The 72,089-nt window shown below is 42.0% G+C and overlaps 1 long non-coding RNA gene across 1 annotated transcript; it reads right to left on the bottom strand.

Moving 5' to 3' along the window:
* Nucleotides 1-33,765: 33,765 nt before the first annotated feature.
* On the bottom strand, nucleotides 33,766-69,138 carry LOC123348746. Its single transcript, XR_006573250.1, has 4 exons — nucleotides 68,981-69,138; nucleotides 67,802-67,941; nucleotides 35,922-36,032; nucleotides 33,766-33,965 (listed from the first exon to the last, which is right to left on the bottom strand). It is a non-coding gene; the product is annotated as an uncharacterized LOC123348746 (long non-coding RNA).
* Between the last annotated feature and the right edge of the window lie 2,951 nt (nucleotides 69,139-72,089).

The raw sequence follows: 72,089 nt of genomic DNA, 5'->3' as shown, positions 1-72,089 counted from the left end.
GTATTTATCAAAGAGGGCTTTATTCCTGACTGAGAACTATTATCACAGAATCATAGAAGATTAGGGTTGGAAGAGACCTTAGGAGGTCATCTAGTCCAACCCCCTGCTCAAAGCAGGATCAAGCCCAACTAAATCATCCCAGCCAAGGCTTTGTGAAGCCGGGCCATAAAAACCTCTAAAGATGGAGATTCCTCCACCTCCCTAGGTAACCCATTCCAGTGTTTCACCACTCTCCTAGTGAAATATTTTTTCCTAATATCCTACTTAGATGTCCCCTACTGCAACTTGAGACCATTGCTTCTTGTTCTGTCATCTGCCACCCCTGAGAACAGCCTAGCGCCATCCTCTTTGAAACCCCCCTTCAGGTAGTTGAAGGCTGCTACCAAATACCCCCTCACTCTTCTCTTCTGCAGACTAAATACACCCAGTTCCCTCAGCCTCTCCTCATAAGTCATGTGATCCAGCCCCCTAATAATTTTTGTTCCCCTCCACTGGACTATCTCCAATTTGTCCACATCCATTCTGTAGTGGGGGGCCCAAAAAATTTATTTAGTACACATGAAATAAATAATAAAGACCCTAGCCACAAGCAGTGGCGTGAAACCCAGAAACAATTCATAGGTGTAGTTTGACTTCTATATTTGGGGGGGAAGCTCCAATCAGGCCAATGGGGGCCACACATGGTGGTGGGGGAGGAGCAAATTCCATGCCTGCCCACACCCTTCCCAAACTATGCTCATGAGAAACATATTAGGAAACTCTGATTCTGAAACTAGTCTGTTTGCCACAGAGCAAGCTGAGAAGACTTTGCTATCGGATAGTAACCTCCTATTCTGCCTAGTGAATTTCAGGCTGTTTTGTATGTACATAAATCTTATTTCTTTGCTTTTTTTGAGATCACATCATCCAACTAACAGCATCACCAGCTTGTGGCTGCTGGAATTAAAAACACTAACATTCCTAAAGAGAGCTTGTCACAGGGTCCACTCACCAGTAGTGGCACCTCCTCCTGGTCGCTCTGGGGACTAGTGCCCTCCTTTGGGTGTCTGCCCACCCATTGTCCCTCTCACTCCAGCCTCCTGTTTGTGACTTTGCCCTCCGGCCAGGTCACTAAGGTCCTCCCCTACTGGTGTATCAAAGTCTTCCAAGGAGAACTGTCCCAGGCAGTCTGCTCTCCACTGTCTGGTCCACACCACTTCCCCCACGGCTGATGGGGGAGCCTGGGGCTGCACTCTACTCTGGGTTCCAGCTCAGGGTCCCTCCCTCTCATCCGTAGCCAAGGTCTGCCATATCCCATACCTTGCTGCTTTTCCCCTGAGCCTTTCCAGCTCTCCCCCCTCTCTGGGTTTGCCAGCCCAAACTCCCTTCTCCCAGGGATTAACTGTAGGCAACCTATCTCTAGCCTCAAACACACCTCCCTTCCCCCAGGGAGTGACTGCAGACTTCCTTCCTGCAGCCTCCTTTCTGCTCTTCACTTCTGGGCTTTATACAGGCCCCTCCAGTTCCTGTCCATCTGAGCCTTCTGTCTAATTAATCCCTGTCCTCCCTCCCCCACAGCTCCTCCTTCAGGTGCAGGCTGGGGAGTTAATGGCCTACTTGGCCACCTTAACCCCTTCAAGTCTTGCGTGGGGTGGACACCTCATCACATGACTATTGCATCATCTCAGGGAAGCCATCAGCTCTGCAAAATAAACAGATTTTACAGAGGGGACAGTGCTTTGACATGTAAATATCCATTTCTAATGTATTAATTATGGTATGTAGTTTTTTCATTTTATAAAACTTTTTGGGGCGGGGACGGTGTATTTTATATCTCTTTAAAGTGCCACCCTCGTACATGTTGAGTGCTGTATAAATAATAAAAAATAATAGTAAACAACGTCTACACAGACTCAATCATTAGAGCTGGTCAAATCATTAATTGCACGATTTATCTGATTAATTTTGTCATGTTGCTTCAAATAATTTATTTGTGACTATATTTTAAATTAATCTGTAAATGCTTGAATAATATTTAGTGGATAATTCATTCAATGATTTTCCCCTTTAACTGTTGAATAATTTATTGAATACATATTACTATGGTTTGACCAACTGTATTTACTGTTACTGCAATTTCATGTACAAAAAATATCTGTCAAACCATTCTATATCTTCCTTTTTTCCCAACGGCTACCACTTAGAGCAGAACCTGGTGTGTTTTCTCTTCTATTATTAGCATCTAGAATTATTCTGGTACCAGAATTTCCCACTAATAGCACCGAAATTCACATGTGTTGCATAAAATGTCCTGCCATTATTCAAAATATATAAATAATCAATCTACTGGAGAAGAAATGAGTAGACACTTGTCAGATTTAGGGATGCAAACTCGGCATGGGAGCTGTGCGTTCCAAATCCATTAACAGCCGGCAAGCCTCAGGCTTGTGTGTGTGCATCATCCAAATGTGGTTTTGAAAGTTTACCCCTCAGAGCATACCTGGCAGCAGCTAAAAATGGTAAGTGCTCCAAATCCTTTTCACATAATCACAACCGTGACACCTCTGCCTCTGTCCTCCAAGAAAGATTTTGGGGCACAAACATGTAAGAAAAACTAAAACCAAATTGATTAGTCATTAGTGTTATTGTCATCTCCTCCAGAATTAAATGAGAGACTTCTTTTAAATGGCAAATTTCTGTTCCACTAAATCCTGTTTTTTTACTTCTCTTTTTCAAAAAATTGTATCCTCTTTTTTGTGCATGTCTTTATTGTCTTCCTTTCCAACTGCAATTATCATTTCCCAATACTAATCCTCTCCCAAGCAGCCTAGGTTTTCACCCCTTTGTAATGAAACTGATTCCTCACCATTTTATCCACTAACTGGCTTTTACTCTCTAATCCCTGTTTGCCACCACTGCATACAACCTGAACCTTTCACCACCTAAACCAACCCATTCTCCACACTCTAATTACCTTTTCCTTTGTACTCACCTCCTCATCTTCTCTAGTGTATCGGATTACCAGTTTCTTTTCTATTCAATAATAATTGTTCTTTTCTTTTTGCATTATCTGGATAAAATGTCACCTCTAATCTTCTTTTCTCTTTTTAAAATATACCTCAGGCTCCTTTCTGTATTTGATTAAGTCTTGTGTAGTTCCCCAATTTTATAGAATTGTTTTTATAGAATTGTCAGTGCTATATAGTTGCTTTGGGTAATGTCAACAAAGGAAATCAACAGTAATCATGAAATAAAAAAAGAGATGTAAAGTAATAATGCAAAGGATCATTCTGATCTTTTGGCTTTATGCACATGTATATTGGATGTTACAGGGCATATTGTTTCTTCTCTTATATTCTGGCTAGTGCTGTGACATTCCACTGTCCATGGCAGGTATATGGTAATGGGGGAAAAATACTGTCCTCCAATAATGCAAAAATAGAGAGCGAGGGGGAGTACTTAATCTCTCACATGGTCAGATAAATCTGTCAATTATTTTCATTTCAGTTTGAGGAACACATAATTTTGTATCACCGTCAACCACTTTCTGAAACACCAGGCAACTAATCATGCTATAGCTACCTGACTGGAATCAGATTATAATGTATGAAAGAAAAGCTGCAGGTCATCCTCAGATTCTAGTTTTAAATCTCCAGTGCTCTTTTATTTTTAAATATAACCTCTGTTTGAAGAGAAGGAAGTATAAAATGGTCCCTAGAACAGTTAATCGGCTGCTGAAGTATTTCTTTATTTAACTATAACAAAGATTGCAGGTGGAAAGAGATTTCTTTCAGAGATAAAGAGCTCAATCCACTTGAGGGGGACAAAGGGGATTGAAAGCTGATTGAATCAGGTAGCTGAGGATTCCCCACCTTTGGTCATAGCGGTGTGTGTCAAGGGTGGGGAGACGTCATGTGAGGGTGGAAACATACTGTGATGCACTCCTGCAACCAGAGTCTGGGAAAATGGCTCAGAGAGTCATTTCTGATTGCATAAAATAGAGAGGCCCCAATGCTGCTCTAATGTATGTGCCAGGGACTGTAACAGTCTCTAGTAAACCTCAGTATTGTGGAGGGCAGAAAGGTGGCATAAAGCCACTCCTATCAATTCACTCCTCAGTACACTGAGCTCAGCTCAGGCACACCTAAACTTCTGCTTAACAGAAGTTCATTCAAGACTGCATTCACTGTAGGGGATTAGAATGAAATTTCCTGGATTTCTTTCCAGGGCCGGCTCTAGTTTTTTTGCCACCTCAAGCAAAAAAAATTTTGTCTGCCACCCAGCCCTGGGCTCCCCCCTGCACCAGTGCCCATCCGCACCCCCTGCCACCCCAGCCCTGGGCTCCCCCCCAAAAAACATGACCTCTTTGTTCACCACAGCAATCTCTGTTTACACTTGCAGTGGGGATCAAACCATTTCTCCTATTTTTATTTCACTTTAGTATAAATCTCGCCCCCCCCCATCCTCCGCAACCCCATATTTAGTGCTCCAAATGCACATGGAAGGCATAGGGACTAACCCTCAAACCTTGTACCCCGAAAGGGATGGGGATCTAGTAAAGAGGGTTCAGGCAGAGGAGCGGGTGTGGGGGTACTTGGGGGCTCTACACTGGCAGAGAAGCGGGGTGTGATGTACTCGCGGAGGAGGGTGGAGGAGGAGAGGGGGTATCAGGAGAGTTGCGGGAGAAGAGGTGCAGGGGAAGGGGGAGGTGTGGGAGGAGAGGGCTGGGGGAGAGTACAAGGGGAGAGGTGCGGGTGAAGGGAGAGTACAAGGGGAAGGGGTTTGGCGAAGGAGCGATGTGGGAAGGTACAAGTGAAGAGGCTGGGAGAGGGATGTGGGGTGCAAGGGCTGAGAGGGGCAGGCGCTGACAGCTACTTCCCCAGCCCCATGCAGGCAGAGCCAAGAGGACGGACACTGACCCCCAGGTGCCCAAGCTGCAGGGGTCCCCCGGCAGGGCAGTATCCCCCGCTGCCCCACTCGGAGCCGGGCTCTGCCTCTCCCGCCCAGGGCAGACAGTGCAGGGCTGAGGCGGGGGAGGTGCGCAGCGGGCTGGGTCCAGGGGCAGGAGGCGGCAGCTCCCTGGCAGCTCAGGCTGCCCAGCCACTCACCTTGTCAGCACGTGAGCCGGGATCCGCGCCCCCTACCCAGCCCGGCGGCCAGGGGCGGCTCTAGGTCTTTTGCTGCCCCAAGCACGGCAGGCAGGCTGCCTTTGGCGGCTTGCCTGCGGGAGGTCCCTGGTCCCGCGGATTCGGCGGCATGCCTGCAGGAGGTCCGCCAAAGCCGCGGGACTAGCGGACCCTCCGCAAACCTGCCTGCCGCCCTCGCGGCGCCGGCAGAGCGCCCCCCGTGGCTTGCTGCCCCAGGCACATGATTGGCGTGCTGGGGCCTGGAGCCGCCCCTGCCGGCGGCGCCCTGCACAGCCCACTTGGGCGGGGAAACACCGCGCTGCCCTGGGGAGACTCAGCAGAGCAGCAGCGGCAGCAGGACCCTTCCTGCATCCCGGGCCCCACTCCCCTCCCTCCCCGGCTCCTCACACACAGGCTGGACTGCAGTTCAGGCTGCCCTGCCACTGGAGAGCCAGAGCATCATCCCCCGGAGCTGAGCCCATCTCGCCGCCGCAGCCCGGGCTCGGGCTCTCCAGCGGCAGGGCAGCCTGAACTGCAGTCCAGCCTGTGCAACTCAAGCTGCCATGATCGCCATCTAGCTACTGAATCCTGAACTGCAGAGTCAGTTCCAGCTCAGCTGACAGGGAACAACTTGGTTCAGGGCCCGCTCCCGGCTTTTTGCGCCTCAGGTTAAAAAAAAAAAAAGGGGGAGGCGGAGACTGGAGTGCCGCCCCAAGCACGTGCTTGGAGCGCTGGTGCCTAGAGCCGGCCCTGGATACAAAGACCATATTGGAAGCATAAGCACACATTGGATGTGCTTAATTTCTCAACCTCAACGTTGTGTTAACATTAGCTTTTTAAATGGACTTACAAAAAGCATAAAACTAAGAATAACCAAGACAATCAGGATAACACAGATTAATGGGATTGATTCGCCAGACTACATGCATTTCCGTAATCTTGAAATGATGATTTTCTCAGAAATTTAAGGATTACAATCAGATGTCTGGAGGGCAGGCAGCAAGGACTGCATGGAATGGGATCATGAGAGTTCTTATCAGAATGTCTTTAATATGCAGAATTACTGGGACTATGTAATTAAGGACAGTAATATGGATCTCTCAAATAAATTATGTTAATTACCTCATCATTTGTAAATTACATAAATATCTAACGAAAAAGCCCTGTGAGAGATTTAACAATTACATGCCACACCTTTGTCATGATTAATACAATATTCTAAATTCACGATGTACTTAATTCAAATAGCTTATTTTGTGGAACCATAAAATGCACCCTTATTATGTATTTATATTGACAAGTAAAGTTATAATTGCCATTCCAAGCAGCACGTAGGCTGAGACTCCACCTATGTTATTTAGGTCTTAATATTTGCTTAAATTGAAATGTTTGTTCAAACATATGAAAATAGAAACACTTTCAAAATTGAGGAAAATATTATTTATTTTCCCATAAGTAGGAGATTTATAATTTGGGTGCCCCCTGCCCCACTCTGTTAGAAATCTTATGAAGTTAAGATAATAGATCCAGAGGCTTTGACTTATAGGGTCAAATTTTCAGAACCTGAGGTAAATTTTTCAGAAGTACCTGAGTGACAGAAGCCTAAATCCAATTTTCAGCAGTGAATTACAGTAAAAATTATAAAATTAGGAAAGTGAATCTGAAATTCTTAGAAGAAGTTTAACTTTAACTTATAAACCATTTAACAGAAGTTCGGGAAGTTTCACTGAAAAGTTTCTCACAGAGTGAGTCACTGCAAACAAAGCCTCAGTCCAAAGTGAATTTTCAAAGCAGTTTACAAGCCATGAAAATAAAAGCGTTCTACTCAAATTGCTAATGCAGCCTTAAATGTGTTGCAGTTTGAGAAATGTCCACTATGAACTATAAATCCTCCCTGTAGTTTCAGTTCACTATGGTATCGTTCTTTACTTCCTGTAGTAAACTTTGTGTAGATTTGTAACATGCTGCTAAATAGTTGTCATGTTCTATGTCAGGGTGTGACGGGGCAGAGTGGCCCCGCACTGGTACCGCAGGGGTTAACCCTTCTTTCCTAGCAGAGGAAGCCACGCCCTGGAAACTCTGCAGGGCATGCTCCAACTGGAGAACAGGTATAAAAGCCTGCAGAGCTGCTCGGTCTGGGCTAATCGCCAGAGGAAAAGGAGGCACGCTGCTAGCTCCTGAAGAGGGAGAGCCTGCCAAGCCGAGACACCCCCTGATACCCCGACGGAGGACGTCACAGGAGGAGAACAGACCAGAGGACCCCCCACAGCAGAGAACCTGGCATTTATGGTAGGAAGTGACTCAGGGGAACTTTAGAGGTAAACGGCATTAGAGCCGCATAGGCGCTCGGCGTGTTGTGGGTGGATCCCTGCCAAGCAGGTGGCAAGGGGAGCTTGCCAGTACCAGAGCCCTGGGTCGGGATCCAGTGGAGAGAGCGGGCCCGGGTCCCCCTAGCACCTTATCCCCAAACCGTTACGAATCCTAGGGACTCCGGCCACTAGGCCACACTACCCCGCTTGTGAAGGGGATTGCATGGACTCTGGCCACTAGGCAACACTGCTCCCATGTGGAGGAGCGAGTTGTATGGACTCTGGCCACTAGGCCGCACTATTCTGCTTGCAAGGGGGATTGTATGGACTCCGGCCGCTAGACGTGCTTCCTTGCTTACGAGGGGGATTGCATGGACTTTGGCCACTAGGCTGCACTGCTCCCACGTTGGTGAGTGAGTTGTATAGACTCCGGCCGCTAGGCCACGTTAACCCGCTTGTAAGGGGGATTGCATGGATTCTGGCCATTAGGCCGTACTGCTCCCACGTAGGGGAGGGAGTTGTATGGACTCCGGCCGCTAGACCGCACTATCCCACCAGATGGGGTGATTGTGTGGAAGGAGGTCATTAGGCCGCAACCGGCCACCCACAGACAGGTGGGCGCAGGAAATTGCGAGTGGTAAGGTGCCGACACCCCATCCTGCCACAAAGGGGCGCTGTGGTTCCAGGCCCGCCACACAGGAGTAGCTCTAACAGCAGTGGTGGGTGAAGTGACTTTCATTTTATTCTTTAATTTATAAAACCTAGGTTTATAAGCCTTTCGGTATATTCAGAACAAACACAATCAATTTAGAAACTATTGCTGGCCACAACAACACACATTTTACACACCTGCCTAAATCATCAGTATTCAGTCTTAAATGGAAGTCATATGCTCCCTCCTAACTATTATTATTAAGGATAATTCTACAACTGGCAGCTTTATAGTCACATGAATGTTTTACAGTCAGAGGAGAAAACAATACATAATCATGTTGGAGAAAAAAGACAAGAGAACCCACAAATCTGATGCTTTCTTAATGAGTGCAAATAAGTTTTTCAAGAAATTTAAATTGGAGCACCCGCAGTTACATCTGGTTATACTTTTTAAGCATCACTAGCCTCTCTCTGCTTCTTCTTACAATAGTGAAGCTCTCCATCTGAGAGATTACAAGCTAACAGCATCCATAAAAACTCACACACAATGCAAATCATCAGAGTAAACTGCTTTTCCTCACACCATGTTCTCTCGGTTTTAAAAAAAAAGATGTTACTTCACCTCATCTCAACACCACCGAAGCAGGATGCAGTGTAACTAGTAGCCACTAGCCTTGCTTCCTCTGTGGACGTAGAATTTGAATACTGTGCAGAATCTTGAAAATGACATTGAGCAAAAATGCCCCAAATTTAAGATTGGAAGGCCCTGTTTTCCAAACAAAAAAGAAAAGTGCAAAATTCCACTATTTCTCCTGACCCAACTCAGCACTCCTTCTCCTAGTGCTTTTGCATAGTTTCCTCTTATCCCCTTTGTCTCTCTACATAAGTGATGTAATTGGGGAGAGGACCAGAAGAACAATATCTTGCCCACTTCCCCAAACCTCACTGTGTTATATTTAGATGCTCCCTTTACAACGATTTGGCTAAGGGCACTCTTTAAAACAGGAACAAAAAATCTGCTGTCCATAGCCCATACCCTCCTCTGCTTCCTCTCCAGCCTTTTCTTCTAGCCACATAACCTGTTTTTTTCATCTCACTATCTCCAACTAACAGGAGCTCTTGGCATTCAACACACACCTGGGTATATTCCAAAAAGCCCATCCCATTATGTAAAGCTGGCCAGCATCTTTGGAGTTTTACCTGCTCCTTTTACATTGAGGCATCCCAGGATAAAGGTCAGGTTGGTCCAACTAGTGCTGGCTCAGCAAATCAGTACATTTGGTGGTAGCTGCAATCATCTGTTCCAGATTCCAAACTTTTATTTTTTTTAAAAGTCTCTAGCCCTTAGAATTGTGAAGATAATCTTAAAAATGTCAACTAGATTTAAACCATCATAGTGTCTCTGTCTGGTCTATGGACAATCTGGAACATTAGTTCAAAGAAAGGTGAACTGCTCCCATTCAGATGAATGGGGTGTTAACCCTGAAGCCTAATGTTGATAATATAAATGTCACCATGGTTAACTATTCCAAGGCTGATCAAGCCAAGCAAGAAAGAATTGGGATAATTACAGTCTAAAGATCTACTTACTCTTCTCTGAGTGGCATCTTTACTTTGGCATCACAAATGAGGAGGGTGGCAAAGCATTGGAATGGGATACCTAGGGAGGTGGTGGTTTTTAAGGGCTGGCTTGACAGAGCCCTGGCTGGGATGATTTAGTTGGCGTTGGTCCCGCTTTGAGCAGGGAATTGGACTAGATGACCTCCTGAGGTCTCTTCAAACCCTAATCTTCTATGATTCTATGAGAGAAGCTTGGGTTGTGAATGGAGCTTAGGAAAACATAAACACGTTTTTCCCCCACCAAAATGACCTTTAGAAGGATAATAAATATCCCTAGAATATTTTCCCCCTCCCAAACAAGTCAACATAATTACAATTACATGATGTCTATGAAATAATTCATTCTCTCCGCAGCCTATATGGGAAAGCAGCAACTTTGAAAACCATACAGTCACTGAAGATACTTGAGAATGGGGAAAACATTACATTCTTGGAGGATACCGTGAGCATTACAAATGTCCTAGCTCCCATCCAGTGGCGGATCCAGGCACCAGTGCTCCAAGCACGTGCCTAGGGCGGCAAGCCGCGGGGGGCGGCCTGCCGGTCGTTGTGAGCGTGGAAGTCAGGCTGCCTGCGGCGACATGCCTGCGGGAGGTCTGCCGGTCCCACAGATTCGGCGGCAATTCGGTGGCAGGTACCCCGAATCCGCGGAACTGGGGACCTCCTGCAGGCACGCTGCCGAAGGCAGCCTGCCTGCCATGCTTGGGGCGGCAAAAAAGCTAGAGCCGCCCCTGCTCCCATCAGCATGAGAAACAAAGATGCTCCAAACACAAGTTCCCTCATAGAAGTGTTCGGCTCTACCCACTAAATCAACAGGTCACCCCACAAGATTGCTGTTTTGCTCATACCTAATTTACTGCATAATGAAAAGAGCCATGAAAAATTGCATTGTTCAGCATCCATTAAACAGAGATTTGGTGCAGTGAAGGTCACTCCAGATACTGAAGCATTCAAAGTAACAGGTTTTAATGTGAGGAGGAACCATGATGATCCCCCGCCTCCACCCCCAACGTAAGATAAGCAACTGATTTTCACCCAATGATTTCTGCATCTAGTCCACTCACCTGCAGCTGAATTAAAGCACATCTTTTAGAAAGACATCCAGCCTCAGTTTAAAGAACCCAAGTGATGGGGAACTGATCAGCGTCAAAGAAGCTGGGTCCCACAGTGACCAGCCTGCAAGCATCCTACTGATAGCAGCAAGAAGCAGCCACACGTTACAAATGAGCCTTCCTTGCAACTTAATAGGTACATCTACCTTTACCCCACCTGAAATATAGATTTCTATGTTAAACTGAACACAAACTGCAGCTGAACTAGATGAGAAGCCAGTATGCAATAACGTGTTCCATGCTGCTGCTCAACTAAGTAGACAATATTGGTATCTTCTCTTATCTATGAAGTGCCATATTCTACAGGACGATACACTGATTTGTTTCTAACCTTATTACATAAACATTCAATGATCACATTTTAAAAAAAAAGTTTTCAATCCTTATTGCCTTTAGCTGCAGCTATGGACACGCAGTACAGTGAATCACAACACAACAATTCTAACAAGCTCAGTAAAAGAAGGCTGGTTTGGGCTCATTTCCTATATAACTAGCATGAGTTATTAAAACTCACTGCAGGTATCATTTATATCAACATAATCTTTTCATGACAACAGTGGATAAAGCCTTTTCAACCAAACAGAGCATATACACACAGTTCAGACTAGCCTATTATCTGCAATATCATCATCATTGTAGGAGAAAAAAACCCAGACCATCAGTATGTAGGCAGAGGGGGAAAGTAAAAGTTATTATCAGAAGTAAATGAGAAATGTTTAATGAGTCTGAACTACTTTTGCAAGGGAGAGCACAAAAGTTGTGCCCATAACAGTGAGCGTGAGACCTGATCCAACTCTCACTAAAGTTAATTGATGTCTTTCCTTTGACTTCAGTGGGAGCTGGATCAGGGCCTTGCTGAAATTCATATTTGCCCCCATGAAATGGCTAATTGTGCATGTACTTGTGCATGCACGCACCCATTCTGTGTTCAGACATTTCTGTTTTCCCATACAATTGCAACTTCTGAGGGCACAGATCGTTGTGTCTGCATTTTTATGGGTACAATCTGCTTCACCTTCCCTTGAAAATGTGTAGGGTTTAGTCTAAAACAAACGTAGCCTTGCATTAGCCTGATTCAATTATTTCTTACATTGCATTATGCTGTTTGTATGGAAAGACGCAATGCTAAGCTCCATATGCTGTGACCCAGCAGGCAAAGATTGACACAGCTTTTCTCATTCTATCACCACAGATATCCCTATGCTTCTTGCAACAACAACAGAAAATTAGGGGTACAACCTCCTTATCCTTCCCTCTCACGCACACACATATCCTGTTCTCCAGTTGAAAAATACTATTTTCCCAGGCTAGGAAAGGTCAGCTGTCCACAAAAGACTAGAGTAAAATTTCTAAATCAATTTTCACTGGCAGGGCTGGCTCCAGGGGTTTTGCCGCCCCAAGCAGCCAAAAAAAAAAAGCCGCAATAGCGATCGCGATCTGCAGCAATTCAGCGGGAGGTCCTTCGCTCCGAGCAGTAGTGAGGGACCCTCCGCTGAATTCCTGAAACTGCCGCCCCACTCCCGAGTTGCCACCCCAAGCACCTGCTTCATAAGCTGGTGCCTGGAGCCGGCCCTGTTCACTGGACCCAGAAGTAGAGGACTAAGTCCCCAAACACACAAATATAACCTAACAGAATACCCTGAAAACACAGGACCTGATCCTTGCCTCTACTCTGTCCCTTCTACACAACTTCTGCAACACAAAGGGGACAAAGAGCTGTCTTAAACAGTCAGCTGGGGAGTTCCCTTGCACAGGGCTGTTATTGCCAGCACAAGTTCAGTGCTGCTTAGGCAGCTTTAAAATGCACCAGGGTCTACATTAGTCACCAGCTGCCCCAAGATTTGGGGTGTTCATGTGGTTGAAAATTATCTGCATCTCCCATACCCAGGTGCACTGAGCATATCTCAGGTGCACCTGAAGATTTAGCCCAAAGTATTCAAAGTGTGCTTACATTAAGTTGATTAAGAAAACTAAAAAGGGGGAAAGGATGTTTTGAGCCTATTTTGGCCTTTTTAAAAAAAATTCCTTCAAGTCAGCCTCTATAAACACCTATTCAAACCAATGCCGTGTGACTATGATCACATTATAAAATAAGTCTTCTGACATCATAATGGTTTTTTAAAAAAAATATAAACACATACAAATGGCATGTTCTATATTATAGCTTTATTTGATCTTCTTTATAATATTACAGTAACAAGAAAACCAGCTTCTTGCATACAATAGTAGGCTGTGCGTGTCTTCTATTTTAAAGACTTCTCTTCAAAACTAATAGTGCATATTCTCCTTCCTATTACTCCATTTTAGTAATAGATTTATTTAGATATCAGCTGTCAAATTTATGGAAACATTTTGAAGAGTGGATAAGTTGAAAAACTTTCTATTGCAGTGATCACAGGACCCGGGAAAATGGATGGTACATGACTTTTCAAGTGACAAGTGAGTGAAGCACAAGGTGAGAACTGGCATTTAATAGCTGATAAATACAGGTAATGTCTTTAAAAAAATCAGAAAAGACTATCATTAATTTAAATTCGGCTTACACTAGTTGCAAGAAGTAAACTAATAGCTGATGTGGGTCTTAAGTATATTTCTCACTTTTCTTAGGGTAACTGTATGGATATCAAAAGTGGTCTGTGGTGACAAGAGTTAAGAGTTCGAGCTAGGATCCTTTTCACCCATCTGTTTACGGTGGGTCTGAGATGACAAGTCGAGACTTAAATAGATTGTACTATGTGCACAATACTAGCCATGCATTTATACTTTATTGCATCACAAAGAGAAAGTCAAGTATGATTTCAGAGAGACAGAGTGGGTGAGGTAATCCCTTTTATTGAACCAACTTCTGTTGGTGAGAGAGACATATAAGAAAAAGCAGGAAATGGTTTAATAATTACACTATTACCAAAGCAAATAATTTCATTGAAATCTAATAGCAGTTTGCAATGGCAATAGAGAATTCAATTTGACTTTTACAGGTACTTGCAACTGTTCAGATTTATCTCTTAAACATGTTGGATTTGGATGCTACCAAATTATTATTTTTTAGGTCACTGTGGGGTTCATCTAGATAATTAGATCTGAATCTTTGTGTTTGTTTCTTTTGCTTGTAGGCTTTTCGAGACCCTGATAGAAAACTCTGTATGAAGGCTTGAGCTCCTGGGTTCAATAGATCCCTGATCCCTGCCTCACTCCTAGTCTCTACAGATCTTCCTCTTCTTCCCACCGCTTCCTAGCCCACATGGGCCTTCTCCACTCATACTTTTGAGTTTGTAAACAGATTCAAAGATTCCATTCAAGAATTCCCCACTAATCTTATATGGTATTTTATGCTTTGCCTTATTTATTTTTGCATACAGTGACACATTACTCTATTCATTCCATTAGCGAATTCCCCACTAATCTCATTAAGGGCTTTTGTATGCATAATGCTGTGACTGCTTCTGCACAGTATACTCTGTATTACTGAATTAACAGCCATAAGGGATTACATAAAGAAGGGTGGAAATAGTTAAGATACACAATACATTGAAGACTGTCTGGCCACTAAGAGCTTGTGTCATGCCTTATATTTATATACTGAAATTCCTACCATTGTAGGACAGCCCTATTTATGCTCTGCCACATACATTTCACTTACACAGTGAATCACCCACAGTTATGAGTGATCAGATAATGTAGAAGAGAGTGATGCTACCTGGTCAAACTCATCTAGTAGCATTAAGAACTAAAGGGAAATATTTACAAACACTGCATGATACCATTATGCTGTACAGCACTGTACAATCTCCATTTTACTGTATGACATCAGTTAGGTCTTCTGAGGTCATCACCATGGACACTGGTGAGTCATCCTCTAAGCTGAAAAAAACAAACATGTCTCAAAGGAAAGAACAATCTCAGAAAAATTGTAAATGGCTATTTTCATATGCTCAAGCTGCAAAGACAGAAGGAGAAGGAAAAATGTGGTCCCCCGATTCAGATCAGTAGCAATCACCTTTTGCATGTTCGATAAGCATCTTTCCTAATGTGAAGTAGTGATGAACTGTGCAATACTCAATGCAGTGGGAAATGGAGATCTACATCTCCACCTGCAGAAGTGGAAAGTGACGGTGCAGTTGTTGCAAATCCACAAAACCCTTTGAGGAACAGGGGCGGCTCTAGACATTTCGCCGCCCCAAGCACAGCGGCATGCCGCGGGGGGCGCTCTGCCGGTCGCCGGTCCCGCGGCTCCAGTGGACCTCCTGCAGGCGTGCCTGCAGAGGGTCCGCTGGTCCCGCGGCTTTGGTGGATCTCCTGCAGGCGTGCCTGTGGAGGGTCCGCTGGTCCCAGCTTCGGTGGATCCGCAGGACCCAGCGGACCCTCCGCAGACATGCCGCCGAAGGCACCCTGCCTGTCGCCCCCCCAGCGACCGGCAGAGTGCCCCCCGCGGCATGCCGCCCCAAACACGCGCTTGGTGTGCTGGGGTCTAGAGCCGCCCCTGTTGAGGAACTCAGATCCAAACAGAGTGCAGATGCAGCCACATTCAATCAGATCATCCCACTAATCGAGCTGTTGTGTAAAGGAATGGCAAAGGTCAGAGGAAAACATATAGCTGGCGCAAGGCTATGAGGTCTGTAGACTGCCTGTCCACCTCCATACTTAAACAGTGGCTTGGAGAGCCAGAATATCATAGTGTGAACATTATTGCTGTGCCGCCGACCACAATTTGTTAGCAACCACAATTCATGCTGTTCACAGACATATGCAAAGAATCTGATGTATCCAGGACAGACCATTTCTCATCCAAAAAATGTTAAGACACCAGGACCTTTAGACATGCACAAAGATCTTTTCCAGCAACAATCAGATGAGCCTATTGGTGGATCAGATAATACAATTTGGTCCAGTTTAGGGGAAGCTGGGCAACAGCAATCCCTTCCTTATACCCAGTGAATAGGTTTGTTGTGTTGCTCACATGTCTAATGTCTATTTCACAGAGGAGGACACTTTAAGTACTGAGACAGCACATTAAAATATTGGCAAGAGAGAACACTGGCAATTGTTTGCCAACAATATCAATTGCTCAGTGCCGCAAGATGAATGGTCAGGGCAGGAAACAGTTTTCCCATCCTGCAAGAGTTTGAGTTTTTGAAAAATTTCCCATCCCAACACAGAACAAAATGTCAACATTTCAAAACTTTTTCATGAACTGATGAGCCAAAAAAAATTTCAGATTAGATCAGTCAAAATGTTTCATTTTGATTTAGACTTTTTAAAAAACTACTATAGAGTCTGAAGATCACATTTTTTTCATGTTGACTTACACACCTCCATCTCAGCCCATGGTTTGGCAGTAGAGCATCCCCTCTCACTTCCATCATGCAGTTCTATAAGAAGGTTTCATTTGCAATTTTTAAAATTAACTTAAAAATACCCTTTGCTCTGTAGAAGAGTTTTGCAAAGACAGTTCTCAGCATTTAAAAATATTCTTAATTTCAAGTGCCAATAGAAAGAAAGAAAGAAAGAAAGAAAGAAAGAAAGAAAGAAAGAAAGAAAGAAAGAAGGAAGAATTAGGGCTGTTGATTAATCACAGTTAACTCACGCAATTAACTTAAAAAAATTAATTGTGATTAATCGGAGCTTTTATCGCACTGTTACACAATAGAATACCAATTGAAATTCTTTACATATTTTTGGATGTTCTTCTACATTTTTAAATATATTGATTTGAATTACAACACAGAATACAAAGTTTAAGGTGCTCACTTTCTATTATTTTTATTACATATATTTGCACTGTAAAAAAATGATAAACAAAAGAAATAGCATTTTTCAATTCACCTCATACAAGTGCTGTAGTGCAATCTCTTTATCATGGAAGTGCAATTTACAAATGCAGATTTTTTGGTTACATAACTGCACTCAAAAGCAAAACAATGTAAAACTTTAGAGCCTACAAGTCCACTCAGTCCTACTTGTTCAGCAAATCACTCAGAGAAACAAGTTTGTTTACATTTACAGGAGATAATGCTGCTTACTTCTTATTTACAATGTCACCTGAAAGTGAGAACAGGCATTCGCATGCCACTTTTGTCGCTGGCATTGCAAGGTATTTACATGCCAGATATGCTAAACATTCATATGCCCCTTCATGCTTTAGCCACAGAACACTCATTTTCAACCTGTGGTCCACGGCCCCCTGGGGGTCCGCAGACTAGGTCTAAGATTTCCAAAGGGGTCCGGACCTCCAGTTGAAATGTTTTAGGGGTCCACAAATGAAAAAAGGTTGAAAACCACCGGTGTAGAAACATACAACCCCGAAATGCATCCCTCAAAGCAACTTTAAATTATAAATCTCTTCACTATTTCTGAGAGTTCAAAATTCTATTTAAAAGCAGGGAAACGTGCTTCCCTCCCACCCAAAAGGTCTCTTCTTCACCAATGTCCATTAAAGCTTTCCTTTTGAAAAACCGAATGTCTTTCATTTTGTTTTTTTCCCCAGCTTCAATTTCAGTCACTGCATATATTTTAACTCTTCCTTCTTCAATTAACCATCAATTAACCATCAAAAAAATGTCCCCACAGAAATGTTCACAAGTTACCTTAAACACTTAGCATTCACAGAATCATTTGTTTCATAAAGGCACTCTTACAGTCACTCCTAGAATGTCAGCTTTAAAAGACAGCTAGTTAGTCATTCCATATTCTTCTCTTAATGTTAATACATAATTCTGAGCAAGAAGAATGGAGTTACTTATGCAAAATGATGAGGGGGGAAAAAAACTGATCAAAATGTTAGGCCAAATCATGGCATCTGGTAGCTTTAAATTCACTGGCAGTTGTGTGTGAGCATCTAAAGGTAGAATCTGGATCTCTGTCATCAACTTAATTTAAAGGTTATATTTAGGTGTTAATGATCATAGCAGCAAATTATATGGAGCAAACAACAAGCTTCTGAGGTTGATTATGCTTAAGTGAAGCAGAGGCATCTGATGACCACAAATACTAAGACCAAGTATACTCCAGTGTTATTATAATAATAAAATTAATAATACTTTGTACTTCTACTACGTAATGCCTTTTCTTCAGAGGCTCTCAAAACCTCACCAATCTGGTGTGGTAGAAAAGTATTAAAAAAAGTATTCCCACTGTAAAGATGAGTAAACTGAGGCAAAGATCGGTTAAGTGACTTACACATAGTTACATGCCGCATCAGTAGTAGAGCCAGTAGGAGAAGACAGGAGCACTGATTCCAAGTCATCTGTAATACCCAGTGGACTATACTCCCCCTCCTATATTGGAAGGAGGAGTGAGATTTTCAAAAGCTCTCAGCCTTTGACCTAATTCTGGCTCCCACTGAAATCAATGAGACTTTAACCACTGACTTAATGGTACCAATCAAGCCAGTGCTGAGCACTTTTAGAAACTCCCCTCAAAAATGGTGACTATTAACATCACCAAATTGACCCTAAAATACCACCAAAGCAGTGCAGATGTTTGGTCCCACAGTGACCCCTAAGTACTTTTTGCCCATTTGCTCCTTGAATGGTAAAATGGGTTGTCATGTCACATGGTAATAGGCTGGTCTTAAATAATTTCCCTAGTGCTTATTCATACAAGGAAAATTTATTCTTGTGACCTTTGCATCTCAGAATTAAACAGAATAATTAGAAGAATTCTTCTATAATTGAAACTCCTAGCATGATTATGGGCAGCTCAACTCCAGAGATTTTTACTTTTAATCTACCCCTCACAAACTCTGTAATGAACATTACAATTAAATGCATCAGGCAATAATAATAATAATAATGATATGGTGCTGCTTAAGAAGTCCAGTAAGTTTATTTAGTAACGTGAGTGCCATAAACAGACTGCACAAGAGAATAATTTGATTATAATGAATTCCTGACTTGAATTCATGTTTTTGAACTTACTTTCAATGAACATTGTATGAAAAAAATATGGCTATCTGACTGAGCTACTAATTTTTATTTGAACATCAGCAGGCAAAAAGGACAAGTGAAAGACGTGGAGAATATTTAATGTGGCTGCAGCCTCTATGACAAAAATGAATCAGATGCACTCAAGAGTCAATGTATTATTCTCATGGAACTCTTTTCCTGATTTCTTTCCCATTGAAGATAGGAGAATATGAAGCGCTCAACAAACGTGTCATTCCTCTCTTTTTTCCCCATTTCACATATAATTAACTTTTGTAGTTTTTCCTGCCTCAGTTCAACTCATCTCCTTCTGCATACAATATTTTCTAATATGGAGGCACAATAAGGACTCTGTTTAGCAGAACCTCAGTGAGTTATCCATAAGTCAATACATATTCAGAAAGCAACATTTTCTCCTTAGCCTTGTCATGGAATGGATAGCTTTGACTTTCTTCTCTCCTAACCACCAAGCTACATCACACACAAACATACCATATGGCCAATGAGAAATTTAATGTTCCCTAATAGCAATAGGTATATGTAAATAGTATTGGGGTCAGTACCCAGCATTAGGTTAAGGGGTTGGTTGGTAATTATCCAATGCTAAGCCAAATGCTTCTGTAAAATTGCTATAGAATTTAAAAGAAATGGGATGAAATCCATAGGGTTCTATGCACATTAGTTATAAAAATGTAGAATTTAATAGCAATTTACCTCCTATCTATCAAATGTTTTAATGAGTTTGTGCAATTCTTTAGAGAGGATGAATTTGCTACATTCACCATCAAGTCAAAAGGGTGCAGGTGTATCAATCATCTACCATCCCACCAACCCCACACAGCCCAGCAGATTGCCAGCTAGAATACAGTCTGGCTTAATCAGGCTGCCAGACCAGGTCATTTTCATTAACTCTTTTGTTAAATTCTGTAGAATGGTTAAAATGTCTATAGGAAACGTATCATTCTCTGTTAAATCTATACAACTTTTCCAAAAGCAGGGTGTCAAAAAGTACTGAGTCTAAAAAATAATAATAATAATAAAAAGGGTGGATTTGAAGTGCTGAGAAAGTGTTAGTGGAAGCAAACTGCTCACCACTATAGAGAGACCAACGTTAGCAGTTTTTTCTGGGTTTGTAGGCAGGGGCGGCTCTAGGCCCCAGCACACCAAGTGCATGCTTGGGGTGTTATGCCGCGGGGAGTGCTCTGCCGGTCGCCGGGAGGGTGGCAGGCAGGCAGCCTTCGGCAGCATGCCCGCGGAGGGTCCGCCGGTCCCGCGGCTCCAGTGGACCTCCCGCAGGCGTGCCTGCGGAGGGTCCGCCGGTCCCGCGGCTCCGGTGGAGCCGTGGGACCAGCGGACCCTCCGCAGGCACGCCTGCGGGAGGTCCACCGGAGCCGCGGGACCGGTGACCGGCAGAGCGCCCTCCGTGGCATGCCGCTGTGCTTGGGGCGGCAAAATGTCTAGAGCTGCCTCTGTTTGTAGGCCTACATTCAGGTTGGCAATTTGCAAGTATGTGTGTTGGGGGTGACTGCGAATGATAGGTTGAAAGGAGGCAGTTTCTTCCCACCTCGATGGCAAATGGGCCAAATTCATGTTTACTGTTACACCATTGAAACTGACACTGTGACAGCTTGGATGGATTTGGCTCTGTAAACTTCCATCCCTCATAAGACAAGGCAGGTAGGCCTTAACAACTCAACCCCATGTTCAGTGGTTGCCTTTCCTCAGCTTTCTCTGTGTTCTAACTCAAAATTAAACAACTGATGTAGAGCTATATTTCAAAACAGGTCAATATAAATTTGGTTCTAGCTCCCTGCTTACTCTTATACCTTCCTTTTTCAAGATTCTCTGTCCCATCCCTCTAACTCTTCTGTTAGGGGAGTTCTCAGCCTCTTATCTCTGCTTAGTGAAACCCCCTGGTCTGGCTTCATGGGTGAATCAACAGAGTACCTCTGCACACAGATTTGATACATCTCCCTGTTAGGGCTTGTCTACACTACACTCTGGATTGGCAGGCAGTGACACTATACTAGACGTGATAAATCGACAGCTGAGCACTCCCCCGTCAACTCCAGTACTCCACCAGAACGAGAAGCACAAGCAGGGTTGATGGGAGAGCGTCAGCTGTCGACTTACCACAGTGAAGACACCGTGGTAAGTAGATCTAAGTAAATCGACTTCAACTACGCTATTCACATAGCTAAAGTTGCGTAACTTAGATCGACCCCGCGCGGTAGTGCAGACAAGCCATTAGAGATGAAGGGATATGGCGGTATAGGCTTTAGTTGCTCTCCTCAAAGCCTGAACCCCGTGCTACTGGTGCAATATATCTAAAATTCCACTGACTGAAATTTAAAGTTCTATAGGAATTAAAGACATAGGTATAGCCAGCTAACATACACAGTTACAGTTCGGAGGCTATGGCACTGGACTTGGACTCAAGAGATCTGTGTTCCACTTCCAGCTCTGACACAAATTTCCTCTGTGATTTTGGGCAACTCTCTATTTCTCCCTATGTCCCACTTCTAAGTTGGTACAATGGGGACGTTAATGCTTCCCTGCACCAGAGTGTGCCATGATTCATTATGTCTGTGAAATGCTCAGATATTACAGCAATAGGGGGTCATATAAATACCCAGATACAGAGAGAGACTCCAGAAAAATAAGCCATGAGGAAGGCCTGCAAGACTAAAATGGAGTATCTGAGATGATTAAAAGAGAGCAAGGGCTTGATTTTGTGGCCACAACTTCCTACTGTATATGCACAAAATTGAGAGAGAGAATACACATGCTTCACACTAGGCAGGAGCAAATTTTTAGCGCATGCACACATGGGAACAATTCTAATACATGCATGACAATGTTGTGTTTTGCAGGTCAAAATCTATTTGTCCAAACCAGTTTTGCATACACCTGAGTTAGAATTTGTAAAGACTGTGTGCTGATTATTTTCAGAGGTAATCTTGCATGTATGAAAATAGAGATCTAGTAGAAGCCCAGCTGCAAACATGGCCCCACATCTCTACAAATGGTAATACAATTCTCTTCATTGAAAAAGAAAAATCCAGCTAACCGAAGGACAGCCAATCTTGTTCTGTTTGACTCCTCTATATTCTCCCTTGGATTTCCTATGAGAGAGAATATATTTTTTCTGATTTTGCAGAAGAATAATTACCTTGTCCAAAACTAGTGATGGTGTGGCTCACAAATAATGTCAAACTGTAGAGTGCTGTACATACCTAGAGCTAAATAGTCACCGAGTATTTTTTCTGATCACTATGAATCCTACCAAATTCTGCAGAAAATCTGAATATACTTTTCATCCTGTGTATAATTTTAATCTACTCCCTCCCCACTACTGTATTTTTAAAATTGAGAATATAGAACCTGAATCAAAAGATAAATGGAATGGGAAACTGTGAAATCACGGAAATGAGTTTTAAAATTCATACCAGGAAAAAAAATCTCTCAGAAGCTTTAATCTCAGTAACTTCATTATGTTTAACATTTTTCCCTATTCAACTCCAGAGCTATGAATCTTACACTGATTCTGGCACTTTGTTATCACTGCAGGTTCATTTAAACTCAGGTTTGCACCTGCTTTCTGATTGCTTGCACCCATTTACAAGTGTAAATCAATGAAACCTATTAGCATGTTCTCTGTGCTGCACTTTAATTTTTGATAGCAATGTATTATTAATGTAATCATCTCAACAAACCTTATACTGCATCAAAAGAAAAATTTGGAAGGGTTCAGAATACAGAAATTTAATAAGCAGAGTAGTTATTGTATAATACTGTATAATACTTTAAATCTGCAATGTAAATAATTGGGTGAATATTCAATATATATTCTATAACTAACTGGATCCAGGCATAGCATGTGACTAAGCCTAATACAGAAAATCCTTTTCATATAAGACAAAGAAAGCAATGAAAAGACTGTCCCAATGCAATCTGTGTAAATAATTCTAATTATGTTTTACAATATTTCCAGAGACCGTTATTATTGGTTTACACCACTATGGGGTTTTTATTCTAAAACAAAAGCATTCCCATCCACCAAAGCCTTGGAAATACAGTGCATATGTTCTACAATTGGGTTGTCCTTTTTAATATATACTTGGTAAAGGGTAATTACTTTTCCAGAAGAAGATAAGCTAAGGTGCTGATGAGATAACCTTAACATGCTTATTACAAAAGCAAGAGTAACAAACAGTAATTTTTAATTTTAGAAGTAAATTCTCCTACTAGATAAAAATATTACTTCAAGTACTGAGCTTGTCATTCAAGATGTACTCATGCTATTCCAAAAGTCTTGCAATATTTGAAGGTTTGCATTCATTTCTCTAAGTTCTCCAATAAGAAATGGAAATAAGAAGATTTTACTTTATTATTTATGCACTGCAGCAACTGTCTAAATGACCTTAATGCTGAGCATTTGGTCCATGCTTTTGTGACTTAAAAGAGTAAACTAATTGCGGTGCTTTATCTGTCAGGCTTCAAGGGAATCTACTTGTTGTCTTCCATCTATTAAAAATGGTGCTGCTCAGATTGACAAACTAAACAATGGGTTGTATTATGCTTTCCTGTCATTGCTTGGGTTATTGTAAAATTTTAAAATCCTTACATTGTAAAATCCTTACATGGTCTCAGTTCTTTCCTTCTTACTGAAAGATAGCTCATCCCTTAGATCCCATCATATAGCTTGTGCTCATCAACCAATGATCTGTGTTAATTCCTTAGAGTAAGGGGTGGCATGGTATTTACCAGAAGTAGTTTTCACCAAGTAAATTCATGGTTTGTACCACCCTGGGAAAAACTAGTTTGTCCCAGCTTAAGGCATTTTCTATTTTGAAAACTGTTTCATTGTACTCTTAGGTTTAGTTACATAGTCAAACTGTGATTATATAAGGCGTTAGATTTGTAGATTAATTTAGGGTTGTACAAATAAAAAATAAAAATGCAGTGGGCATAATACTAATATACATAATTATAATATTGACTATTGGAATGTCTGTATACATTCTGATTTGATATTTTCTCACGGAAATTACACATCTTGACTCATATTTCTGTTTTCAATATTTTACAGACAAAAGCTAAAAACCATTTGCTTATATGAAAATGACAATATGCTAAATTGTTAGCTAGAAGCAGTAAGATATAAGAAGCCTGCAGAGTTGTAGACTACCACTCCTGGTCCATTTGGCCATGTAGCATTCTGTAGCAGAAGATCAACTTCGATATAATAGATAGACCAAGCCTATTCCTCAGTTCTGAATGGCTGTATCCAAAGTTTGAAAAGATTCCTTCTATGCTTGATGGGCATTCATGCAATTAGTTTTCCCAGTTTCCTGGTTCAATCTGTGTTTAAGACACTATTTACCAGCACTCTGCCCTAAGCTAGTTTTTCCCAGGAAATTGCCTAGGGTCAAACTAAAATTTTCTCTGGGATAGATAATGAAACTAGAATATATTTTATGTATTATATTAGAGTATACTTTATATATTATGGCTTTAACCTCTGAACACTTTTTAAATTAGCTTTTCATAATTAGGTTTAGAAATATATATATTGTTGCTGGTTGAACTTTGTGTTAATTTGCTTCAATTCAGCAAGCTGGGCCTCTTCTGAATGGCAGTTTATGAAATACAGTTGTTTATTACTGTATTACTGAACTGATTATAAGAAAGGCACACCATCTGATACTTGTGGCACAGAAACTGATTGCTATTTCATGCTTCAGGGCATCAACTCATTGCAGAGGTTATGATAGAATTCATCCCTCCTCTCATGTACAGCATCATACTATTCGCTAGGTATATTTTGAGAGATTTTACCTTCCTTTGAAACAATTAGGTATTGGCAACAAAGGCCTCAGAGCAGCAAAAAACGTAAGCATATGCTTAACTTTAAGAACATACTAAAGAGCCACTGAAGTCAATGGAACTTAGCTTGACAGTGCTTTTCTGAATTGCTGCCTAAAGCCCCTATCAGGTACTGGCCACTGCTAGAGACCAATGGCCTGATCCAGTATGGCAAACTCTATGGTTTCTATGCTATTGTTGGGCTCATATTTCCTACACCCCCCATGAGGCTGACTAGCTGGAGTCTTAAGCCTGGAGAGGCCAAAGGTCTGAGCCCTTTGTATGAGATGCTGAATTCCTTTTGAACCTAGTGTGAGATGAATGTGCTCAGCATATCTCAGAATCAGATGCATAATGGCCATGAGCAAACTGATTCTTGAAAGATGTATACCAGCCAGTCAATACCATTTGTCTCCATTCCTTAGGCAAGAGAGAGACAGCCCTGCAGAATTTCTGAGGAGGTATAAAGTTCACCCTGGGAAAGGACAGGGGCACCTTAACAGTAAAAGCAGACAGAACACAATTTATTTTCAGATGAGATGGAGGTGTATGAGGTAGCAGCCTCTTCATGGCTGGCAGACCAGTTATCCAACACTTCACTGGGAACATCCTGACCTGTGCCTCTTGGAAACCAGATCAAGAACAGAGCTGTGTGCGCTGCCAAGATGAACAAAATCGTTTTTTAGATGCTTGCACACACAAACACGCATACTAAAATGCATGCACATTTACTGGAATTGCATGGGCAATCAGTCATCTAAAGGTCATTCGTTGGGTAAACGTACCTATGAAATATGTATTTTAGACATACAAACATGCACACATTTTTGTGTGTATTTGCCTGTGTAGGAGCATGAAAACCTGGCCTATTCACTTGTGCACCTTAATAAATTTTGGCTACAAATAACTGAAAGCTGATCACAGCTCCAATGTGCTTGAACAGTGGCAAGTAAACTCTGTGCTATTATATTCATTCTCTAGTTTCCACAACTCTGCCTCATTCATTTTCTTGATGTTTTTTTCTTTTCTTTGTTTTATCCAAGACTTTAAGGCTTCAGAGTAGTGTTGCTAGCCAGAGGGTTTAGAAATTAATTAAAAATAAGAGAAAATATTAAAGCCTAACATTGTGGGAACTTTTTTCCCCTCCAAACATATACGTTTTACTGTTTGAACCAGAATGTGTATTGGAATATTATTAGCCATGTTCGTTGCTCAGTGAAACATTACATGCGTACACACAGGGCAGCCACCAGATTAAGTGGGCTTTGGTGCCTAAGGGGTCATAATCAGCACAGAGCATAATCAGCATTTTCTTTTCTTTTTTTATGGATGCAAGAGACAGTGTATTTGGAGATGTTTGTGTGGGAGGGAGTGCAAATATAAGAGAGCTGATGAGAGGGTAGCACTGGCTGTAGGGGTAGAGGATGTGTGTATTCGGAAGAAGGAAAGAGTGCATGAGGGGATGGAAAGACTGTATTTTAAGGGGTATGGGAGGACAAAGAAAGAAACTGAGATCAAGTGAGTGAAGGAGACACTGAAGGGAAGGGAATGACTGAATCACTGGGGAAGAGAGAAAACAATGCAGGGGGAAAGAAAGAAGAATAGAAATAAGGAAGGTGGAAGGAGACAGAAAGAAATAGAACTGACACTAAAATATGGAGGAAAAGATGAGCCAAGATAAACAACAGAAGGAAAGAAAAATATGGCGTGAAGGGGAAAGGGGCAAAAAAAAATAAAATATAAAATAACTTGTTTCTCTGACTCATAAAGAATTCACTAAATGGCAAGTATTTTAGAATAGATGGCAAAGGTACTCCGTAACATCATCGCCACTCTCCACCCCCACCCCAGCTGCCTCCTGCACTCCTGGAATCTTAATATCAAAAATCTTGATATCAAAATATCAACAGATATTTTCCAGGCCACTTGCACCTGCCAGCACAGTCTCATATTCATTTCCTGTTTATTGTTTTTCTTTAGATTTATAAGAGATGTCTGCCATTCAACAGATGCCCATCTGGGTACCTTTGTAACAAAGTCACAATCTCATCAATATCATAAGTGTCATAACAAACAATGTACTGATCACCACACTATGAACGCCTCACTCCTATAATGTTCTGTAGGGCAACTAAAGCTACAAAGGAACATAAATGTTCCACACTCTTTTAGAAAAGGTAAAAGGTAATAATTGGAGATATACCAATCTCCTAGAACTGGAAGGGACCTCAAAAGGTCATGAAGTCCAGCCCCCTGCCTTCACTAGCAGGACCAATTTTTGCCCCAGATCCCTAAATGGCCTCCTCAAGGATTGAACTCACAACCCTGGGTTTAGCAGGCCAATACTCAAACCACCTGAGCTATCCCTCCCCTTTATAGAGGTCATCACAGAAAGCACCTTCACAGCTGCCCACTCCCACTTATCATGAGATGGCAACAGTTCAAGCACCTCTGTCATGGCAGCATGGCACAAGCAGAGATGTTGTCTCTCGCTTAACTAAGTTCAACCCATTCAGGGCTTTCCAGGTCAGAAAACAAACAAACCACCAACTAGAATCCTACTCAAATTCAAATGCAGGTCCCAGAGCATGGGTGGTGCGGGCTGCTACATAAATGGCAGGCACATTCTGCAGCAGCAGCAATTTCCCAGTGGTCTCAAGATGTAAATCATGCAGAATTACTTACATTCGTTTGATCTTGAGGTGACAAAGGCTTGGATAAGCATAGCAAGGTTGTTGGCAAGGTACAAACTTCAACAGGACTTTATTTTTAAAGTGGAAACCTCTTTACCAAGATGCTGCTGCACCCTCTGTAACTCTCACTCTGCCTCCTCAACTCCTTCCCCTCGTTCCTGTTTCCTGTCCTTTCAGACTCCCAACAGCCAGTGCTCCCAGTTCTAATAATCACAAGCAACTTCTGAACACCATAAAGGTCCATCTCCAAAATCAACAGTGCTACTCTGTTCATCAAATGCAGAAATATATAAGTGTGTTCCTTGCTATGGTTGCTACCAGAATACTCAGTCACAAATTTTGATGTAACCGAACCCCTACATGGCAAACAAATGGCGATCTCAGTCCGGGTGCTAATGTAATGCCAACAGACCCCGAGCGTCAGCAGGTGGGATCAAACCTGGGACCTCTGGAGCCAACTGGCTGTTAGCTACAGCTGTAGAGCAGACCCATTTTATCTCTCTCTTTAAGTGGTATTGGTGCCACTAGATGGGACAGAACACCACACCTAGGAAGTGTTTGGGTTACACTAACAGTATACTCATCAATTCCAATTCTTCTGGAAGATTCCCTATGTTACCAGTGTTATCTACACCTATCTGGATTGGGAAGATTTACCTCCGTCCAGGTTCCAAAAATACCACATTATATCTTCACATTTAAACAGCTCCATCAGTTTTACATCCCTCATTCATGCAGTGCACATGGACTCCTGATTTGTGGATGTCTCAGGTCTTTCTCACTCTCTTTGGCATTTGGAGATTTTAGTTCATATCCTATTGCTTTAAGCCATCAAAACTCACTCCTTTTTCATCCATGCATGTTGGGCAAGGGCTGCCTGAGGTTCTCCAGTTTTACATCTCTTGCACTTCCACTAAAATCAGCTTTTGATGTTCAGCCATTTGGTCTTTTGCATGTTTTTCCTCATTAACCCAGAATTTCAGAATCCCCTGGTGAATAATTAGCTAGGGTCATATCCTTAACTCTCACACATATATTTTTAATTTGACATTTAAATGAACACTGCATTATCGTGGCTTCCCTCAAAAGTGACATACAATACCATGGGTGAGCTACACAGGAATACAAGCACAGAACGTCTGTTTTTTTAGGTACACTGCACAAAACTGCTAATTTACTTAGGGAATTAATCCTATTACACTGCTCAAGAAAAAGCAGATTGAAAACGGGCTAAAAAATAAACCAAAAACAGGGGAGCTGTCATAAAGAAGCAAACAACAGTTACTCAAAATAATATTTTCTAAACTGGGGATGCCTATGGGTTGATGCACTTTGCATGACTAGCTGTTATGTAGCTAACACCACAAACTGACACTGACACTGACTCTGGAAGCATTTAAGATTATAGCGTCACTTGAATGAAGAATTTGTCAGCAATTTCTCAAGCATACTGTGTGACATCACCTCCCTCAACATCAGGTTTGTTTCCTTGTTCGACCAATTCCATAAACCTACTTATTATGGTGAAAGCAAACAAAACCCCACTTGGTACTACTTTTATTTCCATCTTACAATAGTATCTCAGAGGAGTGATGAAGTAACAAATTTTAGCTCAAGCCCACAGCTTCAGATCATGTTTTAACTATTTTGGTGGGGGGAGCACAAGATTCAGACAAAAAAGGTCAGGCACTAAGGTTTATGCACAACTGTGCATCTCATTTGTGTGTGCAGTTCACATAGGTGTGGATGTGCTCATTCAAACATTCATTTAAATACATATATTCTATACTTTAGCCTGTAACACTATTACTTTGTAACAGTATTTTTACAATGCATAATGTGCAATCTTTACAAAGTGCCAACTACACTGGACACTAGGTGCCTATTATTAGCCTCATTACACAAAAGGGTGAATTAAGGCAGAGGGGTTAAATAATTTGCCCAGGATCACAAAGCAAGTCACCATCAGAACACACGAGTTCCTGACTCCACGTCCTGTGCTCAGACCATCCATCCACACAGCCTCTCTCATATGAAGTGTAGGGAAATACCGCAACACCACAGTTTGGCAAATGTTAAATATTTAAAGGCGGTTCCTGTATGTCATCAAAAGAAGGTGCCCCACCAGGCCAAATCTGAAGTCCAGGCTTAATGATGGTTACATAGTCACATACTCAATGACGTCCCCACTAGGGATTTACAATACAACAAAGCCATGTGAGCATCTGCTCCTACTCTCTTTCCACAGCTATGACACGTCTACTTTATATGACATCTTCTGTGAAGGGTACAGCACTGACCAGTAACCCCCCTGCACCCCCAGTGTAATGTTTTCTGCTCTGCTCCCTTTGCCAAGTATCTTCAGAGGAAGCTGTGTGGCCACTCCATCATCATTCTTTTGGGGGACCCCCTTGGTAGGCCTGCTGATCCCCCAATCTGGGAAAGGTTTTCTGGGGAAGCAGATGGCACTTCCTTCAGACTGAGCCCCCCATCCCCTGCATGTAGTTTGGGAAACCCCAGGGGATGTTGGAGCAAGAAACCTCTCAAGAGCTAGACTCAGGTTAGCCAGAGGCTGTACCATATTCCTTCAGCCAATACCTGAGAACCTTTTCTAAAAGTAATGGGACAGGCCTCCCTCTGAAGACAGCAGATACAGGGAGCAATGGTCCAATATCCAGTGAAGGTCTCAGGAGTGCCCACAATCCAGGTGCATAGAGAAGTTTTCAGAAGAAAAACTATTCTGGATGGGAGTGTGAGGGCGCAAACACTGGGTTCCCAATGACACCCAGCTCTCTTGATTTTTGGTTCCTTTGCAAACCACTTGCACAACCAGAGCACTGTCCTGAACCATTCTCGAGGCTCTGAAGGGGGACAATTGCAAAACAACTTCAGCACATGTGCGCACACACAGGGGCGAGAATAACGTGAGAAAGGCTTTGAGTAGTAAGACCTCAGGATTAGTGCAACAAACTAGACCTGTGTAAAATTAACACTTTGGATATACTTTTAGGGATAACAATTAACTCTGATCATAATGATTGACAAAATCATTAATGAATATATTAAAAAGAGAGAGGGGCTCACTCCCTCTTTCCAGTTGCTTCCAGAGAATATATGTTGCCATGGTGATTGGTATAAGTCTAGAATGAACTTCCCTTTGGTTGTGGTGGCTGCATCTTTGTGTACACATCCAGTAAACTGCTTCTTTGCATTTCTGGCCCAGCCCTGGAATTACCTGACTCAAGCACTCTAATTACAACTCTGATATGGTGACTGAAGTGTCAGAAAGTACAGAGCACCACAGGGTGACAGTGTCATTCTGTTCCCCAAATAAAGGACCTTCTTCAGCCAGGAAATATTTGTATAATGAATGTTACCTTCTCCATCAGGAAACTGTGTATTTGAAATATTAATGAACATTCTTCATATTATGCAGGCAGAATCTAAAATTGATTCTAACAGGAGAGGGAGCTCTCACTACCCCAACCAAGTAGGAGGGGAAGCTGTGGGAGAGCACCCTTTCTCTAAGCCAGGGAGTGGAGGCAGAGTTGCGTTCCTCCAGCTCCCCCTTTGCCATAGACTGGCAGGGCCAGCTCTACCATTTTTGCTGCCTCAAGCAACAAAAAAAAAAAAAAAACAAAGGCAGCTGCTTGGACTGCTGAAGCAAGGGGAAAAAAAGAAGCGCTCAGACTGTGCCGCCCCAAAAATGGATGAAATGCTACCCCAGGCACATGCTTCATAGAATAACAGGGTTGGAAGGGACTGCAGGAGGTCATCTAGTCCAACCTGCCGCTCAAAGCAGGACCAATCCCCAGACAGATTTTTGCCCCAGATCCCTAAATGGCCCCCTCAAGGATTAAAATCACAACCATGGGTTTAGCAGGCCAATGCTCAAACCACTGAGCTATTCCCCTCACTTTCTCTGCTAGTGCCTGGAGCCGGCCCTGTAGACGGGGACTTAGGCAGTGAGGTCTAGTGGTCACAACAGGAGTCAGGAACCAGAGTTCAGCGATGGAGACAGAGTCAGGAGTAAAGCCAAGGGTCAGAACTAGAGTCAGGAATCGAGTCAGGGTCAGAGCCAACGGTGGGGCATAGAAGCAGGGATCTGGAACAAGGCAGGAGGGCAGGAATCAGGGACAAGACAGGGCCCAGGAGAAGGCAGGGTCCAATGTAGCAGTCACCCAGGGATTCAGCTAATTGGTCAGACAACTTCCTGTGCCTCCTCCTGGCTTAAATTGTGAATCTGAGCCAATCAGAGAGGCCACATGTTTCCTCCAATTCGAAGCTTCATGGTGGTGCGTATGATGAACTAGGATTCACCAGCCCACCCTCCCTGCTAGTCCTGGCAAGCTGCTGGGTGATAGCTGTGGTCTGAGGACTACCTGGGGATCTGTGAAGGAGGGTTTGAGACCATGATCCCTCATACTCTTATTTTAACCCTTATATGCAGGGTTTTAAGTGAGTGTGGGGGTGGTATTATCCCAACAACCGCACTCCCTCTGCAAAAAACCCCAGGATTCCCATTTGCTATAGACATACTTTCTCTCTCTCTTTTTCTCCAATCCTCCTTGCTTCAGTGAGAAAGAGAGAGAGTGAGCGCATCATTCTGCTAGATGAAAGATTTCCCTCTGCTCCCCTCTCCCCCCGTCTTCTTATTGCTGGAATGGGGTAAGAAGGGCTCTCCACTCTCACTGTTGAGTGCAGGGATATAGGAGACCTCCATACTTCGTGCCTCCTCACAAGAGTCTCTCTTCTCTCTCTTGATTTACTCATTTTTTATTTCTTGAATTTTCTCTTTTTTTGTTTTTATTCGCGAAAAGGGAATTCAATCAAACCCCCCGCATCCTGCCTTAACTTTACAATTGAGCATTTAAATGCCCAGATTAGGACATTAAAAACAATGGTTTCTACAGTAAATCAGCCAAACATGTAGTAAGGCATTAAAACTTAATGGCATATACCAATATACAAAGCAAGGTGTGAGAATCATGGTTGTTATGGTAAGCATCACTTTGAATGTCCTGACTTTTTCTGCATTTAAATTTCCAGCCATAGCTTTACATTGGTTCAGCTTTCTTCATCGACCTTTATAAAATGTAAATAAAATATCATTTCCAAACTGCTATGGTCTGACATTTGAAATGTTCTCATTTTAAGCATATGCACACACACCTGAAAATGCAAGCATTTCTCTTGCTGAACTAGTAGCGAACTGAGGCAGAACTGATGCTGAGCTGGACTAATCAGGTGCAACCATAAATATAGAATGGCTATGATTTCAGAGCTGCTGTAACATCATCTTGCTATGCACTTCATACATGAAATATAAACAATATGCACAGGCAGCACTCAGTGTTGGATTCTAATACCCCTTGATGTCAGTCTGAATGCCAATGTTTATCGCAAGCATAACCAGCTTTGCTCCTGATCTTACAAATCACGATTAGTGGTCCTGTCAAAAATATATGCATTGTTAATAAAAGCCACATCTACCTCCCATAAAAGGACTGCAGGCTTGTTTTTGCTTCATATGTAATTCATATGTTCAATATTAATTGTACAGTGCTGCCAGAATATGAATGCAATCAACTGGCTTTTGAAAAAATCTCCATGTAATTTGAAAGCAAACGATAGGATGTTTTTATCCAATATTTCCTTAATTTGTGAAACCTTGGTGTTCTGCTGCTGAAGAAATTAAATAACTGCTCTGATACCAATAAAGGAAGATACAATAAAGAATTAAGATGACAAATCCAGGGCAAAGGCTTTCACAAAAATTGCCTGCAAAATGCTATTTATAACAGATCTTGACTCAGTGTAATGCTGGCAAATTAGCAATATACAGTAATTCAGTCTCCATTATATAGAGCTACTTCATAGGAAAGAGTACAAAAACTGACAGTGAATTCTACAATATGGTACAACTTTGGTTTCATGTAGGGGATGTGATCTTTTCTAAAAACAAACCAAAGCTGAACAGCTGGGAATTAACCTTGTCAGAAAAAAACAGTGTAAATTGCACCATTTTCTCAGACACTGAGCCCCGGTGCCCCGAAAGTGTGCCCTTAGAGCCCTTCATTGCCTGCTGGCAAAGGGCTCACTGTCATGTAACAGCAACTCTTATCAAGCCTGACCAACTCTCTAAACCTAACACATTGCTATCATGGTATTTATCTATAAAGAATGTTGTGTAGGGTATCTAATGAAAATGAATGGCAAGCCGTCATCATGGGTGTTGCATGATGTATGCCCATGTGTTAATTGAAAAGTTGTCTGTGTCTACTAAAAACATGTTTAAAAGCATGTAACAAAGTAGGTTGGATTACAAGCCTTCCCCAGGCAAAGGAATGTTGACTTACCTGTTCACCTAGGTCCCTGCTGAGAATCTAATATCATGAAACCAACACAAAGGATACTTCATTTCCATTTTAATGCAACAGAAAAAGCAAGTTATCAGGAGGATTAAAAAAGCAGAATGGTGTCAGCTCCCTAGAACATAACAGCAGGGGAAGAGAACTTTATTTGGGGATATACTTCAGAAGAGTGCATTTCAATGGTTTACTGGACTATAAGAAGAAGATAACTCCTTTGTTATCCATCAGGGGACAAAAAGAGGACAGCGCTCTTTGTCTCTTTGAATGGTGGATCTCTTACCATGGGGGTAAATGATACTCCAAGGTTTCTGTAGGTAAGAAACTTATCTTAGTCAAGGATTGTAGCCTGTTGAGTTACATTTAGTCACTAGGAAGCACCATTATACTTGTGTTTTATTTCTAACCATTTTCTTTTTCCATTGTCTCTTCTTAGTATCACTTAAATCTCTGTTCTTTATTAATAAACCTATTCTTGTTTTAAATCTCAGTGCTGTTCAAGTAAAGTGAGGTGTGTATCCTCTGCTGAGCCGACAGGCTGGTGTGCATTCTGTCTCTTTAGAGACAGCAGACTTGCTAATTTGTGAGAGAGCATTGTCGGGGGCTGGATGTTGCAGGGAGACACTTCTGGAGAGTCTGGGTTAATCTGCAAGGCAAAGTTAAGACTGGCAGAATCCTGAGGAATCCGCGGGGCTGCCTAACAAGGAGCTGTCACTCAGGGTAAGTCTATACTGCAATAAACACCTCATAGCACTGGGTCTCAGAGCCCAGATCAGGGCTCAGGCTGCGGGACTAAAAACAACAGTACAGACATTTGGGCTCAGGCTGGAGCCCAGGCTCTGAGACTCATGCTTCAGTCTGAGCCCAAATGTCTACAGTGCAATTTTATAGCCCCACAACCCAAGCCCAAAGAGCCTGAGTCAACCAATCTGAGCTGCCACAGCCATGCTGCAGGTCTTCTGCTGCAGTGTAGACATACCCTCAATCTAGCAGAAACCCCTCTGTTTAAGTCAAACCTGCCAAATTCCACACAAAAAAACAGCTAGGGGCAGGGGAAGAATTATATGTAGCCCAGTGATTAGGGCACTCACCCATCATGTAGCAGCCCCTGGTCCAATTCCCCCCTCTGCTTGATGAGGAGAAGGGATCTGGAGAGGGATCTCTCAGCTGAGTGCCCAAACCACTGGGCAAAAGTCATTCCCTCTCTGACTCAATAAAAAAATAATGATTGAATACAAAGTGGAATGGCTTCAACTACAGAGACTGAGAGAGACCCACATCAGAACATCCTATGACTTTTTCTTTTGTGGTTGTGGGCCTGAATGCCCATGCTGCAGTGCAGTATTACAGGCCTTGCTCATAACCGAGGCTGAGTATGTGCTAGGTAGAGGTGGAAGTTGAGAGGCCAATTTCTATCTAAGACCTAGACTGTGTCCAATCCCTGCATGGGACTGTGGAGAGGAGGGAGCGGGCTGGTTAATAAGGTGTAAGGAGTGACTTGCCACAACTACAGTGCTTGCACTCACTCAGTAAAAGTCACTCTTGTCCAGAGAACCTGCATGAAGCCTAATCACCACTGAAGAGTGGTGATATGGGACTTCAGTGATGTGAAAGGCTTGGGATGGGGAGCAGAAAGGAGTGTATTGTACCCAGAGAGTGCAAGGACTGGTTCCTGCGGAGTGCTGTTGTCATACCGGAAGCGGCAGGGAGGAGGCAGGGGCCAAGGCAGAGTGGGCTGGCTGCAAAGTGGAGTGCTCACTGCACCCTATTAAGCTGTGCACCAGGGAATTCAGAGAGAAAGAGTGCCTCCCCGAGCTCCCTGCTGAGCCAATGCCTAATAAGCACCAAAGAGCCTTAAATAAAACAAGCTTCATTTCTCCCCCACTCATTCTAAAGGTTATATTGACCTTTAAAAACTAGGTACAGTAATTTTGGTTTTGCAAAAGATTATTTTATGTAGGGGAAAGAAATCCAGAAAAAATATATATTGTGATCTTTATGAAGTGTAAAGATTAATGAAGTTATTCTTAGAATAGCAGTTTTCTTCCACGTGTGTTAAATGTCATTTAAAGTTCATTTGTATGGAATATGCAGCATTTCACTTCGAGGTTCAAATCTACCACAGGCTGGTAGCGACTGCTTTTAAGGGACTGCTGTTAGCCTCCATCCAATTCCCACTACAAAATAGTCCATATCACATAGAACTACCACTGCAACTAGCATTAATTTGCATCCTTAGCAAAAAGACAGAATGGAAATTATACTACCTTGTCTTTCCTGTGGATGTCCCCTTCCAGGTCAGTGCGGAGGGCAGAATGCAGAGGGGAATCTTGGACTGTCACCACTCATACAGTTCCTATTCTGTCATCCACCTCTATCTGAAAGTGGGTACAAATGAATGACAAGCCAATTTATAAAATAGTAAAGGGCACACTACGTCTGAGCCAAAGCAAACACTGCATCTACGGAGCAGCTCTCCAATGTCCAGGAGAGATGGATTTTGCAGGGAGTGAATGCCCTTTTCTAAAAAAAATAGTTGAATTCAGAAAACGTAAGTTGGAAAGTTTTAAAAAATCTTATTGAGTTTGAGGCAGCTGGTGTATCATACTTCTCAATCATCTTATGGCTCTGCCCCATGGCCAGACACCTCTGGAGGACCACCAAGACCTGTTGCTGATGAAGCAATTGATATTATTTTCAATGTTTTGCATTCATGCCTAGATACTGAGTGATGGAGGGCACAATATTAAACCAATCCATGCCCCTGCCTCCAACAACTGAAGACAGACTCTCAGCCAAGGGAAAGAACCAACAATTCCCAGTCTCAGCCAGCAACAAACCCATCAACTGGCTAACATCCAAATTAAGCAATGTGCCTTGTGCCACATCCTGAAGGTAGGTAAACTCTGCCTTTCTCAGACTTAAGGAGGAATTAATTCCAAAGATGGAGGCTCTGCACTCAGAATGTCCTTCTACAAAGAAAGAGAAAAAGTGGAGCAGCATTTGTCTATCTAAAACTGGGGGGAAAGGCTGACTTCATTTGATGACATAAAAGCATCCAGTAAAGGAAACGGAGTGAATGGTAGTTTCCACATGAGCACCTGCCCTTTTCCCTACTGTAACACAAAAGATCTAGTTACTCCCTCTGTAGGCACATGCATTTTAGAGGTTATAAAGTGATTTGATCAGTCAGCTGTGAGCTGATCAAATAACTTCATTGTTTTCTTCGTTTCAGAGCCAGAGTCCAAGACGGAAGCAAGTTCTCTAATTTCCTGTTTATCTGGTTAGAGAGAGGTCTGAAAAGACACTTGAAATGCATGGATCACCACCTATTATCACAAAACACTCTTTTAGTTCGCCATATTGCAATGAAAAACTATATAAGGAGCCTTATTCATAACCTTTTTGTGTGTCCTTATTAGCTACTAAAGTATACTAGTGATTTGGACCAACTTAATAAAGATACCCAACCACAACTACCCATAGAGAACCAAACTTGGAAACATCTATTTCTGAAATGTATTCTGAAATAACACGGACATTTTTCTTTTTAACGTACTTGTACAGACCCATCCACTATCCTAACCTTTAAAAACTCAGAAATCCTTTACATAGCAGAAATGTATGGGAAATATTTTTCCCACAAAAATCCCCCAAAATATAGTAGATTAAGGGCCAAATCAGAAGAGCTGTCAAAGGCAGGTGCAAATGGACAAAAACAGAGGGCGGCATTATCACCACTCCCTTTGGGGATTCCAAAGAGAAGGGGACAAGTTTAACCTCTGCAGGAGTTTTGTGAGCAGTATCCACTGGGGGAAGCACTGAATCAATACACTTCTTAGTCACACTGGCCACACTTCATTCCTGAGCCATCCACTTTTTGATTTTTTGATTATTGCTGTCCCTATAGCCCTCCCTAACCCCAAGAAAACTGCAGTCACTTTCTACTGCCACTAATTTGTTCCCTGGTTAGTTATCAGCCCCAGAACACTCTACCGGGGTTTACATTGGAATAAGTCCTGGGTGAGTCTGGCCTGCATCTGATTTGTATTAAATGTTTCATCCAGGTGTATTTTGGAGTGAACGTGGAAACATGTTGAATTCTGTACCTAAGATGTCCGAGCTACTTAATCAAGTTTTTCCTTACAGATTCAATTATGTTTCTTCAAAAAAATAATAACTCTAAATTCTTAAGGATGGTTATCAAAAACTAAGAATCATAGGCTAGGAATAGGTCAAATTCAGCTGTACCATAAAAGGGAGCAATTCCTGTTGAACCAACAGGAAGTCATACTCAGCTATAGCAGGGATGAAGTTGGCCCGTAGTGTTTTCTTTATATTGAACAAACATGGCCCAAATTAATCAATGAGTAATTCCACTGATGTGCTATTTAGAAATGAAGATGCTGCTTAAATGGCCAAAATCAAACTAGATAATTAAGGCAAACCTGATTATTCCAACCTCAGTCCAAGTTCCATTGTGAGAGTTAATAGATGCTAGGAAGGTGGCTTAGCAAGCTAGCCTTATTTTTCAATTTACATCACCATTTAAATGTTTAATCCTTTTCTAATGTAACTGGTTTTTATACCTAACATCTTTATCTGACTCAACTTTCTCATTAATGTGAATTGTTTTGGATCAAATCTATTATCCTTTCAGGAAAGTTTGTGTGCTGCTATCTCTTAATTCCAGATGAAAAGAAGTCCTCCACCTGCATCCAATTATAGTAAAAACAGAGCTACAGTACCAAGTTATCAATTAGCTGTCAAGTCACAGCAGCTTCCCAAATCAACCTCTAAAATCTCCAGTGATTTCTTCCTAACCACATCCGAATTTTTGCTCATTGTTGCAAAGTGCTGAATTCAATCAACCCAATACTACTCCTGGCTCCCGCGCTTTAACTCAAAGATATGCACCTGCCAGCAATCGATGAAAGGACACATTGATTTTAAGGTTCTTACCACAGACACAGGAGAATCTCATGTGCAAATTTATTTATGTCGCCTGAGTCGTGGAATGTCAGTATCTATTACTTGTCAAGGGTAGAGGTGTAGCAGCAAAAATATTGGTATAACTTCCAGAAATTCCACCAGTGACAGCTATTACTAATAAGATGCACCAAACACACGTCATAAACCCAGTTCACAGCTACTTACAGAGAGAATACTAGGAGGCATGTTCATTGTAAGTCACACCCATGCAATGCCACAAAAGTTATCCTAGTTACTTTAAAGTTTGTGGGGGTTTGTGGGTGTAACTGAGAGCAGAGTTTGGACCAAGTTATTCCCATCCTGCTTTCCCTGGCCCTGCAATTCAGAAATTTTATCCCAACATCTTTCCAAAAGGCTAGTGTATATTTAGAGTTAAGCTTTACATACAAAACAAGTAACTTTATTATAAAATCCTTTTTCATACACACAGCTAATGTCTCAGAGGATATGGCTTAATGATTGATTAATTATTTTCACAGCACAACATTTAAGCTGATGTATGTATTGTGCTGAAAGGGAGGGAATAGCTGAACGTACACATTTAGTATTAGTACACTAAATTAGTACACATTTAGTCTCCACCCATTGATTAATGATGGCTGTCAACACTGATACCAACTGAACACACTTGCGCGTCTTGCTTAAATTTGTTTGCTAAAACCCATTCAATAGAATTAGTGACCTGAGAGGAGCTCACTTTCCCCTCATTTCTCCAAACTGGAGGCCTCATACCCAATATGAAGACATCACGGTAGAAAATTATACATGTTTCATAAATTGTTAGACCGATGACCTTTAGGTGACCTATAACAGAAATGTCAAATTTCAGTTTTGTACTTTTCCTGTAATCACAAGGCCCACAAGAAATGAATGAAACAATTTTCCAGATTCTAGTTCTAAAAGGCACATACATTTCCTGCTTTTTGTGACCTACGGAAATCAGACAAGAAAGAGTAGACTTTTTTGTCATCTCTTCTAGAGCGTTGAAAGGTAAAACTTGGAATTTCTCTCCTTCCCTCCCTTTCAGCACTTCATACTTAATGTAAGCTGGATTTCTATACTGTAGTGCAATGAGAACATGGATGTTAACTGTATTTGTTATCCCAGCCTGGATCATTCCCTGCCACTCCCAAACCTGGAGGGTCCACAGAAGTAATCAAGGCTCTTTGAAAGGCCAGAATCATCCACATGAAGTTCTGCAGTCTGGTCCCCCACAGCTCTCCCCTATTCCTTGGCACTCCAACAGAGCCAGGCTTCCCATGATTTCCTGGGACCTTGGGGTTGGGATGGACTGAACTGATGACATCCCAGAGAAGATACCCTGAGGCAATGTTATTACTGTCTTTTCTTGAGAATCTCCATGCAGCCCACTGGAGGGGTGTATGTCCCTCCAACCTCCCCTCAGCCCTGCCTCCCTCTCCTGTCCTCGCCCTGCTTGGACTCCAGATCCATGGATACCTTCCTCGGGGTTTTGAGGAAGTCTTGTAAGGTGCCACTGAAGCCCTCCATTAGAAAGAGGGTTGCATACACAGTGTTCATCCATTTATGGATCTAGGAAGGACAACCTGGACCCTGATACATGCATCATTATTATATTAGTCATATTTATAAATGCTATACCATAGGCCAGATGGACTTCAATGGGAACCTCGCCTTGTATGTACATCTGAAATTACAATTTGGCCCCAAATATGTAAAAGTTTTACTTCTCAATATATTACTACACTAATGTACTATCCATACACACTCCCCAACTGTGTCAGAAGACAGACAATGCTCTATATCAGTTAATTTGCTTGACTTAACTCTACAGGGATTTTAGTGTTGCCAAGTAATGGAATTTAGGTGCAACAATGGAAGATACCGCACCATGCCTATAGCATATTCAGCCCTGTAACCTGTGTCTTTTTTAATTTCCCATAATGCACCTAACTGTAACAATATCTGAACAGCCCTGTGGGGGACAGGACAGAGGAAACAGAATGACTTCTTTTCCCAGACTTTGAATAAAAATGTTAAATTTAACTTAGCCTTTATTTTAATAAACAAACATAATGACAAGCATATTAGCATAGAAGCAGGAAATTAAAAAAGCCTTTGAAGGCCTAAATTAAAACATTTGAAAAAGTATACATTTTATTTCATAGTATTTTCTCACTTGTAACACTAAAACTATTTTGCTACTTTTAACACTACCATGCCAATTCCACTATGGCTTTGTTGACAGCAAGGATGTGTTTACGAATGTAGTCCAAAGCCCACTGAAGCCCAAAGTGTGGTTCTGCTTCAAGAAGTGTCTTTTTTGGAATTCCACACTTGTTTCTTTCTGTCCATCTCAATGATTTCCAGATCAAATTTACTTAGTTTCCCCATATAAAAAGATGTTTTTTCCTAACTGCCAGCCCTGTAACCTAAACTTAGGTCCTAGGTTCTGAATGTCAAGCTAGGTTCTTTTTCGCTTACATAGGAGTATCAGTAAAAAATGTTTCAACAAACCAAATTCTGTTCTCAGCTGTACCTCTTCGACTCCATAGCCTTCAAGTTCTGCACTGAAATACACATGTGCATTTGGCCCTGCAGTTGGAACTTAGTTAACAATTTTGTTGATTATGTCTAAGACCAACCAGAGCCCTAATCACTTTTCCATTGCTGTGGTATGTCTACTATAGGGTGACCAGACAGCAAGTGTGAAAAATCGGGATGGGGATGGGGGGTAATAGGTGCCTGTAGAAGACAAAGCCCCAAATATCGGGACTGTCCCTGTAAAATAGGGACATCTGGTCACCCAAGTCTACTAACAGGAGTAAAATGCAGTAAAGAAAACTCATTTTGTCCTTAAAATAAACAGATGGAATTTGGAATAAAAATGTAGAGAGCAGATCTTGTGGGTAAGAAGGTGCTCTCTTTATATAGTCCTATTTCAGTTCATAGCTACGCTTTACATTTCTTAATGCAAAAGCTTTCATCTATCTCCCACAGCTAAATGTACCTTTCTGATTTTCTCTAAGGCGCTGACAAATTAAACAAAAAAGACCAACAAACTTGCAAAAACAAGGATTTTTTTTTAAAAAGTAACTTGACATTTAAAAAATCCCTTTTAGCTGGTTTTTGAGAGACTATTGAGTAGTAAAAGTCTTTCATAACAATAGAACAGAATGAGTGTAAGAAAATAGTCATATGCAAGTTTTAAGATTATATAATACAAAAATACTTTTGTTTTTATACTGTACACATGCCCATAATATTTGAGAGCCTCGCAGGCTGCTATAATTAATCCATGAACCCATATATCTTATATTAAAAGTAAATATTCTCCAAACAATCACTTTCTGCAGCTAATGAACTGTTTCCCTTAACTCTGCTTGGCTCAATGATCTCTAACAACTTCTATTGCAAACAGTTGCACAAACTTTTATTAATAATAGCACCTTTAAAGAGAAGACGAATAACCTTGTGGTTAGCACCATATCAGGAAATAAGAGACCTGGGTTTTATAATCCATTACAATATTATCTAAATACTTATCTAACTCACAGGGGGCTTGATGATAAAACCATTTATGTTTGTAAAATTCTCTGAGCTTCTAAGATGGAAAGTGCTATGCAAATGAAGTGTTATGTAATATAATATAAAGACTCAGATGTTTACATACATTCATACACATACCTGTATAAACACACACACACACACACAATAGTGACACCCTAGCACTGCCTAATGTTTAGGTTGCACAACACTTCCCATCATAATACTCTGTTTTAAGTTGATTATAACTGCCAATCTTTAACTATTTGATCTTCAATTTTTCATGTCAAGTGTCTGCCTGAGGCTAAATCTTTTGGGATAACGTCAGCAAAAAGGCTCAGCTATTTCTCAGAAAGCATTTAAGTGAAAAAAAATAGTTTTGCCTATGTTCAAATTCTTACAACTGTTTAAGTGAGAAGCTCTACCGTGTCCACGCATTAGAGCAGGGATTTGGAATTTGGCAGGCAGGTCACCCTGGTGTCAGAAATGTGTCTTTTGTGATCCCGGTGAGAAATCAGCCTAAATTTGGTAAGTGATGAGCCTCTGAAAGTCTCAGTTCACATGTGCTTGGTGGAACTGGGCAGCTAAATTCGCCAAATATTCCACCTGCACTGAGCATGCTCCAGCCCAGTCTGCCGTGGCTGAACAGAACCTTTTTTATAGACTCATAGACTTTAAGGTCAGAAGGGACCATTATGATCATCTAGTCTGACCTCCTGCACAATGCAGGCCACAGAATTTCACCCATCCACTCCTGTAACAAACCCCTAACCTATGTCTGAGTTATTGAAGTCCTCAAATCGTGGTTTAAAGACCTCAAGCTGCAGAGAATCCTCCAGCAAGTGACCTGTGCTCCACGCTGCAGAGGAAGGTAAAAAACCTCCAGGGCCTCTGCCAATCTTCCCTGGAGGAAAATTCCTTCCCGACCCCAAATATGGCGAACAGCTAAACCCTGAGCATGTGGACAAGACTCACTAGACAGCACCCAGGAAAGAATTCTCTATGGGAACTCAGATCCCACCCCACCTAACATCCCAGTTGCTGGTCACCAAAAACCAGAATGGAGAGCAGGGACACTGTCTCTCCCATGCTCTCAGTGTCCCCGTTGGCTTCTAGTCAGTGAGAAGGAGAGTGCAGAGGAAGAAGAGCCAGGTCTTTAGGGGATTTTGAAGGGGGAGACTGGCGCAAGAAGCAGGCAGGTATTGGGGCATGGACATCCTTAATTCTGGCATTTCCAAACATTTGAGTGCTTGACTTTGCAACTTTAACATTCTTTTAATGTAGTTAGTATGTGTAACATTAGATATAGATACACAATCTGGATTGCAGACAGGGGTAAAACAACTTGCCCAACATCACACAGCATGTCACCGAGTGGGTCAGGAACATAACTCTGGCTTCCAGTATCATGCTCTGACAATTGCAAAAATAGGTATACACACACACACACACACACACACACACACACACACACAAATCTCCTCAATTCAAAATTTATGTATACAGATATTTACAGGGATAAAGTGACATAGCTCCTTTAACTTTAATACAGTGATGACAATTCACACCAGCTGAGGATCTTCCCCTTCATATAAATATATTTTTAAAATTATGCTTAGAAATGTTCAAATTTATTGGCAACGCTGGATAAGAAGGTATTTAATGTACTATGGACACCACTCTGCCTTCACACAGTTCTATCTCCTTTCTAACTAGGGGAAGACAGTTCAAGAAAAAAACCATCTGAAATTGTTGAGTGCCTAAAACTACAAAGTGAGACTATGAAGCTTGGTAATTGAAAGGTATAGGAGTAAGCAGCGGCTGAAATGTTGCTAACCAATAAGGTACCAGACTCAGCAAGGCCTGAGTCATGGCATGATAGGCAATTAGTGTTTAATGTTAATAGGGTTTTTTCCCATTATCTTGTTTGTTTTTTTATATCGCACATCACATTTTACACAATTAGTTCAGTCATGCTTTTTCTTCCCATACCCCCTCAAGCACCCACCATACAAAGCCTCCTGAAACAAATACATCATTTGCTAGTAATATTTTCTAACAAAAAAGATCTTTGTTCACTAGTTTCTGCACAGTCAACTAAATCTTTACAGAAACTGAATGAAGCTACTTTCTTCCTCAAGCTTGTTTAATAAAGCTATAAAGCTACCATAGTAAATGTGAAACCTTAAAACTGCCAAACAATACAATTATCTCCCACTATAACCAGGGCTTTGGAGCTGTGCTCTAGCTCTGCTCCAGCTCCAGGCAAAAGCCTGCAGCTCCACTGCTCCGGAGCTGCTCCACACTCCAGCTCCGGGCTCCGCTCCAAAGCCCTGACTATAACACATACACAGTAGCAGAAATACACATCATTTATGCATGACTGGTAGAGCAGTGGAGGGCTACAGTTCAAGTGAAGGGCCTCAAGTGCCAGCCCTTTCTCAAATGAGTAGAGGAAGTCAACAGTGTCACAGCCTCAACAAAGCTGCTCAACGCTCACCATACTGCTTCTGGGCATGGTTCCCACATGACGGACCCATGTGGTCATAACCTTCCCTTGCTCTGAGTATGCTTCAGCATTGTCTCTTTCCTTAACCTATCAGAGAATCATAGAACTGGAAAGGACCTCGAGAGATCATCTAGTCCAGTCCCCTGCACTCGTGGCAGGACTAATGATCTCTTAGACCATTCCTGACAAGTGTTTGTCTAACCTGCTCTTAAAAGTCTCCAATGATGGAGATTCCACAACCTCCCTAGGCAATTTATTCCAGTGCTTAACCACCTTGACAGTTAGAAAGTTTTTCCTAATGTCTAACCTAAACCTCCCTTGCTGCAATTTAAGCCCATTGCTTCTTGTCCTATCTTCAGAGGTTATCTGGGATGCTATCCGGCATGCTTCCTGGGCACAGGGTCTCTGCTTCCCCTTCACGGAAATGGGACTTGACAGTCCAGCTGCACCAGGACCAGTGCTCATGGTTGCTTCAGCACAGCCTTTCCCAGAATTGCACCTTGTGGGCACTCTGGGTTACAGTTTACTTCTCCAAGGACACATAAAACAGAGACTTTCCAGAAGTTTCCAAAACCAACCACTCTTGAGACAGCACAAGAAATATATGGATTCAGACAAAACAATAAAACACCTTTATGCATCCCCACCTCGGTTTCCTCACTACTCTGGAATCTTTTTGGGGATTTGGGTAAGTGTCTTCTAAGCAGTCCAGGATCCTTCCCCTTTCCCTGCCCTCTTGCACATGGCTTCTCCTCTGAAACCTGGTGTCTATCTGGTCTTGTCTCATCTCTATCTGAGATGGCCAGTAAGAGATCATTTTTGTTATAGCCTCCAGTCCCCTTTGTCAGGTGACTCCTTATCAGCTTGAGCAGATGATCAAAGTCCTTCACCACGTCGGCCATTGCTTAGTTATCAGCCGCGCTCAGCAGATTGTTTCTTCTTCTTTGTCAAAAGGGGCTTCCTTGTGAATCCAGGCTTAATAACCCTCCATTGTTAGTCCTGTGTCACCATGCTTTGGAATTTCACAGTCCAGCATGGAGGTAAAAGGACCACAGAGAAAGCAAGCAAGCCCCAAAGTGGAGTTTGCAGCCTGAAACAGATAAAGTAAAGGAGAGTCCCTAACATCAAACTGCAGTTAATAAATTGTACATAGACAGATTCCTCAAGTAATCGTACATGAGATTACTAATGAGATGAACATGATTTGCCAGGGGAAGAGTCAACATGGTTTTTGTAAAGGGAAATCATGCCTCACCAATCTATTAGAATTCTTTCAGGGGGTCAACAAGCATGTGGCGACGGGGGATCCAATGGATATAGTGTACTTAGATTTTCAGAAAGCCTTTGACAAGGTCCCTCACCAACGCTCTAAAGCAAAGTAAGCTGTCATGGAACAAGAGGAAAGGTCCCCTCAAGAATCAATAACAGTTAAAAGATAGGAAACAAAGGGTAGGAATAAATGGTCAGTTTTCAGAATGGAGAGAGGTAAATAGTGGTATCCCCCAAGGATCAGTACTGGGACCAGTACTGTTCAACATATTAATAAATGATCTGGGGGAAAAGGGTAAACAATGAGGCGGCAAAATTTGCAGATGATACAAAACTACTCAAGATAGTTAAGTCCAAAGCAGACTGCGAAGAGCTACAAAAGGATCTCTCAAAATTGGGTGATTGGGCAACAAAATGGCAGATGAAATTCAATGTTGATCAATGCAAAGTAATGCACATTGCAAAACATAATCCCAACTATACATATAAAATGATGGGGTCTAAATTAGCTGTTACTCAAGAAAGAGATCTTGGAGTCATTGTGGATAGTTCTCCGAAAACATCCACTCAATGTCCAATGGCAGTCAAAAAAGCAAACAGAATGTTGTGAATCATTAAGAAAGGGATAGATAATAAGACAGAAAATATAATATCGCCTCTACATAAAGCCATGGTATGCTCACATCTTGAATACTGTCTGCAGATGTGGTTGCCCCATCTCAAAAAAGATATATTGGAATTAGAAAAGTCTCAGAAAAGGGGTATGGAATAGCTTCCATCTGAGGAGAGATTAATGAAAAACTGGGATTTTTCAGCTTGGAAAAGAGACAACTAAGAGGGGATAGGATGGAGGCCAATAAAATCATGACAGATGTGGAGAAAATAAATAAGCACATGTTATTTATTCCTTCTCATAACACAAGAACTAGGGATCATGAAAAGAAGTTAATAGGTGGCAGGTTTCAAACAAACAAAAGGAAGTATTTCTTCACACAATGAACAGTCAACCTATGGAACTCCTTGCCAGAGGGTGTTGTGAAGGCCAAGACTATAACAGGGTTCAAAAAAGAACTAGATAAATTAATGGAGGATACAGGCCCGGCTTTAGGCTGATTCCCCTGATTCCCCCAAATCGGGCCCCGCGCCTAAGAGGGCCCTGCGTCCTAGAGGAAGAGTGCCTAACTTTTTAATTTTTACTCACCCGGCAGCGGTCTGAGTCTTCGGCAGTGGGTCCTTCACTCGCTCTGGGTCTTCGGCAGCATTTCAGCGGCAGGTCCTTCAGTGCCCCAGAAGACACAGAGTGAGTGAAAGACCCACCGCCGAAATGCGGCCAAAGACCTGGACTGCCACCGAATTGGGCCCCGCAGTTCCTAAAGCCAGCCCTGGGAGGATAGGTCCCTCTACGGCTATTAGCCAGAATGGGCAGGGATCATGTCCCTAGCCTCTGTTTGCCAGAAGCTGGGAGTGGGCAACAGGGAATGGATCACTTGATGATTACCTGTCCTGTTCATTCCCTCTGAAGCACCTGGAATTGGCTACTGTCAGAAGATTAGGCTAGAAGGACCTTTGGTCTGACCCAGTATGGCCGTTCTTATGTAATGTGAATAAATGCTGCAGGAGTTAGCCCAACATTTTTGCACTATGTGAAAGTAAAGATCTTCCCTGAATTGATTTATTTATTTTCTGGACTCCAACTCTGCAATCTAATTCACTGCATGGACAGTTTTGCCCAGTAGTAGTTCCGGTTAAGTCAATAGTAGTCTGAATAGGCACTGAGGCCCCACATCCATACAAATCAGACTACAAGATGGGGCAACATTTTCTTACTTTACAAATACCACCTGTGTGGTACTTTCAAAATACAGAAATGTGTAAATGATAAACATAGTGAAACAATAAACTAGGCAATACACTAGCAATACAAAAACTAGCAATAAACTAGGCAAATACAACTTAGGTGGGGCTACTATAAGGTGGGTGCATAACTGGCTGGATAACCCTACTCAGAGAGTAATTATTAATGGTTCCCAATCCTGCTGGAAAGGTATAACAAGTGGGGTTCCGTAGGGATCTGTTTTGGGACCGGCTCTGTTCAATATCTTCATCAACGACTTAGATATTGGCATAGAAAGTATGCTTATTAAGTTTGCAGATGATACCAAACTGGGAGGGATTGCAACTGCTTTGGAGGATAGACTCATAATTCAAAATGATCTGGACAAATTGGAGAAATAGTCTGAGGTAAACAGGATGAAGTTAAACAAAGACAAATGAAAAGTGCTCCACTTAGGAAGGAACAATCAGTTTCACACATACAGAATGGGAAGAGACTGTCTAGGAAGGAGTATGGCAGAAAGGGATCTAGGGGTTATAGTGGACCACAAGCTAATTATGAGTCAACAGTGTGCAAAAAAAAGAAAACATGATTCTGGGATGTATTAAAAGTCATTTTTCTGCTCTACTCTGCGCTGGTTAGGCCTCAACTGGAGTATTGTGTCCAGTTCTGGGCACCGCATTTCAAGAAAGATGTGGAGAAATTGGAGAGGGTCCAGAGAAGAGCAACAAGAATGATTAAAGGTCTTGAGAACATGACCTACGAAGGAAGGCTGAAAGAATTGGGTTTGTTTAGTTTGGAAAAGAGAAGACAGAGGGGACATGATAGCAGTTTTCAGGTATCTAAAAGGGTGTCATAAGGAGGAGGGAGAAAACTTGTTCATCTTAGCCTCTAAGAATAGAACAAGAAGCAATGGGCTTAAACTGCCACAAGGGAGCTTTAGGTTGGACATTAGGAAAAAATTCCTAACTGTCAGGGTGGTTAAACACTGGAATAAACTGCCTAGGGAAGTTGTGGAATCTCCATCTATCAATTACCTCTTGAGGTCCCTTTCAGTCCTGGAATCTATGAAAAAAACAAATCATTGTTGTTTCTATCCTACTCAAACCTGAAGGTCTCTGGTGTGTCTTCACATAATAGCATTTAGATAAATGACAAAAGTCAATATATTATAGTTCAAGGAAAAGAAACTATTGAGCATAAAATAGCTGAAATGAAATACCCAAATGCTGACTGTGATGCACAAGCGTAGAGAAATCACACATCTTAAAAAACTATTGTTTTCCATCGTCTAAATTTACCATGGCTGTCAAGTTATCTTAACATTATTCTTTGGAAGCAGCAAATGTGAAAGCTAATTTAACGTCAGACAATCTTTCATTAAGTATCTTTTTATACTAGGCAATAATTCAAGGCAAAATGTGAAAATCCATACTTCTGTTAACATGGATAGCTATGGTCTTGACATCTCAGGAGTTAGGTTTGTAATTAACAAGAAAAGAGAAAAATGCTACCCTGGGTTAGGGGGGAAATTAATGTTTCCAAGGCTAAATATACCACAAATAGAGGAATTTTATATTGCATGTCTCTTTATCATTTTAAAATAAAGTCAAATTGTCTGTAAAAGCCATAGACAAATCAATCCCGGGAAATGCTGTGAATAATTAAAGCAATTATGTAGCTTTGGTAATAAACGATAATTTATATCTCAAGATAGGAATGGTTCATTTTATGTCTAGGGCAACTAATGATGTCTGAACTTTGACTACTTCAGAATAATGGAATTTTAATTCAAACTCCTATTACAATTGCCTGGCTTCAACTTCTTTGAAAAATAGGCTTAAATCGCCTGTCATATCTTTAAGTTAACAAATCTTTAGTATGTCAGAAGGAAAATGTAATATTTCAAGAAAAATTGGTTAGAGCCAGCTCAGTTCCTGGGTTCTTTTCCCCAGAAAAGCTTTGAAGAACAGCGAACAGAAAAGGAGGATTATGGATACATATACATGTATGGCAGCAGAAGTAACTCTGACCGTGACCATGTCACTTTTTATAAAGTATCAGAGGGGTAGCCGTGTTTTTATAAAGGATTCAAATCTACCATCCTCAGCCTAGGAAAACATAATGGGTAGGCTTCTGCTCCTACTGAAGTCAGTGGCAAAACTCTTTTTGATTCCAATTCCTTCTTTTCACCTTACTTTTAAGTGACCCATCCTCCTGTCTCTACTCAGGGTTAATTCTCAATTACATTAACAGGAATCAGAGTAGCAGCCGTCTTAGTCTGTATCCGCAAAAAGAACAGGAGTACTTGTGGCACCTTAGAGACTAACAAATTTATTTGAGCATAAGCTTTCGTGGGCTACAGCTCACTTCATCAGATGCATGCAGTGGAAAATACAGTAGGAAGATATATAGATATAGATATATATACACACACAGAGAGAACATGAAACAATGGATGTTACCATACACTCTCTAACAAGAGTGATCAGTTAAGGTGAGCTATTACCAGCAGGAAAAAAAAACCCTTTTTTTAGTGGTAATCAAAATGGTCCATTTGCAGCAGTTGACAAGAAGGTGTGAGAGGAACAGTAGGGGGGGAATAAACATGGGGATATAGTTTTACTTTGTGTAATGACCCATCCACTCCCAGTCTTTATTCAAGCCTAATTTAATGGTGTCCATTTTGAAAATTAATTCCAATTCAGCAGTCTCTCATTGGAGTCTGTTTTTTGTTGTAATATTGCGACTTTTAGGTCGAGTGACCAGGGAGATTGAAGTGTTCTCCAACTGGTTTTTGAATGTTATAATTCTTGACGTCTGGTTTGTGTCCATTTATTCTTTTGCGTAGGGACTGTCTGGTTTGGCCAATGTACATGGCAGAGGGACATTGCTGGCACATGATGGCATATATCACATTAGTAGATGTGCAGGTGAACGAGCCTCTGATAGTGTGGCTGATGTGATTAGGTCCTATGATGGTGTCCCCTGAATAGATACGTGGACAGAGTTGGCAACGGGCTTTGTTGCAAGGATAGGTTCCTGGGTTAGTGTTTTTGTTGTGTAGTCTGTGGTTGCTGGTGAGTATTTGCTTCAGGTTGGGGGACTGTCTGTAAGCAAGGACTGACCTGTCTCTCAAGATCTGTGAGAGTGATGTATCGTCCTTCAGGATAGGTTGTAGATCCTTGATGCGCTGGAGAGGTTTTAGTTGGGGGCTGAAGGTGACGGCTAGTGGCGTTCTGTTACTTTCTGTGTTGGATCTGTCCTGTCAATCTGTTTCTTCACTTCAGCAGGTGGGTACTGTAGTTGTAAGAATGCTTGATAGAGATCTTGTAGGTGTTTGTCTCTGTATGAGGGGTTGGAGCAAATGCGATTGCATTGTAGAGCTTGGCTGTAGACAATGGATCCTGTGGTGTGGACTGGATGAAAGCTGGAGGCATGTAGGTAAGTATTCCTATTAACAGGAATGTTCCTGCGTAAGGACTGCAGGATCAGTAGGATTTATAGTTAACCATTCTGGTGTAAAACAGGTTGTAGGAGATTATAAAAGGCTACTTAAAGAAAATTAACAGGATTTGGTAAACCTGCTACATTCATTTAAGTATATAGATTTTCTATTTCTGTTGAAATAAAGCTATTGCTGCAGCCTCATACCTCCCAAAACACTTGAGGCATGTACTAATGGCCCATGAAAATATGACCTATCGAGACTAACTGTTTAATAATCCTGTGGTGGATGTTCTTGATGAATCAGAACGCTCACTGCACGTTACTCTTTCAGGAATATTGTTCATGGCAGAGCGATTAAACACTGAAACATAGCCAAGGCACTGGATACTCATAAAAGCTACTTGTTGCCAGGATGCCATTAACATTATTCTTATTATATGACAGTGAAGAGATTAGTCAAACCGTAATCTCATTTTGTTTTAATAATCCATTTTCTTGCCATGGGAGGATAAAAAGTTAAGAGCTGCTACTTCCTTGGACTGTCCATTGACAGATGGGCTTAGACAAGTAATTGTGAAGGCAATTTCTAAAAACAAATACAGTAGAACCTCAAAAATTATGGACTAACCGGTCAACCGGACACCTTGTAAAACTGGAAGTAACCAATCAGGCAGCAGCAGAAACCAAAAAAAAAAAAAACCCAAAAACCAACCAAACCCGCAAATACTGCACTGTGCCTGTATTGCATCTTAAAAGGTAGGCACAGCTGGGCTACCTGTCCCCACCAACACTTCCACCTATGGGGCAGCCACTTACAGCAAGACACTGGGGGCTGCCAGCCCAAGGTAGCCGAGGCCAGCAGAGCAGGAGCAGCTCTGGGGTCTGTACCACTTTCACCCCTCCACCTCCCTGCCAGGAGGCGGACGCACTCTTTTTACCAGCCCTCCTCTGGCTGGGAGCAGGACAGGCTGTTTTTTACTGCCCCTCCCCTGGGAGGAGGAGGAGGAGGACCACACACACACACACACACACAGCCAGGAGGGAAACAAGCTTGCAAACTCACACCAGCGCTGAGTAGGGAGCGCAGCTGCTGCTGAAACCTGGTCTGGGGTCTCAGCCGCTGGATCTGGAGCCCAAACTGTGTTTTGTTCAGAGTTACGGATAACCTCTATTCCCAAGGTTCTGCTGTAACTGCCTTTGCACACTGACCACTCCCTAGGAGTACTGTAACTGGACACATAGGGTCAAATTCTTGGATCTGTGCAACCTATTGACTTCACTCATCACTGGCTTCATTGGGATTGTACAAGTGTCAGTAGGGTGACCAGATGTACAAATAAAATCAGGACTGTCCCGATATTTAACCCTTTGTCCCACGTCCTGATCAATGTACGATCAGGATGCCATTTGTCCCGATATTCAGGTAAGGAGGCGAGCGGGAGGGAGGCGCTGATCCTGTGGGTGCTCCGGGGCTGGAGCACCCACTGGGAAAAATTGCAGCCAAGCTTCCCATCATCCTTGTCTCCTTCTCCCCCCGTCCCCACTCCTCCCTCCCTCCAGCACTTCCCGCCACCTAACAGCTGTTTGGCGGTGCTTAGCGCTTTCCAGGAGGGAGGGGGCAGGAGCAGGGATGGGGTGTGCTCGGGGAGGAGGCGGAGAAGAGGCAGGGCAGGGGTGGGGAATTGGGGGAAGGGAGTGGAATGGGGGTGGAGAGAGGGCGGTGCAGAGGCGGGAAGAAGTGGGGGGTGAGCGAGCACCCACCCAGCAGAGGGGAAGTCAGTGCTGTAGGGGTGAGTGGCAGGCAGGGGGATGAAGAGGCGAGCAGTGGGTGGGCGAGTGAGCAGGTAGGGAGTCAAGCGGTGGGTGGGTGACTGAGCAAGCCAGTGGCAGGCCAGGGGATGAGGAAGGGCGTGGTGGGGGGGCGAGTGGGGGAGGAGTGGGGGTGGACTGTGGGCAGGGCTGATGGCACCCCAATGCATCCCAATATTTTAGTGTGGTGCTCTGGTCACCCGGAGGCCTGGTCTACACTGGGGGAGGGGGAAAATCGATCCAAGATACGCAACTTCAGCCAAGAGAATAGCGTAGCTGAAGTCGACGTATCTAAGGTCGAATTAAAATTACTTACTTCGCATCCTCGCGGCGCGCCACAGCTCCCCCGTCAACTTTGCTTCCGCCCCTCGCTGAGTTGGAGTTCAGCAGTCGATGGGAGAGCAATCAGGGATCCATTTATCACGTCTACAGTACATGCAATAAATCGATCCCCGATAGATCGATCACTTCCCCCCGATCTGGCGGGTAGTGTAGACGTACCCTAAGTGTCAGTGAGGGCAAGACTATGGCTAGAAAACTAAAGAGTATTTCCATATTGGCAAGATCATACTTTTTTCTCTGCCACAATCCATTAAAATCTCCTTCCTTGTTGTGTATTCCTTAATAGTGTAACAATCTGATAATAAATCAGGCAACTCTGCAAACAGCATTTAGCTTTGTTGCACTGACATACAGCTCAGGGAATTAGAGCCTATAAAATTAAAAAAAGGCACAAGTACATTACACCTATTAATTTCAAACTCAGAATTACATCATCCACTACTTAGAATAACTTTTGTTTTTCTTCCATAACAAAATACAGAGGAGCACACTCCTTTCACAACTGTAATATCATTTTATATTGATATGACTTATAATGATATTCCCTGACCCTTGCATAAAGCCTGAATAAACATTTAATACTAAGCACTGCAATTATGTTTGTGTGTATACATTGTACCTTTGCTTCCCTTGTACAAACAGTCATAAATCTCAGGCCATAACATATTTCACTTTACTCCAGCCATGTGAATTAAACTAAAATTTCTATTGATAAGTGTGTCCACACTACCAATAGTGCAGTGTTCTCTGTAATCTCAGGGGGAAATTGCTATTATTTATTATTTTCATTACAGTAACAGCCAGAGATGCCAATCAGATCAAGGCCTCATTTTGCTAATAAGGGTCTGTCCAGGCTACAAAGAATTTATGATCTAAACTGAGACAAGACACAACCAGTAGGCAACATAATGAAACAATTGGATGAGAAGTGATGAAGTTAACAATGGGAAAGATGCACAGTGCCATTTAGAGAGGACCCATGACCATTCACTGAAAAGCAATATAATAATATTGTGCATAGAATACAAATGTATGTAATGCTTCTGTGGGGGGTGGCTTTGAGGATATCAAGATTCTTTCTATATTATATTATTACCATTATGTATTTGTATTACCATTGGGGCCTTGTTATACTGGATGCTGTACTAGACATAATAAAAACATTCTCTGCCCCAAAGAGCATCCAAACTAAGTGGGTACAAGGAGCAAGGGGAGAGGAAGAGATGAGAAGGATATTCATTTAAAAAGCTTCTTTTTGATCTAATTTATAGATGTGAAAACTGAGGCACTGAGCGGTTAAGTGACTGCTCAAAGATCACACAGGAAGATGGTGGTAGGGCTGTGGTTAGAACCAAGGAGTCTTGGCAGGCTCATGGTCCTTATTTCCTAATCAGTAGGCCACTTATATTCCTTCCACTGCAGAACCTCACAATCTACAGGCCCAAACGTGTTGTATCCAGAGACAGTTAAAATGTGAATGTGTCACAGTCCTTTTAAAATAATAGTGACCAGTCAATGTAAGGAACAGCCCTTGGGCCACTCAGAGAAAAGGTCATTAGGGACACCTCAGTGAAAGGGATGCTGTCTGGGGCAAACTCACCCATTTATTGTGGCTACTATCTTGCTCCACAGTTTCAAGAGAGCCACTGGAATCTCTCTGGCTGTTCTCAAATACAGGGCTAGTTCAGTTAACACGTGTCCTTTCCCTGCTCTAACACAGCCCTAGGAAATACAAATTTAGTTCTTTGATTGTGTAAAGAAAGACATATAGAGGCAAGCACACACACTGGGGCGTAACTTCATACCATGCTTGTGCAAGTCAGGCCTGTCAGGCTTATGCAGGAGAGATGAAACCAACTGAGACATGCACAAAAATGTAAGGGAAAAGGGTTGTAAAAGATTGAAACAGATTTTATTTGTGACTGAGCACAGAGCTGTGCCCGGACCTCAAAGCCTGCAGGCCCAAATCAAACAGACATTTAACACTGGCCTGTACTCTGGACCGTCTAACAGGGGACAATACCTGGTTCAAGCCCAAGATCTTAATCAGAAACCTCCTTTCTTTTGTGGGGGGGTTTCTGTGACTCTTAATACTGATTAAGTAATTTTGCTATTATCTAAACATATATTTGGCTATTACTTGGGAACAAGAGATGGATTTTTAGCTGCAGGAGTCTAACAGTGCAAGATGCTGTGCTTAGTTAATGACTTGACAACATGTTTTTGCTACAGGCAGACTATTTATATGTTTGCCAGCTGCATCAATACAGACTTTGTTACAGCGGCTATCATTGATTACATGGTAAACCTATTCCTATATAAAGATGCAGTTATTTTTACACATAGATCCTAGCATAGGGGCCAGATTGTGCCTCCTACATTAGCGACACTCTCAAATTAAGCTGAGTGAGAGCACTCTTCCTGTTCTGTCCCATTCCTAGCTATGGAATGAGACCCAGAATGCCCCCAAGGCCATCCCAGTGAGAAGCTGCATGCTCCACAGCCCTGTCCTCAAAGATCTGGGAGAAGTGGACACCGAGATCATGCGTTTGAGATAGACACCGAGCTGAGGATCGGCTGACATTTTTGTGTGTCATCTGTGTGCTGTGTCTCCCCTGCAGTCCCACTGCATTTGAGGGCCCTGGCTCTTCACTGAGGACAGCACATCTAAGCAAGTGCAGTTACGGGGATGATGGGACCAATTCTTTCCCCACTTAAATCAATTGCAGCTTTCAGCAAAACTTGAAGGTGATGATGCATATACCCTCCAAAGACTTACTTCTGGGTCCCAGCTGACCCAGCTGGGTCCCACCATTCTACGTGCTAATCTCTGGCCCCTACTCTGCACACACATGTATAAATGGACCAGTCAATACACAAGACAATATAGGGTCCATTTCTGAGCCCAGTTACAGCCCATTTGCACCACTCAGGTAGTGTAAAGGGGCTGTTATTCTGCCGCACATCACTAGTAGAGAATCCTTGGCTTAGAGGAACTCCTTGCTTGCTTATCTGTGTCATTGCCAGGCCTGAAGCCTCTGTTCTCATTGCTCCCCCGACTCCGACCCCGCTTTGGGGGCAGTATATCAGGAATGGGCAGAGAGTGTCATGGACCTCCATAGTACGACGCCAATTTTCCACTCTTGAGGACCCCATGCCAAAAGCATGATTTAGAGCTGCCCAGCAGAATCAGAGAGCTGTAACTGATTCCCTCGTGCCCCATACAGCGCTAAGAGGAAGGAACTCTGGTGCTGGAGAGAATTTGCTAACTATAGCAGTCCCCACTCCAAAACATCCAGTTTAGCCACTGCTGATTTTGACTGACATGCCTTCTGGCTATGAAGGCGCAGCACTTCTAACTCCCTTTTTTAATGGGAAGTTTGTTCCAAATGTGGATGAGGAAATGAATAAAAATTGCCACAGCTGCCCCAATTAAAAGAAAGCACCTAAAGTAAACAAAGCTTTTGAATGCAATTTTATGCGGCCCATTCTCTCACAGCCACCAGTGCTGGAACTAGAGATCCAGGGGGTGCTGCAGCACCCCCTGGCTTGAAGTGGTTTCCATCATATACAGGGTTTACAGTTTGGTTCAATGGCTCTCAGCACCCTCACTATAGAAATTGTTCCAGCACCCTGCTCACAGCCTTATGGTATGACTACACTGCCCTGTACTAGTTCCGACTGGGGGGCAGGGGTGATTTCCAGCATGCACCAAAGGACTACACTGTAATTCCCTCATGTGGATGCTATGGGAGCAAACTTAAAGGTTCCTAGTTTGCACTAATGTAGCCCTGTTTGGTCACGAATGTAGTCTTCTTCACACAGGACCACATTAGTGCAAAGTAGGAGCCTTTAAGTTCACACCCACAGTGTCCATACCGGGGGTAATAGTGCAATACTTTGGTGTGCATATTCACACTCCTGTAATCCAAACTGTGGGGCAGTATAGACATGCCCTTAGACAGCAGTCATAATCAACCCATGCACTGCTAACCCAGAGCACACTGAAATATAATGAAAATCTGCTTTCATTTCCAATGTCAAATATCATTAAATGTCTTAAAAAGCTGTGAAAATACCACAACTAAATGCTGTTGCTTGAATGCCATCAACAAGATGCTATTTTTGAAAGCATGTGTGACATGATGTAAATTTTCCATGCCATGTTTAATTTTAACATTGCTTTCATAAGGACTATACAGACTGAATTTTCTCAGCGTCTGGGAGAGAAATGCAGCACTTCAGCTAACCACCTCAGGGAAAAACGGTTTCTGCTTAATTCAGGTGGGACATTTGGGCTCCAGGGGTTGTATAATCAGTTTCAGACTCCGGGAGATGGGGTGCCATATAGGCCTTAATTGCCCAAGTTGAACTATGTTATAGACTAGCTAGGAATGGCCATTTACATGAAGGCTTTGTAGCAACCAACAACAGCGGGAAGCGGATGATCAAGAGTACGTCTACAGATATCAGCTAAACACTAGACAGAGCAAGCAGTTGGGATCTCTTGTATAAATCATAGAGGATAGGTTTATAGACCATAGAGGCAGGCCCATACAAAAAACCCTCATTCAAACACATCCAAACTTTCAGACAGTTCAGTTCTGGACCTGAACTTTGTGGTAAGTCCAATCTTTTGTAGGCAGTGGCTGTGAAGTGGAAACATCGGGGAATTTTGCACACACTGGTGCACTGAGCCCAACATGGAGTTAGGATCTGGGAGCAGGCCAGGGGATAGCCGAGGCAAAGCCATTGCATCAGTGATTCCATAAACTTCCAGGGAGCGTGCGGAGTTCACTACCACTGTTCCAGCTAAGGGGGTGGAATGCTGGCTGTGGATGACTGAAAATGTCCAGGGTCATGCCCCAGGTTTGGCAAGCGAATTACTACTCTCTAACCTCTTCGTCTCTAGAGAAATCTTGTTCACACTGTCTTTCTGTACTACTGGTGATTTGCATGCTCAGAGGATAGTGCCACCTACTGAATCCTCAACAGTGCCACACATTGGGGGGCTTTGTTGTCATGGAGTTTTCTTGGTTTTTAAGAAGTCTCCCATCCGAATACTGACCAGGCCTGAACCAGACTTGCAGAAAATGACTTTGATCAAATTCAGAATCTGAATGGTTAAAAGACTGCAAATGAAAACAGAGCTATAAAAACTATGAGTCAGAGAGACAGCACACACCAAGCATATTCCACTTGATGGAAGTAGGTACTGAATCCATTTTAGACAGCACTGAAAATATACGATATAGGTCCTCAAATGGTTCTTACTACCAAAGAAGTTCTCACAGCTAGACCATGCCTCTAGTAAAGCCCTAGCCAGGGGTGGTGTGTGAGCAGCACTACCCAGGAGGCATTGTGCTCTAGAGGGACCTGTGAATCTTCCCCCACACTATACCATTGTTCAGTGATCCATGAGTTACTTGTTCTCAGAGGGTGAGCACGTGTTCTTCTTAGCAGCAACAGATTACTGTCACCCCAACCCCCACCTGGACAACCACAAGCAGGATAAGTGGACCCAAGGCAATTTCTATTCCTCTCCAAACTGCTCCGAGAAAGGGAGTAAGCAGATAAGTAGCATAATTTAGTCCCACTTGCAGGGAACCAAGTATGAAGGGTTTTCTTACTGTCTCCTCCTCCATTGCAAAAGACATGTAGTCCAAATCACAATCTAGCTCTTCAGAGAACAAGTGAAACTGATAAAAGAACATTGTGATAGAGCAATTTGGCCACAAATCCAAGGTTACAACCAGGGCTCTTGGGCTAGAAAAGTCCTTTTTTGTATTTAATCCTTTGTATTACAGTTCTTTAATACTAATTTAAATAGACTATTGCAAGGGAAAACTAAATTAGGCTGAATGTTGCTGAAAAAGCCTATGAGGAACAATAGAAGTGAGGAGGATCCTAACATGGCTTTAAGACTCCACAATAGTACTTTGAAATTCTGTCTTTCAATGTTTGATCAGTATCTTCCTGCTTGCTTTGTTTCAACTCTGAATCCAGTGCTATAATGCCGAATATTATTCTAGGAAACCTCATCTGGGGAGGAGCCGGTGTTCATGGCACATGTAGGTACCAATGACATAGGGAAGGATAGGAGAGAGGTCCTGTAGGCCAAATTTAGGCTGCTAGGTAAGAGATTGAAGTCCAAGACCTCCATGGTAGCATTCTCTGAAATGCTTGCAGTTCCACACGCAGGGCCAGTTAGAGAGGCAGAGCTGCAGGGTCTCAATGTGGGGATGAGATGATGGTGTAGGTAGGAGGGGTTTCGATTTATTAGGAACTGGGGAAACTTTTGGGAAAGGAAGAATGGCCTCCACCTAAACCAAAATGGAACCAGATTGTTGGCACCTAAAATTAAAAAGGTCATTGAGCAGTTTTTAAACTAAGGGATGGGGGAAAGCTGACAGGAGCTGAGGAGCATGTGGTTTGGACATCCCTTAGAGAAGGATCTATTAATGGAGATTTGCTATGTCCTAGTAAGAAGTAGAGGATGAAAGATGATAAACAGTCAAATGAAAAAAGTTCCATTCAATTACATCATGTAATGGCAAGCAGATAAAAAATGACAAGTTTTTAAAGTGCTTGTATGCCAATGCTAGAAGTCTAAATAATAAGATGGATGAACTAGAGTGCCTCATATTAAATGAGGATATTGATATAATAGGCATCACAGAAACTTGGCGGAATGAGGATAATCAATGGAACAAATAATACCAGGGTACAGAATATATCGGAAGGACAGAACAGGAGGTGCTGGGGGTGGGGGGGTTACACTATATATGAAAGAGAGCATAGAATCAAATGAAGTAAAAATCTTAGCCATAGAGTCTCTATGAATACTAATTCCATGCTCTAATAATAAGAATATAGCAGTAGGGATATATTACTGACCACCTGTCTAGGATGGTGATAGTGACTGTGAAATGCTCAGGGAGATTAGAGAGGCTATTAAAATAAAAGAAAAACAACCCTCAATAATAAAGGGGGATTTCAACTATCCCCATATTGACTGGGTACATATCACCTCAGGATGGGATGCAGAGATAAAGTTTCCTGATACCTTAAATGACTGCTTCTTGGAGCAGCTAGTCCTATAACCGACAAGAGAAGGGGCAATTCTTGATTTAGTCCTCACTGGAGCACAGGATCTGGTCCAGGAGGCGAATATAGCTGGACCACTTGGTAATAGAGACCATAATATAATTAAATTTAACATCTCTGTGGCATGAAAAACACCACAGCAACCCAACACTGTAGCATTTAATTTCAGAAAGGGGATCACCCAAAAATGAGGAAGTTAGTGAAACAGATATTAAAAAGTATAGCGCAAAAAGTAAAATCCCTGCAAGCTGCATGGGAAATTTTTAAAAAGACACCATAATAGAGACTCAACGTAAACGTCAACCCCAAATTAAAAAATATAGAAAGAGAAACAAACAAGTGCCACCGTGGCTAAACGATAAAGTAAAAGTAGTGGTGAAAGGCAAAAAAACAAGGGTCGGCAACCTTTCAGAAGTGGTGCGCCGAGTCTTAATTTATTCACTCTGATTTAAGGTTTCGCGTGCCAGTCATACATTTTAACATTTTTAGAAGACCTCTTTCTATAAGTCTATAATATATAATTAAACTATTGTTGTATGTAAAGTAAATAAGGTTTTTAAAATGTTTAAGAAGCTTCATTTAAAATTAAATTAAAATGCAGAGGCCCCGGGCAGTGCCCTGGGTGCCCGGACCCGGGCAGTGTGAGTGCCACTGACAATCAGCTCACGTGCCGCCTTCGGCATGCATGCCATAGGTTGCCTACGCCTGCTTTAAAAAGTGGAAGTTAAATCCTAGTGAGAAAAATAGAAAGGAGCATAAACTCTGCAAGTGAAGTGTAAAAATATAATTAGGAAGGCCAAAAAAAGAATTTGAAGAACAGTCAGCCAAAGACTCAAAAAGTAATAGCAAAAAAAATTTAAGTACATCAGAAGCAGGAAGTCTGCTAAACAACCAGTGGGGCCACTGAACGATCAAGGTGCTAAAGGAGCACTCAAGAAAAGGGCAACAAAAATTATTAGGGGTATGGAATGGCTTCTGTATGGGGAGAGATTAATAAGATTGGGACTTTTCAGCTTGGAAAACAAACTACTAAGAGGGGATATGATTGCGGTCTATAAAATCATGACTGGCATGGAGAAAGTGAACAAGGAAGTGTTATTTACTCCTGATAACACAAGAACTAGGGGCCACCAAATGAAATTAAAAGGCAGCAGGTTTAAAACAAACAAAAGGAAGTATTTCTTCACACAATGCACAGTTATCCTCTGGCAAACAGTTCCACAGGTTAACAGGCCAAGACTATAACAGGGTTCAAAAAAGAACTAGATACATTAATGGAGGATAGGTCCCTCAATTGCCATTAGCCAGGATGGGCAAGGATCATGTTCCTAGCCTGTTTTCCAGAAGGTGGGAATGAGCAACAGGAAATGGATCACATGATGATTACCTGTTCTGTTCATTCCTTCTGGGGCACCTGGAATTGGCCACTGTGGCCTGGTCTACACTAAAAAGGGGGTTCGAATTAGGGTACGCAAACTCAGCTACGTGAATAGCGTAGCTGAATTCGAAGTACCCTAATTCGAACTACTCACCCGTCCAGACGCGGCGGGGTCGAACTCCGCGGCTCCAAGGTCGACTCCGCCACCGCCGTTTGCAGTGGTGGAGTACCGGAGTCGACCGCGGCGCTTCCAGAGTTCGAACTATCGTGTCTAGATCAGACGCGATAGTTCGAACTCCGAGAAGTCGAACTCACCGCATTGACCCGGACGGTAAGTGTAGACTAGCCCTGTTGGAGGACCTTCGGTCAGACCCAGTATGGCCATTCTTATGTTCTTATGTAACATTATTGTGCTCTCTTCATTTGTGAATCACACATTCTACCAATTTTCATCATGCACCTTTAAATCTTTGACACATGCACCCCTCCATCCCTCAAATGTCTGTTGTAAATTACTCCTCACAATTGCAGTGCATGTGGAACCACAATATCTCATTAGGAGATATTTTTAAATCATAGAATAGCAAGAAAGAAATGTCCAAATGGAAAGAAAATGTTTAAAGTTAGGCATGTGCTTAAGCACCTTTCTGAATCTGGGTCTGAGTCAAAGGATTAACAATTCTACCAGCACAGGACATTGTACATTACGCTACACATAAATAATGCTGCATGCGTTTCAGTAAGGAAACACACTGTTCTCCTCAAGTACAATCCTGCCTACTCCCAAAACAAAAGCTATCAGGAGTAATGTTTCGTTATGTTTATTGTAAATTTGCCCCATACAATGTAATAATAAAGAACCCAATTTCCTCTTTGTTAGAGTTGCATGTCTAATTCCTACGTATTACTTTGAAAACAGACCCCTAGCTCGTCACAAGTAGCTTTTTGGTTATTAGTTGGTGAGCACTTAAACCCTGATCTGAGAAGATATCCAGATTCTGCAATGACAGTTTCAGTCCATGACCTTTTGGCCCTACACTACACTATTGCCAAGCTGACAACAGCCTTATTATAACATGGAGCCAAACAAGTCCAAACCCTCTACTTCATTCATATTGCTGTATTAAAATAATAATGCAAACAGTAAATGCCAAAATAATTTAGATTGTATGCTGCTATTGGCTCTTTATGACATTATTGCTGAAGACAAGTTAGGAATGAATTAGTCCACAGAAATCCAGGCACAACTGATGTCCAAACGAGGAGACGGATAAAATGCTACAGACTGTCTACTCCTCAGACATCAAGCTGCGGGCATTGGACCGAGGCCAAACAAAAACAGTCATTAATGAGTTATTTTTGTTATTACTTGTCCTGTGGCAGCACTTTCCAATAATACAAACCAATAAAGGGACAATTTTAAATCAAATGGTGATAATAAAAGAAACATACCTTGTGGTATACGTGTGTGTTAGTGTATATATACTCTCCCTCCGACACACACCCAAAAAAATCCCACTTTCTGCTTAAGTAAATACTGAATTGAGATCCATATGAGTACATGCCATCCATGAATTTCTGGTCTGCACATGTATCACATGTGTAATAAGTTCAGATATGGCTTCCTTCTGAACAAGTTAATGAAACTCAATGAATTTATAAAAAGTTGGTAAAAATCTGCATCACTGTATTTAAAAAGAAAGACAATCCAGTTTAACAATTTGAATCCCTGAAAACTCCAAAGTTTGGTCTTTAGTTACTTAAATCCAAAACTGTAAGCATGTAAAATAGAGAGAGAGAGAAATCATAGCACAGTTGCTCATGAATAAAACTTGTAGAATTAGCATGTTCAATTGAATTCAGTGGACCATGGTGATTTTAAATATATTTGTACATTATGGCTAAACTCCAAACTGTTCATGTTCACAAGCATGTTTAGCAAAAGGTTGTATGGTTTTCTAAACATACATGTGAATACATGTTTAATGGTAGGTCAGATTCCCAATGAAACTGAAAACAATATTTTCATGTTTTTTTGGGAGTGGCACCTCATGAAATCAAGAGCACTGTATATCAAGATCACCATCTAAAATGAATATGCTATTGGGTCTGAGTGTGCCCTATAATATATCAATCTGATTTTAAATGTTTTTTTCAATTTTGGGAGGAAAAATAGGAAATTAAGACACAAAATCATTAAATTCAGGTAACACTAAGAGTAACTCACAGAAGCAAGGAAATGAAACACTGATGGCAAACCTTGAGGGCTTTATTCAGTTTGACTGCAGTGGGGGCTGGCCTGCGTAAGGATTGATTTAAAAAAAACTGTCACACAACCTCAGGATTTCTGGTTTTTAAACATATTTTAGGTGTTTGTGCCTCAGCTTTGCTTTCTGAAAAATGGGGTAAGTGATACCTTTCTTTGTAAAATGCTTTGGGATGTAGAGGTGAAAAGTACTATAGAACAACAGAGTATTATTATTCGAGAAAAAAATATCTCTGTGTTTTATCTACACAAAAGCGAAGTGTCTTCCAGAAGGTCACACAGCTGGTTGGTAGCAGAGCCAGGAATAGAACCAATAGTTGACTCATCATCCGGTACCCAATAACTAGACCTCAGTTCCTCTAACCGATTTCAATTATAGTTATCTTAGGATTTAGCTTAACAATAGTAAGTAATGTATTTTCAAACAGGAGAGTCGCTTATGAAACTGACTGCATCCCTTTGCATATTCCATGTTCTGTCAAAAAGATTTCTGGACTCTCAGATTTATTTTATTTTACACTAGAATAAAATGAAGGAAAGAGATATTATTCATTAATCTAAGTGAAAACAAGGCACTACTGATGCTATCAAATTCAATTAGGGCTTTGGCAATCTGCTGAGTAAGAACTGATCAAACTCCCATTGAAGTCAATTTGCCTACTGACTTCAGCTGGACAGGCCTCAAGTGCTCACAGCATAAGTCAGAGCTCAGGTAACCGGAAGAAACTTTAATTTGCACACCTAATTTTTTCAAGATGTTAAAAAAGGAGATAGGAGGGCAAAATCAGTCCAACTTGCCCACATTGGCCAATTTCAATCAGGGTCTTATAATGAAAAGGTCTTAAATGGGGCAACCTTAATACACATCACCTGCACTACCTAGTTATTTATATTTGCCCCACAGTTCTGTAGCTAATTCATCCAAATGTAAAGGAAAGCCCTCCCAGGAAACATGCATACGTACTTCACTATTCCAAATATTTTGTTGAGGTTTCATTTTGCCTAGCGCCAGACACTTTTATTACGGCATGTATCACAATCTATGTGCTGTTATCAGGGTGCCACTTGTACCCAGAACTGCCAAAAATCAGGTTTTTGTGATGGATACACATCTTGACAATTGCAGTCACATTTCCCAACACAATAAAACCACTCCCAGGTAACTTCAGCACTGGAGTGGATTCATCTTCTGGTGAATAGTGCCTTAAAATTGTCTATGGAATGCCTGTCTCATCAGTGGAACAATGCATTCAAAATGGTTACCTGATGAGCTGTCCAGGGTGAATGACTAAAGATCACCCACATGTCTCTCATCAGAAAGCTAAAGGCAGCAAAAATCAGCTGTAGCACACTCCTCCATCTAGTGACCGTAGAGACACTCACGATTTTCCATGAAGTAGTGAAAGAAAAGTCCCAAATCAATTAAAAAGAAACAGAGCACATATATATTCACAAACACAGCCGGTTTTTATTTTTCTATATTAATAAAAAAAAATTAAATCCTTAATGTTAATTCCACCATGGCAAAAATCTCTAGAAAATTTAACCTGAAGTAGATTACATGTTCAAAATAGCTCCCCATATAATTTTATTGTATTTGTATATTTTAAAAAGGAGTTTAACAAAGGTCATAAAAGGTCCTAAAGTGTATGTGGCTTCAAAGGTGTACTACATGCTGCACAATAAATGAAATCATCACTCTTTGGAGTATGGGAAACTCGACTAGAGAGTGAAACAAATCAAGTATTTCCAGCATTCCATTGATCTAAACTAGGGAGCAAGAAAAGGAAAGTGTTCAAGATGAGTAGCTTTTCCAAGCACAAGGGGTTTTTTTTGTTTGTTTGTTTTTAACTGTCTTTTCTCCAGAAGAGAAAAGTATAAACGTAACACACACAAGTTCTGATCAACAAAAGGGCAGTATTTCAGGGTTACATCCAGGCAGATGATCTTTCCTAAAATTCTGAATATATCTGAAAGAGCCCACAGGCTTACATCTGAAACGGCATTAAAGACAACATCTACATTACAAAATGGGTTTTTAATAAACTAACCTGACCTGTTTTGAAGTGCTGTCAGTTTGCCTCCAGCTCTTTCCAGGATAGGGTAACCAGACAGCAAATGTGAAAAATGTGGGGGGTAACAGAAGCCTATATAAGACCCAAAAAATCGGGTCATCTGGTCACCCTAATCCAGGACTATAGTTGCACTCCTATTTGGTTGCCACCTTTAAGTATGGTATGGAGAACACTGTATCTGGCTGCTCTGTGTGACTTAGTAGCACTAAACCCAAATTAACCAGTCTCTTGAGGATTCCCCCTAACACTGGTAGTGGGGGGAGATTCCTCTGGTGGTTTAGAGTGGATACAATGGCTCCTGTTCCACTATCCCACCCCACCGACAGTTCTGGGGGTATGTTATGAAGAATTGGATGTGGCCAGGGCACAACTACATGCCAAAGGTTCCTGGCCACTAGCATAGCCGTTCGGGGATGGGGGGCAGCTGGTCTTAGTTACAGCAGCCTCTAGCCCCAACCTGTGCATACTGGCCCCAGGGTCTGGGGACTGAAAAAAGTGGTTGAAAGTTACCTTTGTCCCAACACACAAATCTTGTGATACGCACACTATGGCTGGATGAGAGGATCTGCCTCATAAACCTAGTTTTCTGCTTGAATCTACAGAGTCAAATTACTGAAAAAATCCAGACCTTAGTTACTCCAGAGTAAAAAAAGGTTTTCTCAGACTTTTAGGACCAAGGTAAAATAGATGTCAGTGGGCATAGTTGTATAAAATGATTCGATCCTGGAGTTGGTTTCTGTATTGCCCACTCTTGGGATTTTAATCACAAGTTTCATGATATTCGGTGTTTTTCTTTAAAGTCCCTCAATTCTATAATTGCATGAAATGCTCAGCTTCATTTAAAAAAGGAGAACCTTGGGACTGTGCAAAAAAACCTCAAAAACATGACCGAAGTATGCTTTCAAGGCTCAAACACCAAAAGACAAATACAAAGAACCCCAAACGTATTATTTCTTTAAATTTCTCATTACTTTTTTAACCCAATCTCATGATATATGGGGGCCTGACTCATGATTTTTGAATGCCTGGGATTGGCAATACTATAGTTTTCATACTTCTTCCGTGCAGGCCATATTACAAAGTTTATATGTGTGTGAAAAACAAGAGGCAGAATGAGATCTGGAGTTAAAACACAGCTTAACTGAAACGTTATGATTCCCTCACATCACATATCAACAAAATAAGAATCTCAGCTCAGTGTCCCTTGAAACACAGAAGCACAGGTATTAGATAACACATGCATTGAAACTTGTACTACAGATCACTCCCTAACAGGCAACCCATTGTCTTAAGAGACTACTTTAAACTATCCACAGCTTTCCAGAATAGTTATGTTTGACCTGTCATTAAAAATACCCACCTCTATTAAGCAACAATATTTGCCAAAGCAGCAAAGAGTCCTGTGGCACCTTATAGACTAACAGACATATTGGAGCATGAGCTTTCATGGGTGAATACCCACTTCGTCAGATGTATTTGCCAGTACATTTGGTAGTTGTTTAGACCTTTTAACTGTATTATTTCCCCCTGAATAGCACGATATCAGCCACACAATCATATATACACACACAATTATGGTTTTCTTGCTTACCACTTTAAAAGGAGCATCTGAAGGACCCAGGCTGTCAGAAGAATACAAATCAAAGCTTCAACTTGTCAGTTTCAAAGCTGTGCGCTGTTGCACCTTGAAGGTGTTACTCTGGAGCTTCCACAGTCAACTATATTTTGATGCTGGAAAGAAGCAGAATGTTACCTTAAAGAAGCAGCTTCTACATTTTTAAAAACTCTCATGAAGCTTTTCCTTCCTTATCTTTAAGTAGGGGAGATGGGAGGCGGGGCGGGGGGGGGAATAGGAAGAAATGTTTCAGGTTACATAACATCAAGATCCAGGTTTGTTTGTTTGTTTTTTTAAGATGTTTATATCCTGAAGAAAATTCTAATAGCTGTGTATTATTCCTGAGGTTCTAGTGTGTATTGTCAATCAACAGAAACAAGTTGTTCACTTCCAATAAATGTGTACATAACCTTTTATTCAGAACCTGCACAGATGTTGTCTATTAACCTATTGCAATGAGCTTTACTGTATTGCACTCAGTTATTCTAATTTACATTTTCATGCTTTTTCAGATATCATGAAGAAATATTGCACATTGCATTATCAGACCCTGTAGAGAAAGACATTACAGTATGAAAAGTCTCAGGAAAAGAGTGAAAATCATTTCCATGCACAATATTGCTGATTTAGGGGCCTGTTTTTTTTAAATCAAAATATTAGTGTCATAATATTAAGGTGGGATGTCTAGGTATCTGTATATTATAGAAATAAAAAGCATCTTACAGCAACAAAAAATAGCAGCAGATTCCCAATGAAGAACAATATAAGTTTCCTTCGCCAATAATAACTTCAGATTAAAACAAAACAAATCAACACATAGTCCCTAAACCCACCAAACAAGCAGACACTTTTCACTCTTCTTCACAAATGGGTGAAGTCATAAAACACATAATAAAACCCCCTGGAACTCAATTATATCACTCTGAGCACTGGACTTGGACTCAGGAGACTTGGGATCTATTCCCAGCTCAGGCACTGGCTGGGTGGGTGACCTTGGACAAGTCACCACCTGTCTTTGCCTCGATTTCCTCATTTGTAAAATGGGGATAATGATATGACCTCCTTTGTAAAGGCCTATGAGAACTACTGATGAAAAACACTATATCAGAGCTATGTATTAGTGGGCTTTTGAATTACTGCACCTCCTTTTCTCACCTCCAAAGCAGTGTGGGAAACAGAGCACAAAAAGGATGAAAGGAAGACTTGTCCAGTGGTTACAGTGCTAGCCTGGTCCGTGGGAGACCTGTGTTCAACTTCTGTTCCACCACAGACTTCTTCTGCGACTTGGGCAAGTCACTTAGCCGCTCCGTTTCTTACCTGTAAAAGGGTGACAATGCTACTGCCTGTCCTCCCGGGGTGTTGGGAGGATAAACACATTAAGGACTGTGTGGTACAGTGATGGGGGCTATATAAAACCCATAGAAGGGTAGATCATTAGAGTTGATGCCCATCCATGCTGAGGGTGAAGTGACTCGGCCATCATTGAGACCAGAACTCTGGAGTCTTCAGCTCCCAGGCCTGTGCTCCAAGCACTACTGCTTTCTATATACAAGGACAAGGCTCCTCCATTAATTCTAGGTCCAGGAATTCTCTTCTCTATATATTTAGGTTTAAGATCTAAAATCCTAAATTTTGCAAAGGTGCCTCTCTGGAGACCAGGTAGTATTTGACATCCACTGATACTGTGAAATAGTAAAATAGGAGGTGAACCAATTACCTCTGATAAATTTAAAAAGGGAGGAGGGGTGGGATTTAACTAGAATACTTGAGATGAAAGTAAGAGGAAATACTTACCTTGAATATGCAGAAAGCTTCCTGAAAGTGACTGTCAAATAATCTCCCAAGGTAACAGGAGCAAACTCTTTTGCTTGCAAGTGTTTATACTACACATTAGAAAAAAAGCACTAGAATATGTATTGATGAAGAAAATCTTGCATTGTCTGAGAGATGAACTGGATATTTCTAATCAATATTTTTCCAGCTCCAATTTAAATCATTCAGATTTATTTTTGCTATAAGTTATTTGAATGACAGCCATGCCTAGATGCACAGAGAGGAACCCCACTGCACTAGACGCTGTTTAAACACAACATAAATGAAAAAATCCCTGCCCAAATTTCTTGTAGTGTAAATACACAAAACAGACAGATGATGGGATTAGAAACAAAATCACAGACTGGTAAAGTGATTTGTCCAACGATACATAGCAGCTCAGAAGACAACCAGGGAATTAATTGGACCCAAGTCTCCTGACTCCCAGTTCAGTGCACTATACCCCCTGATTTTTTTAAAATTATGTCTACATACAACTATTCATATGCACACTGGCATTAGGCCTTCGAGATGCGTGAAATCTGAATGGACAGAATCTATTGTTTTAGCAGAACTGCATCTCTGTCTTTAGGTACATAATCAACAACACTCTCCAACCCTGACCTGGTCCTTCAGCTCTCTACAGCTGGTGGGCCTGTAATGTGTCACCAGCCAAGCAGATAACTACAGCAGCACTTCGCAACTCATTCCTGCACCTCGGCATATAAAATAAGGGACTGACTATTTGAACAAATGCCATGTTGTGGAAGTGGGAAGAACACCACAGCAAGAAAAAATTATAGTGGCTTGGTTTAATGAGCCAGCACACACACTGCAGACTTAATGGACAGCATTGACAGTGTTCAATTATAAAGAAGTCTGCAGCCTCATTATTACCGCTGGTTGTCACTTAGGTTATTAGTTCAGAGGACCTACACAGTGGGAGGCAGACAAAGGAAAGAGGGGTGGAATAAATGAAAATGGAAAGCTTTCTTAAAACCATAAGGATATATGGCCCCAACTCACAAAACAGAGTGCATCAATTGGAAAAGCCTGACATAGGTATAGCAGAAGGAACAGAGATGCACATAACTACACATACCCATACCCACACCCTCTCCTCCCTATCAGACACAGATTCCTAAAGGGATAATTCAGAAAAGTGCAAGAAAGCTTAGACATCTGAAGGAGGAAATAGAGTCATTAAATCTTTTTTATTCACACAAAACCACTCACTTTTTTATGCATTTGTAATGTGTTAAACCACCTATGGACACTGGCATTAAACCTCTCTTCCATGATTAGGGCCCTATCAAATTCACAGTCATGAAAAACACACCATGGACTGTGAAATCTGGTCTCCCCCCGTGAAATCTGGTCTTTTCTGTGCTTTTACCCTATACTATACAGATTTCATGGAGGAGATCAGCTTTTTTCAAATTGGGGGTCCTGACCCAAAAGGGAGTTGCAGGGGAGTCACAAGGTTATTTTAGGGGGGTAATGGTATTACCACCCTTACTTCTGTGCTGCCTTCAGAGCTGGGTGGCCAAAGAGCGGAGGCTGGTGGCTGGGTGCCCAGCTCTGAAGGTGGTGCCCCACCACCAGCAGTGCAAAAGTAAGGGTGGCAATACCATACTATACTATGCCATGCCACCCTTACTTTTGCGCTGCTGCCTTCAGAGCTGGGTGCCTGGAGAGTAGCAGCTGCTAACTGAGGGCCAAGTTCTGAAGGGAGCAACACAGAAGTAAGGGTGGCAATACCATACCATGCCATTCTTACTTCTGTGGTACAGCTGGTGGTGACTCTGCCTTCAGAGCTGGGCTCCCAGCCAGCAGCCGCCGCTCTCCAGCTGCCCAGCTCTGAAGGCAGCGTCACCGCCAGCAGCAATGCAGAATAAGAGTAGCAGTATCGTAACCCCCCATAATAATCTTTGTGATCCCCCCTGTCATAGGTCTCACCCCCACTTAGAGCTGTTGGGTTCCAAAATGGGGACCTGCATGGACTCCTCTAAACTAAAATCCTAGTTTAGATCTGGTAAAAGCTGCCACCACCCAATAATGTACGTGTATTGGGACACAGTCCTTCCCCAAAATCCTTGGGGATCCCAAGAGCCCCAAATCCATGGAGTTCTACACCTAGGAGAAATAAACCATTCCCCCCTGCTTCCTCCCCGCTCCCTTTTCCTAGGAGAGATACCAGGATTCAACTACAGAGGGATGCCTTCCTCCTCCCTCCTCCCCTTTCCCTGAGAATTCACCCAAGGAAAGATCAACCAAGTCCTTAACAGAAAAGATTTATTAAAGAATAAAAAGAAAGTAACTGTCTCTGTAATACCAAGATGGAACAATACACAGGGTCTAAACTTATCAATCTCTGGAGAGAATCCCCCCTCCTTTCTTTCTCAGTAAAAGCAATAACAGTACAGAAGTAAAGAAATTCTATAGCAAAACA

The sequence above is a fragment of the Mauremys mutica genome, chromosome 1 (genome assembly GCF_020497125.1).
Source record: "Mauremys mutica isolate MM-2020 ecotype Southern chromosome 1, ASM2049712v1, whole genome shotgun sequence".
Lineage (NCBI taxonomy): Eukaryota > Metazoa > Chordata > Testudines > Geoemydidae > Mauremys > Mauremys mutica.
Note: the sequence above shows the minus strand (reverse complement) of the source record. Positions and strands in the feature narration are given on the sequence as shown.